Below are 72,089 nucleotides of genomic sequence, written 5' to 3'. Positions count from 1 at the left end.
ACTTGAAGATCGAAACTGTGAAGCATATGATCGCTAAAAGTAGTGAAAAATATTTTAAACGTCTGGGAAAATACCCCAACGATTTAGCAGTAAATTTATTGGACAACTCCACACTACTAAATAGATTAAACATCAGAACTCCTCTTGACTTACCATTTAGAAAATATATGTCTAGATTTAATTTTAGTTATATTAATAAACTCACTAGGAGTTAATAGTCATTGGACTAAAATATATGGCTTACATATATGTCCGTTTAACAAAAATGCTTAGTGTTAAATTAAATGGTTTTTAAATAAAAGCACAACAACTATATAAAATTTCTTTAAATTACACAAAAAAAGGATTATTCCAAGTTCAAATAAGATAAAATTTATTGTTTATTTGTGTTTGGTTTTTTTTCTTCTTAATTAAATATTAACATAAACACTGTTGCTTGTTTAAAATAAATGCAAATGAAACATTTTTACATATTATGTTAAAAATTTACAATGAAGGTTTGCATAAACCTAAACACTTCCTCTGCCAAACTATCCTAAAATGAATTTCAAAATAGAAGAGATATGGTAACCATAGTAATAAGTTTTGACTGAAAGTTAAAAAAAACATTATAATGTCAAATGTTTAGTACCTAATTCTGTTAATTTTTTAGTACAATCCTCATAAGGGTAAGCCTGTTAAAGATACAACAACTTCATTGTCTAATGTAGTTTTTTGTTTTAATTTTTAGTATGTTTTGAGAAAGAGTCAAATAAACTTGAAAGCTTAACAAACCTTAAAGAGTTTTACTTAAAGGTCAGTACTTGACTACAAAACCCAAAAATATCCGTATATCGTCTCTACCATTTCCAAGTATCGAATGTGAAAAGTGGTACTTTTCAGGAGAGGACGATAACTCTTTTTTAGCGAATCCTAAATCAGCGTCTTGACAAATGAAAAAATTTTTTTGTTTTTTTTTATTTAATGTTTAATCCTTGTTAGATTGATAAAAAAATTAAACTGCTTACCGTTTTTGTCTTTTCAGAAAATCACATTCGTTACTTTGCTTTTTGTGTTAATCAACGATTTGTTTTGGTCCAATGTTTCAAAATTGCGAATGTGGCATTTTCGACAGTTCATTTCACCGGAAAATTAAAATAATTTTAATGTTCATACAAAGTTTATTACAAATAATTTAATTTAAAATTGAAGTTGTAGGATACAATGGGAAAATTATGTTTAAAGAAATTATTAAAAGTATTTTTATGAAAGTATGTATTACTAGAAAAATAATGTAATTCGAAACGTAAAAAACATAAAAGTTAAAAATAATCACACTCCATTAATTATGGAACTTCACGTCCTGTAGATACCTCAAGTACTCAGTCATGATCCTCAATTGTTGTAAAATTATGCCAAATTAAAAGTTTTAAATTTTGAATTAAGTTACGTCACTTTCTTTAAGACCTCTGGCAGTACTAGATATTGGCAAAGATTAGTAATATTGGGAAGACACAGTAAGCAGCGACGCACAAGCACTTTTAGGAGTCCGTGTATGGAGAAGAGCAGCCACAGACAGACAAGGGTGGAGGCAAAAAATAAAGGAGGCCAAGGCTCATTTTGGGCTGTAGTGCCGTAGAAGAAGAAGAAGTAATATTGGCGGTATGGCCTAGGCATTAAGTTTTATTCACATAGTGACAAGAGGTTTTTTGACGTGACAACGTCTTAAATTAGGTTGTGGCTCGGAGTCACTCATGAAAAAGTGTAACGCCCGCTCACGTTTGTTACGATGAGTCACCGAACGAGAGAGAGGCCCGCCGGACCGGCGAATGCCTTGCGTCTCTCTCCCACTCAAACATAATCGGTCCGCTGGTGCGATGCTATTTCTCCTATCATCGTCCTATCCTCAACAAAATCACTCAAATAGAAATTAGTTAAGTTTAAGTTTACATGTACAATGTTTTAGTAAACAAAATATATTTCTATAGTTAAAATTTGTGCAATTCTTATTTTCATTCAATTCCTTGTTCCTATTGTGCAATTTAATAATATTCATATCAATAAATATTCTACCGAGAAAAAGACGTTGTCACGTAAAATCTTCGCCCGTAAAATCGACTTTACAGGCAACCGATTTTTTTTGTTCGCATCCGTGATTGGGAGTCTTTCTCCGTATGCTTTAACGGGGTTTATACTATTTTGTTTGCCTCTTTTTTGTTTGGTTCCAAGAGATAAAAAGTTTCCGTCAATGCTAGTCTTCATGAATAGTTTGTTATATTTTTCCAATACTGGTACCATATACCATCACTATATTTAAAATTAGGCTTCATCTTTTACTTCATTTTCTTTTTCATATTATTTTTACTTTTTTTATTGTTCAAAGAACAATCTTTAGTTTTATTTTATTTTCTAGTGCAAATCTCACTCTTCTTTGGTGTCAAAATCTAAGAAGTCGTCATGAAGTAGGTATGTCACTTCAAACGGACATGGCTTAGTGCGTGCAAGTCTTATGATTTGTGCCCATCCTTCAAGGAGAATTTTTTGAAAAGGTAAAAGAAATAATAAATTAGACTTACTCACAATCAATTTAATTTAACTATCAGACGACCGGTTTCGCTTTCTACAATATGCAAAGCATCTTTAGGTCACGAAACAAAGTTAATTAAATGCTGAAAATAATAAACCCATATTAGGGTGTTGTCTAATAAAGGTAAAACAAAGATAGGTGATATAAATTATATAAATTACAGTAATTATGCCAATATTACATGTCTGTGGTTTTTAAAAATGAATAAAATGTTTAAGCAGACAAGGTAAGACCCACAAATTGGTGAAATAGTCTATTAAACTGTAATGAATTAATAAATAAACAAATAAATTAAACATTACTTACATGCCGGTACTCTATTAATTGATGGTTGAAAGAACATGGTTCAAACTATCTTGTATTGTTGATTGGAGAACTCAAGTCAACTATTGTAATTGTTTAACAGTAAACGGGGAAGTTCTTGAGAAGACAGATTTTATCCAATGAAGTAGAGATAGGTAAATGTAATTGTTTGTTTGATGAAAGTAATGTTCTATACCATTAAGTTCTTTAAAGTTATTTATATTTATTCTGGAGATATATTTATGAAATGTGTGTTATTTATTGAGATTTTTATTTTTGTTTTGGAAGGTGACAGTTGTGAGACAATGAATAAGAATAGATGTACAAATTGTGTGGGTGTGCAATTAGATCAGCTTGTAATTATCAAATTTTTTTGATAAAGTTATATTACAATATGTGGCAAATTGTTGTAAAGTCCAAATTATAAAGTTAAAATTTAAAATTGATACACTTTAAGACACACAGAAAACACACAGAAAACACTTAAAAAATGGGGGGACGAAACAGACATTAAATTTAAAAAGGGGAGGATTTTAAAAGAACTACATCTCTTACTTGGAGACAATGAGTTTTTTATGTGTTATATATCAGAATTTAGAGGTAAACTTGACAAATGTAGGTTAAAGTGTGATAGTTCTTCTTCTATTTTAAATGCTGTAAGTTAAGTTATCTAGTTTTATGAAAAAGCTGATATTAATAAATGTCTAAAAATTTTTAATTTTAAATTTAGATATCAAAGTTATTTAATGTGTTAATATTGGCATACTTTAACAAACTTTAAATAATTAGATTTCAATGTAACAATATAAATAATTGTAATAATCTTCTATGATAACTAACTCAGCTTAGTCAAAGTTACAGAACAAACTTAAGTGATTATTTGGCAATTGAATTAAATATGTACATTTGTAATCAAAATGTATAACAAAATTACAAACTTTCTTTGAAATAATTGTTGGTGTGAGTTGTCTGTCATGGTGTGTATAAATATTTTCAAATATTTATTCCAGTTCTGATATATTAATATGGAACTTAAATAATAAGCAAATAAACTATTGATGATAACATTATTGATAAATAACAACCATGACAGACAACTCACACCAACAATTATTTCAAAGAAAGTTTGTAATTTTGTTATACATTTTGATTACAAATGTACATATTTAATTCAATTACCAAATAATCACTTAAGTTTGTTCTGTAACTTTGACTAAGCTGAGTTAGTTATCATAGAAGATTATTACAATTATTTATATTGTTACATTGAAATCTAATTATTTAAAGTTTGTTAAAGTATGCCAATATTAACACATCAAATAAGTTTGATATCTAAATTTAAAATTAAAAATTTTTAGACATTTATTAATATCAGCTTTTTCATAACACTAGATAACTTAACTTACAGCATTTAAAATAGAAGAAGAACTGTCACACTTTAACCTACATTTGTCAAGTTTACCTCTAAATTCTGATATATAACACATAAAAAACTCATTGTCTCCAAGTAAGAGATGTAGTTCTTTTAAAATCCTCCCCTTTTTAAATTTAATGTCTGTTTCGTCCCCCTGTTTTTTAAGTGTTTTCTGTGTATTTTCTGTGTGTCTTAAAGTGTCTCAATTTTAAATTTTAAATTTATAATTTAGACTTTACAACAATTTGCCACATATTGTAACATAACTTTATCAAAGAAATTTGATAATTACAAGCTGATCTAATTGCACACCCACACAATTTGTACATCTATTCTTATTCATTGTCTCACAACTGTCACCTTCCAAAACAAAAATAAAAATCTCAATAAATAACACATATTTCATAAATATATCTCCAGAATAAATATAAATAACTTTAAAGAACTTAATGGTATAGAACATTACTTTCATCAAACAAACAATTACATCTACCTATCTCTACTTCATTGGATAAAATCTGTCTCCTCAAGAACTTCCCCGTTTACTGTTAAACAATTACAATAGTTGACTTGAGTTCTCCAATCAACAATACAAGATAGTTTGAACCATGCTCTTTCAACCATCAATTAATAGAGTACCGGCATGTAAGTAATGTTTTATTTATTTGTGTATTTATTAATTTATTACAGTTTAATAGACTATTTCACCAATTTGTGGGTCTTACCTTGTCTGCTTAAACATTTTATTCATTTTTAAAAACCACAGACATGTAATATTGGCATAATTACTGTAATTTATATAATTTATATCACCTATCTTTGTTTTACCTTTATTAGACAACACCCTAATATGGGTTTATTATTTTCAGCATTCAATTAACTTTGTATCGTGACCTGAAGATGCTTTGCATATTGTAGAAAGCGAAACCGGTCGTCTGATAGTTAAATTAAATTGATTTTGAGTAAGTCTAATTTGTTATTTCTTTTACCTTTTGAAATGGACTCACACAAGCAACACATTCATGATGAGAATTTTTTGACTTATATTTAATTTTTGAATGGATAGAATCGAATTCCATTTCTGAGTGACCCGGTACAGAAAACACATGGTCAATGCTTTTTAAATTTGGGTGACAATTAACAACATATTGACACATGGCAGAAAAAGCAAAGTTTTTCTGTTGTCCACCGTAGTTGTCGCACATGATGTATTTAAATATACATGTAGTAATTTCAGTACTAAAGCGTCTTACCTCGGTTTCATTCCTTATGAAACACTGGACGCCCCCGTCTAAATTATAAATGATCAAATTATAAAAATTGTAAGTTTTCTCGCATACAAAAAGGCCCCGCAGCTCCTTTAGGCGTTGACAAAACAGATTGCAGATCGAAATTAAATGCTAATATTTTCCTATTCTCCAAAGCCGACTGTTTATCTTCATCCCTTTTTTTTCCCGCTGCATCTTTTCTTTCTAGGTGTTTGTGATGGGCTTCGCGTCTTAAAACCTTTTAGTCATCTGGACTACCATCATTAGTGACACAAACTTTGCAAAGGCCTTTTTTCTGCTTGTGAAATTTCATAAATGTGACATATTCGTCATTTTGCGTTACACAAATATGCCTTTAGTTATATTTATACAAAACAAAAATATCGAATATTCCATTTTCGTCAATTTGCAGTATATTCGATATTTTGACCAAAACAAAATGACAAAATGTTCATATTTGATAGTTTAAACAAAATATTTCCCGCGTTCCTTATCAACCTACAATTTCGATATTTTGCTACAAGGATATATATATATATATATATATATATATATATATATATATATATATATATATATATATAGTGTATATAACGACGCTAAGAATACAATTCTTTGGTAGATTCCCGAAAGTTACCTATATATATATATATATATATATATATATATATATATATATATATATATATATATATATATATATATATATATATATATATATATATATATATAAATAATCTATAATCAATTTCTTTGTTAAAAATTATTTCCATTACCTTGTTCTTTGTCTAAAAAATAGCGTGCGTGTGATGAATCGTTACGAGAACCCATACTCATATAATAAAACGTTTTACGTATAAGATTGCCTCCCTTTGTCTGGAAGATATTGCTCTTGGGTTATTATTGCTCCCTCTTATCGTTTTTCCGAAACTCCTCAAGTGTTTAATACATGTCTATTCGGAAATGAAAAGAACTTGCCACTTCAGCTCCTTCTTGTTTCCTGTTATTCCTGTTATTGGAAAAGTCTATGCGCCGTTATACTGATAAATTGTTACCACGTTCTATAATACAATGAACTGTGGGGATAATTATTAAATATACGAGAAACAGTAATATGTTTTGCAAATTGTGCAAACGTATCTTTACATGATTTATTGTGCACATGAGATCCATATGTTGTGTTCCTCTCTTATTAAGTAGACAAGGCAATATCTGTTTTGGGTTAGGTAAACCATATATGATTATATATTTTTGCTTTAATCGCCTCAAAATATTAAAAAAATTACTTCAAAAGGTGGGCTAAATTTTTTAATAAATAATTTGTGAAAAAAATTGTAAAAATTCAGTTTTATTTCTTCGTTTTTGTTGCTATATCTCGGCAGCTACGTATTTTAGAAAAATTTTGTGGACGAGGAATAGACAAAAAAGTCTTGCAATTAAATTTTCTATAAGATTAAATTGATTTTAAATTGAAAAATAATAATTATTATTGAAAAATTAGAAAATGTTTTTTCAATAATTTATTTTCGGTATTTAAAAGCTATATAAAACCTTTACACAGAAAATATTTTTAGTAGAAAAAAAACACTACACACAATTTAAGCACAATCGGTCAAGTACGTTTTGCAAACTAATTTTACAACATAAATTTTTGAAAAAAAGTTATTAACAAAAAGGTATTTATTAATTTTAGTTTTTTTTAAAAAAAAAATATTTAGGCTTTTCAATAAAATTCGCTATACCAAATAATTATTGAAATCCGTTGAATCAAAGATCTTAGGGAATGTTTTAAATAACTGTACACTTTTTAAGCTTATAAACAACGGATCGATTATTATTCTAAAAACAAAAAACTTATTTTTTGAACTGTTTAATTGTAAAAAAAGAAAATATTCATATAATTTTATTTGTGTTAAATAAAAATATATAAATAAAATAAGAAATTAAATAGTTTTATAAGATATAACTGTAAATTCTATTCGAATCTAAACCTTTTATTAATATGTTGTATTTCTTCGTTAAACTTTCGATGCAAGTTTGGAAAAAATGTTAAATGAACATTGGAAAAGTTATTATATTTGTTTACTAGCTTAAAAGTTGTACAGTTATTTAAAAAATTGCTTAGGCTCTTCCATTCAACAAACTTCAAATGATTCGAATTTTATTCAAAAGCCAGAGTGCCCCTTTACTTATATTAAAAACACTTTCAATTATGTAAACCTTTCTTTGTTGGCTCTGCATAATTTTGAAAGTTAATAAATTTTTTCAGAAATTTAGATTGCAAAACTATTTTGTGAAAAGTAAAGTACGTGATCGATTGAGCTGAATTTGGTGTAGTGTTTTTGTTCTACTGAAAAGATTTTCTATGTAAATTTTGAAGGTTCTATATGGCTTTTAAATATCTACATAAAAAAGATTATCGAAAAAACATTAATGCTTGATCTTTTTTTAATAATTTTTGCTAATTTTGTAATAATAAGAATTATATTTTCGTTTACAATTAATTTTATTTTGTAGGAAATTGAATTGCAAAACTTTTTATCTTACAAAATTTTTCTAAAAGACTTAGCTGCCGAGATATAAGACTCTTAAGACATGGGACATAAGGAGAATTCATTTATTTGTTTATATACTTTTGGTATCTAAAGCCGGTTAACTAAACATATTTTTGTTGAAATAAAAAATAATTTGGAGAAGTAATAAAAAAAAGTGGTGGGAACTATTTTCCCGTTGTTCATTAAAAAAATGTTTGTAGGTGAGAAATTAAATACCCGTGTACCATTCGTGAAACAATTTATTTAATATAAAAATACAAAAATGCATATATATTTGACAAAACTAATTTAGGTCTCAACTACAGCAGTGTGAAATGATTTAAAATATTTTTTTGGGCATTAAGCTACTTCATATTAACTACATATAATGTTGGTGCGTTTTTCTTCTTTTTTGTTGAGCAAAATCTGCATCTTGTATAATTTTTTTGAACTTCTGAGAATTAACACCAAAGATTCCCGTTTTTTTATTTTGAAATATCACAGGTCGAGATGCCTTTACTGCAAAGTCACATATGAGATCTCTTCCAAGGCGAAGCCTAAAATCCTTGTGGGAAGTATTTTTTTGATCATGAATTCTTATGTACATAGCATATGAATTAATCACACTTGCATCTAAAAGAAACAAGAACAATCTCATCCACGATTTTCTAGACTTCCTACTTATAAAATATGATGCCCTTAAGTGATCAAAGTGATCAACACCTTCCATGTTTAGTGTATAATCTGCAATAACTCTTGAGCACATTATATCTTTATTTGTGCCATCTGTTTGTGTACGGTTTATCATACTTACTTCATTCTGGTTGATTGGCAGTTGTAATAACCGTTTTGGTATCCAACCACTTAATTGCTCTATAGGGCAACTGCTCGAAAAATAGAATCCATTCTTTCGAAGTTTTTCATTTTTGGTTTGCTTTTTCCTCATGAAATCAGATAAACCTTGGCGATTAGATCTGACTGCACCTATAGCATACAGCTGTTTAGCATATAAATCTTCCAACAGTTTGCAACTTATAATAAAAAAGTTATTAAAAACAACCAAAAATTTGTGTGGTATATCTTGGTATAATTCAGTTACAACCTTGTATACCAAGTTATCATTTTCAATGCCTTCAGGTTTTCCAGTATAGATAATAAATTGGTACAGACACCCAATAATAGCATCACACTTTGCCCAAATTTTACAACCACGCTTAATTGGATTCTTGGGCATATACTGTTTAATAGAACTACGTCCTTTAAATTTCACCATACATTCATCAATAGAAAATCCACTTCCAGGATTATCTTGTTCTTTGAAAATTTTATTTAGTCTATCTATAAACGGTCTTATCTTATACAGTACGTCAAAGGTAGGTGAACCTCTCTCTGTATCTGCTGAATTGTCATTTAGATGGATATTTTCTATAAATTTTTTAAAACTGGTTATTGTAAAATCTTTGGATATAACAGGATGATTATAAAAAGGATTACTTGACCAATGTAAATCTTTGTCTGATAAAGGATGCAGTCCTATTAAAATAAAAATACACCTCACTGCCTACAGTGAGTCAACGTAATAACTTATTAGGCAGAGTGTATTAAGTTATGGTTAGGCGCAAGATTGTGGGATTTAACACACTGAGTCTTCATGTTTCGTAAATAATACTTAGTGTAAAGAATGCTATTTCTAAATTTAGGACTTAACACGCTTTACACAATTAGTATTGATTGTTTTTTATTGGTGCAAAAATGAATATCTCAGTTTAGGAATGGAATTGGACTTGACACATGATACACACATGTAGATATCAAATTCTAACATGCAGTTATTGCATTGACTAATTTCGACCATTTTTGGACTTAACTCTCTTTACTCTCAGAGCAGAGAATTAATATAACACAATTCAACATTCTGTGTATTGACAGCGACAATCTAAATTTTGCGGCAAAGTAAAATGGGAAATATGTTCCTGCTGTCTCATTAAGTGTCCGCATAGTGAAATTATCATTTTTAATAATATTTCGAAGCGATTAAAGCAAATAAATAAAATCCTATACGATTTACCCAAATGAGGTTGTTTTAGAGCAGATACTGACTGTTCTAAAGGGAGTTATAGAGTTTTATTATTTATGTATCTAGTTAACAACATTTATCGACCATGCAAGATAAATAAAGAAGAAACAATAATTTACAATAATCAAAAAAAAAAATTACATATTTTTTACAATCTTGAGAATTTCGCAATTTTTGGAGAAATTTTGGAACGCCAACGTCAATTTTTGGTAGCTGCCTATTTTATTTTTCGGCTCAAAACAAAGGACTAGTTAATGTTTTACAGATTTTGGCATATTGAAAGCGTTTAACATTTGCTTGCTTTACCCTGTATAACTCTTTATTTGGCAACCTGTCAAAGTACCTTTTTCGTCGATTTTGACAACTTTTCGTGAGCTAGTATCATAGATAAATAATATCTAGCATTTTATTATTTTTATATCGAAGACATCTAGTTTGATTAAATTCGTTTGCTTTCTTTCTCTATGTTTAGTTATTTCATATATCTTCTTTTTACCCTTTTTGGTGTAAAGTTGATTGTATATATTTATATACACTTCTACTTTTGCTACAGCTATTTTCGATTCCTTTTTGACCACCGTATAGTTTGAAGATCTGTATACGACCCTGATTTAAATGTATGGCCTGTTAGATTCAATATATTGAAGAAAATTGTCAGTGGCCATTAGCTGCTGTTTCGTGCTACATCATACCTTGTACACTTTTGATCCCTTACATGGAGGCCACACGGTATTCTTATAATCAATTAATTTCAGAATCTGAGTGCATTGTGGATAATATTATTACATTTTTCTTTCTTTTTCGTATCCAAAATAACATGCAGTTTTTATTGAAGGCAAATAAACATATTCGTGTGCTGATCAATTCAAGTAAAGTTTCCTTCTAGTTGTACTCTAGAATTCCCAACATAGTTACTCTATACTTATTCCTTAAATCTATAGCCAACGGAATATTAGGAAATTAATTATTCGGAGTAATATTTTTATTTGTTTCTTGGACAAGTTTAATGAGTCTTTTGAATTGGTGAGTCAAATTTTAAATGGACCTTTCTTGAAGACATTGAAATTTATACGAACAAAACATATTTTTTTTTTTTAATTTTTAAGATTGTGAGGTTATCAATGTCAAACTGGTCTACCATGGTTTGAAAACTTATTGTAGGATTTTCAACTACTGCTGTTAATATATTGATTTCATTTTGATCTTCTAAATTTCTTGGTACCTCAGCAATATGGTTTGTACAGGTACAATTAGGAATCACAGCACAATATTTTCAAACTTTTTCAAAAACCTTTGAGTTGTTGAATGTCTTTGAATTGGTCTATTGGAATATTTTACGCTAAATAAAGAACTAATAGTAAATAAAACATCTTTATTATTGCTACTTTATCCTCAGAGGAATGCATTTTATTAACTTTATTGTTTTTTTAATAATAAATCATACAATAATTTCAATTTAAATTTAAATATTGTTAATATCTAACTTCATTGTAACCAAACGCAACCCGGTATACACATTCTGTACTACGTGTGGCCTAACTTTTGCAGCATAAGTTTGGCGAATGTATTATATTTTTACAGAATTTTGGAGGGTTCTTAATTCTTAAAACAATTTCAACAGTTATTTTCAATACGGACTTCAGTCCTCTACAAATAGTATCTGATGACCTTTAAACAGTTTAGAATTTCCCATTGCGTTTCTTATGTCCCGTTTGACAATTCACCACCCGGTAGATGAACATTTTTTATCGTTTTTGTTTTCATCTTTGGAAACGAGATCCTGACTTCGCACATTTCTGAAATTCTTGTGCTCAAGTCTAATTATCATTTCTTACCTAAATTTATTAATGTTCAAAATTAAACAAAATATGCCAAAGAATTACTTCAATATTTTGTCAATTTCACTTGTCAACAATTTTTCTTGAGTTAGTTGTTTTTGTATACCTAATTAACTTCAATATAAAGATCATAATACATATTTTAACATATTTTTCTCAAGTTTTCTAAATTTAAAATGTATGCAGCATCTCCGACACACTCACATTTGGATATTTCCCCAGATAATGGCTACTTACGACGAAAGAGAGCTCTTCGCAGATTCAGAGCAATCGTTCACCTCGTAATGGCCAATCTTTACTGGATAGGTGATCCTGAAGATATGAAGATTGGAGACAACGTTAAGCGAAACATCCGTTTGCTTATGAGAAGGAAAAGAATACAGAGTTTGTTGACTATCAAAGAGAAGTCGATTTTAAATAAACCTAAAGAGATGCGAACAGATGAGGAGAAGAAGATATTGGTTAAGTGTATAAGTGGTCTTAGGTGTTTTAGGAAGTATCCTCCAGAGGTAAAAGAAAAACTTGCTGCTGTTACTTATTTCGAGTATTTCGGACCTGGAAGGATAGTTATAAAACAGGATCATTCACCTGAAGGTATGTTATAGTTTTACTGCTTCCAGAGGCTTGCAATACAATTATTTTGTACTCATATTATCATGTAATCGTTCGTGTCCACTCTTAAACATAGCTCTCCTCCAATTCTCTCGATTCTGTTCTCGCATCATCCAGTTCCCAGCAATTCTTTTTTACGTCGTCACTGCAAAGCGTGGTGGTCGACGTCTCCTATATTTGTCTATTCCTGATCGCTATTCTAATATTCTTTTAGTTTATCTGTCGTTCCACGTCTACAGTTACGTTTACGTAGTTATATGTTTCACTATATCCTTGACCACCGTTGGTAGTTTGATTGTGTTATTGTGTATTCTGTCTCTTTTAGTGATTCCAAGCATGAGTCTCTTTCCATGGGTCTCTGGGTTACTTTTAAAGTTTCCGCTGCCTTCTTTTTTAATGTTAATGTCTCTGCTCTATATGTCATTACCGATAACATGCATTATTTATATATTTTTCTCTTCAGATATATGCAACCCAAATCCATTTTAAACTGCATCTTCTGCGTTTGGTTGTTATTTTTAATTTGTATTTCGTGCTTAAGTATGTACACATTTTTCTTTCATGTGTACATCGCTGTTTTCAGCAGCGATGTTATCTGTAATCAGAATGTTGTCATCTGCGAATCTCCTCCTCATCATTCCTCGAGCCCTTATTAGGGCGTGGTGATACCCTAAATATTATTGTTGTGCTTGTTGTCTCCATAGGCTGCTATCCTGTGCCATATGGACGGTTTTATGTAGGGATTTTTCCACCAGAGTTTTCACTTGGTCTGCCCATCGTGTTGAAGACCTTCCGCTTGGTCTTCGGCCTTCTACATTTTCTTCTACTACCCATATTTCCATGACCGCCGTTGTACTAGCTATGTGGCCGAAATACATTAGGTATGCTCATTTTACTTTTTTAATAGCCTGTATTTTATATGAAGCTCTTCCAGAATTGACAGGTTGGTTCTATGTTCTGTCCAGGACACGCGTACAGTTCTTCTATAGACCCACATTTCGAAGTTTTCGATCTTACTCCTATCGATTTTTTTGAGAGTCCATGTTTCAGTTGCGTATGTAGGAATGCGAAAAATAAGGGTACTGACCAACGAATTTAAGATGAGTTAAATATAACTCGCTTCTGTTCTCCCAAGACAGTGATTTCACTGCGTATTCGTGGCCAGTTAAATGTTTTGGCGAAATGGTATCTCCTTGTCTAACGCCCCTGCATACTTTGATTTTACCTGTTGCTTCTTTAAGTTTAGAATTGTGCTAAGGCTAAGGGTCTATTATATTCCACATATTGTCCTATTGAGAAAAAATTTAAAATAGAATCTCTGGAACAGAAACATTTTGATATAGAGTCAAGTGGGCAATTATGAGACATTATTTAAATCTTTTGATTTTTGATGCCTAAACGGCTGTACAATTAAAAGAGGAAAACATGTTTATATGCAGAAATACATACAGAACCTTCCCATATAGTCAATTTTCCAATAAAATACAATTATGAAACAACCTCTGGGCAAATTTGAGACATATTTAAAAGCTGTGTTTAAGTCATTAAAATTAAAATTGGGTTTGGGAGAGAGTGAAACGGCATAAAACAAAAATGATACACAAGCTATATTAGAAAATACTTTTTGATAAAAGAAAAAAATTAAAAGGAAGGTATAGTAAACGAAACATTTTTTTTTAATTTATTTACGCTGCAACCACAAGGGTTATTAGCGACCTAAAAAATATAATAAAGGTAAAGTTAGAAAAAATTACAATAATTGATATAGTCCTGAGTCTTTAAGATAACTTATTGTGTTTTTTAATGTTCATGTTTTTTCCTAAGCCTTTCTTTATATTATTTGGGATAGTGTGCTTCCCTCTTTCTGCTTCATATGTTTTGTACAGTGTTAGTATATATGTTCCACGAAAAGTGTTACTTGACAATTCTCACACATTGTGACACATTGCACAGTCTATGCAAGGAGGCGTTTATGTGTCAAACCACTGTCCCAGCCGCAAACGCGCTATTCTCACTTGGTCGTGTCTATTCGCTGTGGGTTGGAGCCACGGTTTCACTAATTGTTCGATTTCCTTGAGTTTACCTTGCGATGCACTCCACTTATTCCGCCACGCACTCAACACTTTATATTTTATTTCTGACTGGAAGTCATCAGAAGAAACCACATTAATAAGAATGGAGTCCTGGCTAAAGGATGTTAAGTGGGCTAGTTCATCTGCTTCTTCATTTCCTTGGATATCTGAATTTGATGGAACAAACATGAAGTCAAATATGATCTTAATATTCTTTAGAGGAATTATTTACCGATGAGTTGGAATCTTCTTCCGACATTGTCATTTCATTCTTTTGTCGATGTAGTATGGAAGTAATTCCGTTGGAAACTTTATAAGTGCATGAGAGTCTTCCGAGTACAATTTGGTTACGCTGATTATGTCTCTTGATCCTTGTATATTTTCGAATACATCCACTACTTGATCTAAGCTTAACAATTGCTTTTCCCTTTCTACATATTCTCTAATTGCTTCTAGTAATATTTGGAGATTTGGTATCTTTTAAGTTTTTGTCATCAGTTTTTAATATTCTTTAGAGGAATTATTTACCGATGAGTTGGAATCTTCTTCCGACATTGTCATTTCATTCTTTTGTCGATGTAGTATGGAAGTAATTCCGTTGGAAACTTTATAAGTGCATGAGAGTCTTCCGAGTACAATTTGGTTACGCTGATTATGTCTCTTGATCCTTGTATATTTTCGAATACATCCACTACTTGATCTAAGCTTAACAATTGCTTTTCCCTTTCTACATATTCTCTAATTGCTTCTAGTAATATTTGGAGATTTGGTATCTTTTAAGTTTTTGTCATCAGTTTTGGTTTTTTTCTTTAATTGAAGCTAAGGTTTTGCAAAGTTTTCTTCGGATGGTGGCGTGATTGCATATTCTAGGATTCTTTTTCCGGTTGCTTTGTTCGAAGTTATCTGGGGTTCGTGAAAATTAATATGTGTATTTTTATTTGGAGGTAAATGTTGACTTGTTTCGGGTGAGGTTGATTTATGTTTTTGGGTATTAGAGGATTACTCAGACAATGTAGGTGTTACGATTGTAGTGTTAACTAAAGTAGTGGTCAAATGTATAGATGTATTTTGTAGTGAGCATTGTTGGGTTTGGTTTATTAATAAATTTAGGATTGCTACTGTTTTTAATGTAGTTTCAGAAGACGTAGTAAGTGGGGAGGGAGTAGTATTTGAGATTGTGGGAGTATTTTGTAGATTATCTTGTTGAGTATGATTTATTGATGAATTTTGTCTCATTTCTATTTGTATTGCACTATCATTGTGAGGATGGTTAGAAGGTAAAATATTTGGACAATTAGCTGCCTGGTGTCCAGTTAATTTGCATTTGAAACATGTTTCATTTTGGGATATAAATATGCGGTATGATGTTTGTTCCAATTCGATGATAAGATAAAAGATTCAGGTAGTACAAAGTTGTCAGGAAAAGGTGAAACGAAAATTTGTCTTCGGAAGCTTCGAATATCACTGAAAGCAGTATTGGTTGGTCCTATCCGTAGATATGTTATGTCTGAGAGAGGATTTAAACCTAGTTTTATTAATCCGTCCATTATTAAGTTAAGAGGTGTGCTTGGACATGAATTGGACATAATTAAGCGGACTGATGGAATTATTAATCTTCTCGCTTCTAGTATATTTCTATTTACTGTTATCTTCTTTGTTTCTGCTATGAATTTATCTACTTGATTTTTAGATGATAGATACATGCATATTCTACCGTTTGATATACAGGATGCAAAAATTATATTTTTTGGTTCTATATGCTGATTCAATCCTTCAAGATAGTCATTAATTCTACAATTCTGTTGAGTGTTAAATAGAATAGCTTGATCTCTGTTTAGGATTAATATACTACGTGGTTGACTAACTGCTTTTGAGTATGATGCGTTTTGTGGTAGCTGACTGAAATATGAGATCTGGCCAAAATTCTAATTTTTCCGCCAGGTCATGCTCCATTTCGGTTCTAAGATCGGTTTGTTGACCTTATATTTTATTGTGTTTTCCATGGAACCGTCTACTTAACAAGACTTTATCTATTTTAAAGCATTTTGGTATCATTCTTAAACTTATCTTACCTTCTTTGATAAGATTTAATAATAAAATTAAATTTAATCTTTGATAAGATTTAATTTAATTTTATTATTAATAAATATAGTTTCAGCTTTTTAATTAAAGAACGTCTCACTTTTGCATCTGATAATCAATTCAATGTAACTTAATTATGCTTCAAAACAGACTACCGTGCAAAAGGGCTAATGACTATCGAAGTATTCTCGGTTTATCGACGGATTTACCGATTTTAAACCGAATCAAACATCGAACGGTGAAAGTTGGGAAACTAAATTTATAATTTGTTTCATTTAAAAATGCATAAATATGTTTACGCTGTTTTAAAATATTAAAAGAATATTGGATTTATAGTTTTGACTTTCATTGACCATATATTAGTACCAAAATTTTGTTTCTTTCTTAAAAAAAACTGTCTCATTTTTACACCACTTTTTTCAGTGCCTAACATTTCCACCACATAGCCCTACATAAGAAAATCAGGGCCGCAATAAGACAAACACAACAAACTTCTTTTTCTCTTCTTCCTTCTTGTATGTAGGCTTTAAAGCCTGTTTCTTCTTCAATATTAGCCTCCTAAATTGTTTAAATTATTGCACCATCTTTTTCTTGGTCTTCCAATACTTCTTCGTCCATTTGGTGATTTATCTCGTGCTATTCATACTATCCTATCCTCTGCCATTCTACTAATGTGTTCGTTCCACTCCTGTTTTCGTTTTGTCATCCATCCATTTATGTCTTTTATATTACATGCTCTTCTTATGTTTTCAGTTCTCTCCCTATCCAACAGACTTTTCCATGATATTCGTCGGAGTATTTTCATCTCAGTTGTTTCTAGTAGTAGGCTCGTTTTAGATGTGTCTCCGCCGTGTATGTTAATATAGGTCTAATTTCTGCTTTATAGATTCTTGTTTTTGTGTCTTGTCTTAGGTGTTTGTTCTTCCAGATTGTAATATTAAGAGATCCCGCCGCTTTGCTTGCTTTTAAGCTTTGTTTTCGTCCTTCTTTCTCAACATCTCCGTAACTAGTTATATCCAAACACAACAAACTATGTGGGAAATTTTGAAAATACTTCTAAATGTAATAAGATTTAGGAAATACATGGAAGAATTATCAGAAGAAGATCGACAACCTGAAATACCAGAAACCAGATAACAAATCCAATAACACGAAAAAACAATAGGGCCTCGAAGTCTTATAATATACAGGGCGAAATACTAAAGCTTATTGAAGATGACGAACTCAAACTCTTAATAAAATTTAGGAACTGTGAATTGTTTGGAAACTGGATAATTTCCACTTTTATTCCTCTTCCTAAAAAAGTGTTATCAGATGGGTAAGATAGTTTCGAAACAAATTCAGATTTCTGCTTTAATCTGGAGCCTTCTAAAAATTGCAAGACATGACCAGACGATGATAAAGATGTTAAAGAAGACATGGGGAATCTAAAATTTGCATTCCACGACATGTCTATTCATCTAGGCAGAAATCCTAACGAATTTGTTTCTCGTACTCATACAGAGTAGATCCGAAGAAAATGAAAAAGACAGAAAAGATTTTATTTCACGTTCAAAGCGTCTATGTATCTATTGATACGTATTTCGCTTTAATAAAGCTCATCAGAATAGTTATTCATAGCCGTTCTTAACGTGAAAAATAAAATTCTCTGTCTTATTAGAAGTAACAATAACATGACTTCGTTATGGACGCAATAGCGACATCTGATAGAAAAATCGGTAAGATAGTTTCGAAACAAATTCAGATTTGTTGATGAACTATTCTGATGAGCTTTATTAAAGCGAAATACGTATCAATAGATACATAGACGCTTTGAACGTGAAATAAAATCTTTTCTGTCTTTTTCATTTTCTTCGGATCTACTCTGTATGAGTACGAGAAACAAATTCGTTAGGATTTCTGCCTAGATGAATAGACATGTCGTGGAATGCAAATTTTAGATTCCCCATGTCTTCTTTAACATCTTTATCATCGTCTGGTCATGTCTTGCAATTTTTAGAAGGCTCCAGATTAAAGCAGAAATCTGAATTTGTTTCGAAACTATCTTACCGATTTTTCTATCAGATGTCGCTATTGCGTCCATAACGAAGTCATGTTATTGTTACTTCTAATAAGACAGAGAATTTTATTTTTCACGTTAAGAACGGCTATGAATAACTATTCTGATGAGCTTTATTAAAGCGAAATACGTATCAATAGATACATAGACGCTTTGAACGTGAAATAAAATCTTTTCTGTCTTTTTCATTTTCTTCGGATCTACTCTGTATGAGTACGAGAAACAAATTCGTTAGGATTTCTGCCTAGATGAATAGACATGTCGTGGAATGCAAATTTTAGATTCCCCATGTCTTCTTTAACATCTTTATCATCGTCTGGTCATGTCTTGCAATTTTTAGAAGGCTCCAGATTAAAGCAGAAATCTGAATTTGTTTCGAAACTATCTTACCGATTTTTCTATCAGATGTCGCTATTGCGTCCATAACGAAGTCATGTTATTGTTACTTCTAATAAGACAGAGAATTTTATTTTTCACGTTAAGAACGGCTATGAATAACTATTCTGATGAGCTTTATTAAAGCGAAATACGTATCAATAGATACATAGACGCTTTGAACGTGAAATAAAATCTTTTCTGTCTTTTTCATGTTATCAGATGCTTCGATCACAGGGTTATATTGTTTTGAAGCTATTTTCTTGTAGCATTTTCATATTATTTACAATTTTTATTCGGAGTAACTACAGTTTTAGTTAAAACAACATTTATTTTGACGTTTCAATTTCCACTTCTGAAATTGTAGTACACAAAATACTTTTTAAAAAAGAACAATTTTCGAAGTGGAAATCACAACGTCAAAAAAAAAACGTGTTAAAACTAAAATTGTAGTTAATTCATAATAAAAATAGTAAATTACACAGGGCTATAACCTTAATAAGTCATCCACTTAAATTATTTTTCGCATATTATTTCACATATACAGAAATCTAAGTAAAAATTCAGTTTGTTTTCAGAAACGGACTTGGAACGGGGGAAGCTTTATTTTATACAGAATATCCAGAATATAAGGAATGTATATAATACACAATTTGAAACAAAAAAGCCCTCTAACACTTTTTTCTAAACTTACCGTTTCCAAAAAAAAGTTGCATTGTTTTACATATACGTTAATTTTTATTTTCAGAAAAATAAAAAATATTCTGGCAACTTCATACGCAGTGAAATCGCTTCTGAATAAAAACTCGTTCTTGACTTAGGATGTTTAACAAAGTCCAACCCTTGTTTATTTACTATTCAAGGTTGTTGACATCTGAGGAAATGTAGGTAATATCTACAAAATAATTATTTCCTGCGTTAATAATGTGAAAAATTATTTGCAATGTTTTTCTGAATTGTATTTAAATATAGCATAATTTTAAACGAATTGTTAAAATGTCAACTTTAACGGTGTTGAATGCCGAGGGCTTTATGTGAATTACATAGTGTACAGTGGAAATTAAAAGCAACAGACAACGTTTAATAATTATAATTTATTTTTTTTACACTATGCTCGGAATATCAGTAATTTGTTTACTTGTGAAATAAAATTTAGATACTTGTACTTACTTGATAATAATTATTAAAATAAATGTTTAACACATTACGTGCCATGCTGTAATCGGGAAAATAGTCTCAGGAGCCAAAACACTTTTTTGTAATATTTGTATGTATTAACTAAAATGAAGATGTTTCTGACACTTTTTTGTTTTATTTTTGTAGTTTTTAGTCATGTTTTGTAGTATTTTTGTGTCTCTCATATATGAGCGATGTGGCCCAGTAGAACAAAATTCATGATATGTAAGTTGCTGGCCACGTCTCACAAATATGATCGACGCATGTTTTTTAAGATGTCCTGGTGAAGACATCGTAATAGATGAAACTTTAGTACCATTTAGGGAGCGCCTAATTTTTAGGCAATATATACCAAACAAGGCTCACAAGTATGGTATCAAATTATTTAAACTGTGTTCAATCGATGGTTACACATGGGCACTTGAACTATACTCAGTAAAATCAGCGACAGGGCAACGCGAAGTTGGACTAGCAACCAATGTGTATTTGAGATTGTGTGAGAAGCTTCTCTATCAAGGACGCACTCTATATATAGATAATTTTTACACGAGCTTCGAGTTAGCTAAAACAATGCTTGAAAAGCTAACACATGTTGTTGGAACCGTGAGAGCCAATAAGAAAATTATCCCAACAGATGTCCTTCAAGCCAAGATAAAAAGGGAGAGAGATGGTATCTCGCGAACACAAAAACGGAATGGTAGTCTTAAAATAGAAAGACACGCGGGACGTTAGGCTGCTCTCAACAAAGCAATCCCCAATTACGGTACCAGTTCACCCAAGGGTTGCTGAGAATAAACCCCCTATTGAGATCCAGAAATCCAACGACTCTCAAAATCCATCAGATACCATAGCTAATGCCTCCAGTACCACCAATTTTATGCATCAACAAGTAGTAGCGATTTGCCTTATTGCCAAATGGAATCTGAAAATTCCGATCCCCCGGACGCTTCCAACGACATACAGGAGGCAGTTCCAGTAAGAATAAATAAAAAGTCCCGAAAACCAGAAGAAAAACCAGTTGCGATTCTGGCGTACAATAAAGGCAAAGCTAGAATCGATTTGTCAGACCAGATGGCATCTTATGCCACTACGCTCCGAAAGGGTATCAAATGGTATAAAAAGTTAAAAATAGAATTGGTTCTGGGAGTATCAATGGTAAATGCATGGGTTCTGTATAAACGAGTCATAAAAAAGAAAATACAAATCCATGCTTTTCGTGACATCATAGCAGCAGAGCTATTTCACATCGCAAATCTGAAAAACGAGCAGTTGTCACAAAAGCCGCAGGAATATCACCATTTACTTATGAGAGTCGGGGAAAATGAAAAGAAAATCCATCGCAGGTGTTCGCTGTGCTATGCAAAGATTCAGAAGGAATCAGGACGTATAGTTGCAAAATCTAAAGCCAAACTAACATACAATTATTGCGACAAGTGCCCGGGACAGCCGCAAATGTGTGCATTATGTTTTAATAAAAAACATTAATTTTACAAGTTTTTACAATTTTTTTCCTTTGTATTAAAGCTATTGTTAAGTGTAGTTAGTTGATTTTTGTTTCTTTTTGTTAAGTTCTAAAAATACGTTTGTTTAGAATGAGTTTTGTGTTAATATTTCGTAAAATAAATATTTTTTAAACTTTTTGTTGTGTTAAATATATGTTTCCAATTTTGCTCAAACCAAGATACACACTACTTTGCCCAGAGGCCACGCTCACGATTCCCCATTAGAAAGACACGGTACTGGGTTTCATATTTGATATACATGGCTAACTATTGATTGATACGTGTTTCTCAAAAATGAGCGACGTGGCCCTCTGAGAAATGTTGGTGTCTCTCATATATGAGAGACGTGGCACGCAATGTGTTAAAGTGACTTCCACCTTGCATTGATACGATGCATCAAATTGTTAGTAATGCCATAGTTAACTAAATTGTGTCGAATAGTCTCTGCAACATTAAAAATTTGTTCCCGTAATTCAGCTCCTGTTTCGATTTCATCTCGGTTATCATAAACTAACGATTTCAGATGTCCCCAAAAATAAAAATCCAGTACATTGTATTCGAGACTTCGTGGTGGCCATAGAATGGGTCCATTCCTACCAATCCAACGGCGAGGATAAGTGATGTCGTGTTACGGCGTGTTGGCAAAGGCACGCCTTCAAGAGGTACTGGCAAAACATATTAAAAAAAAAAAATGATAGTAGACCTCTCCATTTAGTGTTCTTGGTAATTCATATGGTCGTATCACACGATTGTTAATTATTACAGCTCTTAACTTTATGCTAAATTTTCGTTGAAAATTTGTCCTACGTAGGTATTAAATAATGGTTTTCGTCACCCCATATATGGCAATTATAAAAATTATACACACCGTTTCTAGTGAAACATGCTTCATCCGCACATAACACTTTAGATGGATTCAGGTTCTCTGACGAGTGTATGGATGTAGAAGTTGCTTTCTAAAGGTTCTATGAACAACGTTTTTTGACATTCCAATATACATAAATTCCCCACATACATTTGGACAGCTAAATTAATGTTACACTGCGCTTCTTCATAAATAATCAACATATCATGGTACCCACAAATCAAAAACATTTTCGCGGTGACACTTAACACGATTGTTTCAAAATATTTATTTACTAAAGTTGTGACTGTCCAAGTTTAGATTTTCGTACTACACGTAGTTGACAGATTTCTCTGTGCATACCAAAATGTATTTTCGTTTTTTGGTCAAACGGTTGAATTTAGAAAAAAAATGTTATAAAACTTTTTTGCTCTAAATGGTGCCTTCTACCTACACCTTTAAGGAACGCACTATTTTCGGGGACACCCTGTATACAAGTTTTAATATCAAGAGCTGGGGATATAAGTTGTGATGTCTTCAAATGCTTTATTGTTTTCGAGAAGCATTAGATAAAGTACAACATCACAAATTAATTCAAATACTAAAGGAATCTGTTATCGACGACTTAATTAGGTGGACGATTTATGCCTAATTAGAAACTTCTAATTACAACAAAATCTTAAAAAAATTTCCAAGAAAGCGGGAACTTCGCCAAAGATGCATTTTATCACCGACATTATTCAATACATTTTCTGAAATGCTGTTTAGAGAATCAATCACCTCATTTAGGCAGAATATGTATGTTAAAGGATATTGGTCACTGAAACGAGAACATATACATACCTACTAATTTTTTATATAAATGTACAAAGTACTTCCCAATATTTTTTTTTTATTTTTTTATTTTTTAACTGTTTTATGCCTTTAGTTTTCAGCATTGTCCTCATTTTCAATTGCACTTTGTATTGTATTTCATTTTTTTCCAGACCTATTCTACATCTTTGCATTCCATTACACGGTTTTTTATAATTTTTTTACTAATCCTTCATTCATAATACCCCCTTGAATAGTAATATCTTCGTTAATCTAATTAATTTGTACTTACCTTCAAAGTATCAAGGCACTATCCTAATTTTTCTTACCCATAATGATGCTTATCTTGAAATAGTCCTTATCCAGAAATTCAAACGGAGGCTCTGTTTGCCTCCAGAACATTTTAGCTCAGGAGACACACATCGTTTCAGTATACTTTTTGTTATGTTAGAGAAAGTGTTTCCATTATTATTATGATCTGAAAAGATTTTTGGATATTTGATGCCCGGAGGTCTTTTATATCAACATTATGTCAAGCTCGATTTGGCGAACATACTACCAATGTAACCAATGTACAGTATTAGCCAACACATTGGCTCGATGACAGCCAATGCAGTTTTGTTTGACTGCCTTTTGTTCCCAAACTCATTTTTTTGTTATTTTTGCTGCGAATGCAACTTCTGCATTAGCTGTTAACAGCACAATTAGACTTTTTGTGATCCTTTCCAATGTTTGGATTTTTCAATATACATCACTAGCAATTTATAGTGTTGTCAGAGCATCTTACTAACACTTTGTAGTTTTTATATTCAAGTACAAATTTCACTTTGATTATTCTATAATTTTTTTCTAACAACTTCTATTTCAAATAGAAACAAACTTTCTTGTTTCTATTTGAAAGTATACAATCACCATTTCTAGTATTTCTTTTTCATAAGTACCAAAATTTGCATCGAATGCTTTATTTGATTTTAATTTACTCATTTTCTGTGCCTTTACCGACATGTTCTACGTAAGGATCTCCCCAGTTCATCTTTTTTCTTTGATATTTCTTTCTAACTCCTACCAGTAATGTGAAAATTAGCAATTCTTCGTGTTGGGTGCTTAACGGCTCGACGTTAAACATTTCTGAACTATCCTAATCTCTGCTATCTTATTTCTAGACTTCAACTTATATATTAATTCTTAATTTTATTCTTTTTTGTCACTCCACTCATTCGTCTCTGCATTCTCTTTTCCGCCCCATGCACTTGTTTTTTTTTTCTTTTTAACTGTCCATCAATTAATTTCCTGCATTTAGCTGGTCTTATAAGAGTTTGATAGACTTTTCCCTTCAGTTTCATTGGGATCTTTTTGTCACACAACACATCTTTCGCTTCTTTCCATTTTATCCATCGTAGCTTAATTTTACTAAAAGCATCTACATTCATTTCCCTAATACTCTGTAATACCAATCCTAGACAGTTAAAACTTTTACCATCCAAAGTTATCATTTTATTTGTAGTAACTTCATCTTTAAAGGAACATTTCAAATACCTTTTTCCTCAAGAGCTTGTCTCTACTGTCCCAATTTTTTGTTCTTAATCGCTTTCAATATTGTCTACTAAAACTATATCATCATCATACATTAAGTCCCAGAGAATAGTACTTTATAGTTTCCCTGTTACGTAATTCAATAATAATGAGAATAAATAAGGACTAAGCACCAAGCATATGACATTTATCAGTCTCCCCACTTCTGTCTTAATACTAGTTCTTATTCCCTCAAACATGTCTCTCAAAGTATTAACATATTAACCGGAAACTCCTATCTTATTAAGCGCCCAACACAGAACCTCTCAAGAAACTTTATCATATATTTTTTCAAGATCAATGAATACTATTTAAGCATTTTTCTATTTATTTCTGGATTTTTATATCAGCTGCCTTATAATGAAAATGGCATCTGTTGTTGATCAGACTTTCTGTTAAATTGATTATTTAATAAACTGAAATCGATGTTTGACATTTATTTGACCCTTATTTTATCATTTTCAGTTCGGATATATCTAATCTGATTAAAATTTTATTTTAGTTTACTTATAACAAATATTTGTTTTCTTCAGCAATGTATTTTGTACTGATTGGCGAATGCATCGTTTTAAAAACCAGATTCGACCAAATACTCAAAGAATACGTAACCGAAGAAATAGGGACTATAGGTCCAGGAGGAATGTTTGGTGAAGTGGCTTTACTTCACGGAACCGGAAGATTAACCACAATCCAAACCCACACAGATTGTGAGTTTCTGAAGGTGAAAAAGGCGGACTTCGAGTACGTGTTGAAAGAAACTGTCACGGCCCTGTGGGATCGGTTAAACAGCGTGTTAGATCGACTTACTTATTTTAAGAATTGGGACTATATCACCAAAAGGGAATGTTGTATAATTTGTAAAACTAGAAATTTTGAGCCTAATGAGACTATTTTGGGAGACGGCGTAGGACTTCAACAGCACGTATATTTTGTGATCGAAGGTAATATTTATATTCATATAATATTATTATGTTATAGATATTTTCTCATCTTTATAGAATAACAATTTCACTAAAAACGTTACAATCATAGTCGCACTAATTTGTGTAACCATTTTAATAATTTAAAATTTAAGAACTATATTGGCACTAAATGGCAACAATTGAAATAGAGCTCACAACATCCGAAGATTTACGAATCTGACAAGAAGTGCGACAAGGTTGCGTCTTATCACTACCATTATTTAATATGTATTTGGAATCTATATTAAAAAAAGCATTAGACGATGTTCAAGGTTGAATCAAGATTAACGGAACCAACACAGACAACATCAGGTATGCTGATGTCCTAATAGCACAAGAACTACAAAATATAATAAATGCGGTAGTTCGTCATAGCGAAATGTTCTGTTTACATCTAAATGTTTCCAAAACTAAAATTCTAGTATTTTCAAAGATACCAACAAATGGCGTCCCTTGTACGCCAAGGAGCAAATAATATAACAGGTAACTTCCATAAAACATTTGGGAGCAAATATCAACAGCCACTGTAACCCAAAAAAAGAAATCCTGTCAAGAATCGAACAAGCGAGGAAAACACTCATGAGCATGAAAACATTTTTTACAAGATCAGACCTTAGTCTAGAGCTCAGAATTCGAATAATCAGATGTTACGTTTTCTCTGTTTTGCTGTATGGCTGTGAAAGTTGGCCAATGGACTCTGAAAGGGAAAAAAGAATAGAAGACTTTAAAATGTGCATATACAGACGGATGCTGTGAATTCCATAGATACAAAAAGTTACCAACGGTGAGGTACTTCGGCGCATGAATAAAGAAAAAAATTACTCAGCATAATCAAAGAGAGAAAAATACAATACTTGGGTCATGTGTTGAGAGGTGAAAGATATGAATTACTCCAAATCATATTAGAAGGTAAAGTGCAAGGCAAAAGATCATTTGGAAGACGCCAGAACTCGTGGCTGAAAGACATGAGGAGATGGTTTGACCGCTCATTCACGGAAATATTTCATGCAGCAGTTTCCAAAGCTACAATTGCCATTTGGATCGCCAACCTTCGAAAGGAGACGGCGCAATAAGAAGAAGAAAATCTGATGAAACTTGAAACCTGATAACATATACTACCGCAAATCATCAAACGGCTCTGATAAAGAAAAACATCTTTGATGTTAGACTATGATGTAAATTGAACCTAGATGAAAGACCCAGAAGTTGGTATAATTTGGGATAACATAAAAATGAACTTTAACATGAAATTAATTTAAGTCAGGCAGAATAAAGAAAATGAATCATATAAACTAAAAGAAAATAGACAAAAATTGAACCAAATAAAAAGGAAACAGAGCACTAACTTGTCTTTTCTATGACGGACAAGAAAAACTCCTAAAACCAAAATAAATTCATAAACAAATAAGAGCAAACAGTCACACTTACCTAATATGTTCGTTTAAGAAACCTGTTAGCAATTATTTATATGTGCTCGAAGAGAAGCGAAGATTGTTAGAAAAATCAAAAATACTATGTTGTGTTATATACAAGCTATATTTATTATTAGCCGAAACATAGATTTAACTGGTCACATTAATGTACGTCTTACAAAATATATTAATTTCTCCCGATGACCTAGTCGGAAGAAATATTTGTATTACAGATAATCTTAACAAGAAAGACTATTTAACAAAAAATGAAAATTTAAAATTTACCTGGATCATATCATGATATACTTTTTTCGCTTTTTAAAATCCATAATCGGGAATCAAAATTGTAGGCAGTAAATTCTTAAGGCGAGACTGACTTAACGACCCACGATCCACGTGCCGTCTGACATAAGCGGTTTGCTATTGGGTCGCGGTTCGCGGTGCGTGGTTCGTAGGATCCGTCAGCGGTCGGTAAATATGCACAGATCAAAAACATTTGGTTCGCCAGTTCGTACAAGGTTCGTGTAGGTTTGTTATAATACGAACCTCTTACTAACAGGGTGAATTTATTCATCAGTCGTGTATTTGAAACAATACGTTATAAAGTCTTTTTTTAATAAAATTACATTAGAATGGCATGGGCCGCAGAAAAATCCTTAGAATTTATTGAAGCGTTGCAATTGGAAGAAGTAATATGGAATCCAAAACACGAGGGCCATAAGGACAGAAACATTGTGTACGAGGCATGGACAAGATTACAAAATACATTTGCAACACCAATGAAAGAACTAAAAAACAAAACAAGTGGGAGTGGATATGATGACATTTACACGCCGACTTGAACTTTCTATGAACCGATTGATAGATTTTTACATTCAATTTATGTTCCAGGGAGGACAATAAATTCAGCGGTAAGTTTTTATTTTATAATAATTTATTTCGAAAAATATAGTTAGTTTATTATGTATAAAATTCAAGGCTTTTCACTGATCTTCTTGCCACGGTACTTTTCTATCGTTGGACTGGAAATATTCTGAAAATGTATCCCTAACTTCTTTTGCGTTCAAAGATGTTTTTCGAGGATGCTTTTGTATGGGTAAAAAGGAGTTTATTTCACCTTGACCCCCACGCCATAATCCTGGAATAAGTCCTCCAGTTTCCTCAGAATAGAAAGAACCTGGTGGCGAACCTGGATAATTTACTTTTTCTCAGGTAATTATGAAGTAGGACGCAGGTCATAGTAATTAATGAGGCCTTTTCTGGTTCAAGCAGAATAGGTTTTCGGAAAACTCCAAATACCGACGACATAATGCCAAAGACATTTTCCACTATGCGTCTGGCTCTTAATAACCTGTAGTTGATTATTCTCTTAGCACTGCGCCTTACTTGAACACCTGGGTATGGCTTCCTAATATTAGGACTAAGAGCAAATGCATCATCGGCCACTATAACATATGGCATATATTCGCTTAAAGGCATTAGGGGTTTTGCAGGAGGTAAATGCATATATGGTTTGTGTTCAATTTCTTAAATAGGACTGTATTGCGAAAAACTCCACCATCACTAATTCGTCTCTGGCATCCTCTGTCCGCAAATGTGAATAAATTATTGGCATTTACAAGTGTAAATAGAACAATACTGGATGTTCCTTTGTAATTATAATACTCTGTTGCACTGTTTTTTTGTGCTTGTATTCATACATCTTTCCCATCCATTGCACCTACGCAATGCGGGAAATTCCACCTTTGTTCAAAATCTGCAGCTTATTCTGTTCATTGTTGTTCAGTTTCGGGAATTTAAAAAGAAATAATAAACCATCGTAAAAATAAACAAACTACTGATAAATTGTTACATATTATTTATTGTATCTTTTCAGGAGACTACAAATGAAGGCTCTGAAGACGAGACTGTTTTAGAACCTATTGAGAACGAAGATGCACTATCACATCCACCTTCTGCTTCTTTATATTTAAAATCAGGATGATATATAAGGTGGAGATTAAACACCGTCCACACCAGTTGTCATAAAAACGGCTAGAGGAAAAAAAAAGAAAAGTAACTCCAACAGAGCAAGTTCAACATCAAATGGATGAGGCCCTTAAAATTTTAAAGGCAAATGTTGATTGCAAGCCGGAAAAGGATAATTTACAATTATTCGTTAAACTCTTTCTCACCAAATTGAGGGTCATGGATGGTAACACTCAAGAATTAGCCATGCATGAGATAGATAACATGATGTTTCGATTGAGAAATTCAAACCTTCATAGGTCAATTCTACATCACATTCACATCAATCTTACCCTCCCCATACTTTCAGCAGATGTCGCCATATTCTCAACATTCTCTACCCTCTCCAATGTCTAAACCAACTACCTATGCTCAAAACTTTGGTATCTCTACACAATGGCAACTTCAAGCACATGCTATGATGGATCAGCCCAATCAACTTTAAACAATCAAACAAACGATTCATACAATGCCTGTTAAAACTAGGTTATTCGAACTAAATATTAATATTTTTCGTTTATAATTTACTGCTAAATGTTTATTTTTGCTTACGTTGTAATAAAACATAGATACATACCTTTATTTCATCCCTTAGTTCTTGATTTAAAGCTTTACATACTTCTTGAACACAATTTGCAACAGTTTGTCTGGAACATTTGAAGAGGAATCCCAAACTTCTATAACTATCACCTGAACCTAAAAATAAATGTAACGTAATCGCCTGTCTTTGATCGATTGGCACACTTATCCCCATATTCGTATCCTGTTTTTGAATGTAAGGTCCAACTTTTGTCAATAAAAATTCGAAGTCGGATACAGCCATTCTGCAGAAATTTTCAAAATATTTGGAAGGCTCTTTTAAAAACTCTGATAATATGTGGGACCCACTGTATCTGCAATATCACAAAAACTCAAATAAGTATAATATTTTTTTATAAAATACACAGTCTCAAACTATTATTGGCATAGCCTAAAAAATAAATTTACAATGAATGTATTTTGGGTTAGGCACACAATTTGAAAATCTTATTTTTTTAGTTACCTCTGCCGACCTCTCATATACGATGCCATCCACCACCTCTTCTTTTTGCGTTTTTTCATTGTATTTTGTAATATAATTCCCGCATAAATATTGCACAAGCTAGCAGATGCAATAACTTGTTGTCTAGCGTCCATGGCCGTTGTTGCAATAACGGTTAACTACAATAAATAATTTTATTTTAATGGGTAATAGTTAAACCTCCCTTAAACCGAGATCGTAGAAGAAATCCAGCAACTCAACTTCGATAGCAATACTTGTTTGCTATCGAAGTAAACATGACTCACATGAACACATTGTAAATATTTTACATTTTTTACACAGCAGTTTTTTTTCGAGAACGAAGACAGGGAGTCGTAAAATTTTATTACATCTTTCGGTGTGAGATAAAATTCTGAAAACTGTCTAATTATTTAATTAGATTATCGAAGTAGTAAACACGTATTTTATTATTAGCAAAATGGAAGGAGAGAACAGTCAAAGTAAACGATGCACAAATTTTTCGATATGAGAAAAAACTATTATATACAACGTGCATTGTGGACTCTGTGAAAGGAATAAAAGTATGTTGGTCAACGATGTAGTTACTCTGTGTAGAGATTTGACTAAAGAGTCGACAAGAGAGAGACTAAAACATTGAAACCAGAGATAGAAAACGCATTCAGATTGAAGATGACACCAAATATGCTATTCGGAGGACATTCAATACCCAAAATATCATGACGTGTTTTATTGCAAACATTGGGCAAATGAATATCAAATATACGGAAAGAAGGGGGAATGGTGTTCTTATAGAAAAAGATGAAATTATCTTTTGGCGGAGACATTACTTACAAAAATCCCAGAGTATCGTTGTGAATAGCGAAAAGTGTACTATTTAGATGAATCTTGGCTGAATCAAAATCATACTGTCTCAAAGGGGTGACAAGATTTTGAAATTAAAAGTCATCGACAAGCGTTCATTAAAGGGTTTTCAACAGGTTATAAAACACCAGTAGTTAAAGGACGGAGACTAATAACATATATGCAGCGATTAGAGTTTTTTGGACAATGGCTTGTAACTATTCAATATAAGAAAACCAACGATTACCATGAAGAAATGGATGCTCAAAGATTCGAAGGTTGGTTTTCAAAGATTCTTGTCCATTGTTATGTACAATGCGTCATAAAGTCGACGCCGACAACTGCCTGGCAAATTAGTGTCGGGCAAAAATAATCAACTGGCTCATTTAAAAAAATATACCATTCGATGACATGTTAAAAGTATAATTATTAAATCTCGCGAGGATACATATACCTGAATTCAAGTTATATGCTGTCGACGAAATGGCTCGCGAAAACAACATAATTGTACATCGTCTCCCTGCTTATCATTGTGAGCTGAACCTTATCGAGCTGATATATGCTCAAATAAAAAAAAACAACCGGAACGAGAAAACTTGAGTTTTAAAATGGAGGAGACAAAAAACTTGTTAAGTAAAACGCACTATAAAAGAAGAATATAGAATTTGGAATTTAGACACAAGAGTGGATATTTCGGTGGTACCATTAATCATCAATGTAAATAGTAGTGATCGCGATAGCTCTTCATCATCCGACGAGTTGTCTTCATACATCATACGATAATTCATATTGTAATCCACAAGGAAACTAAGTTCCTGTAGTTAGCTGTATACCATGTATCACAAAAAATTTATTTAAACACTTCTTTATAAAAGTCATAATAATAATAACCCTATCGGGCTACATCACAGAACGTTTTCGGAATTAATATTCCATCATCAGTGCTATCTGGATGTTGTACATGTTTGAAGCCACTAAATATATGGGTAAAAACTCTTTAAATGTTGTTTGATTAACTTTGAGCTAAATTTTTAATAATTAAAAATTATGATGTTTAAGTTACAAAAGGAATTGATTATATGGCAACGTAAGACTCCACTGGGGTTGCTAGTGCTTAGACGAAGTGTCTGTGAGGACTTGTTGCAATCAAACCAAATTTTACTGCATTGTCTACAGTGTTTACCACAGCAACAGACGAATCTGTTTTAATCAACAATCCCAGAATAAAAATTTGAAAATATTCTTCATTCCATTTGAATAAGCATGATCAGATGATGTTTTGTCATAGAGTTTTAAATAGCATAACATATACCAGCCTGTATTAGAATTATGAACATTAGAAGTAAATGAGCTAGCAAAACTAATAAAATTCTTTGTAGGAGCCTGTATGTTGGTGGAAAATATGAAGATCAGAGTATACGAAAAATGCGGAGTAAAGACATATCGTTTGGACACTATTTCAGAAGGTTCCTCTCAAGTGACTGAGGAAAATATATCAAGAATCATAGGCAAATACTACAGAGATGACGATGCCGTCACTCCTAAGATGTCCGCTGTCACTTGGAAGGTAAAGCAGTGACCTTTGGTGTTTCACACCGTTACTAAAAGTAATATTGTTCGTTTTTCATAACGAATTTTCCTACTAAATAATTTTCGAGTCCTTTCTCTCTTTATTCTTTCTATCTGATTTAATTATTTAATTTTTGTTTATTCAAAACTCAAAGTCTACTTTTCTTGCATGTTCATTCCAAGATATTTTTTTATTTATTCTGTCTCGTTTTGACTTTTTTATAAGTTTTTACTTAAAATTTTATTTCGGTTGGTAGTTTGTCTTTGTTTTTCTTATTTATTGTCTAATTTTCAGACCCGCAGGTTAATGTACTTCATTAATAGTATTGTATATTCATTTTCTAGTAATGATTTTGTTCCATAACATTCAGTTCAATTTCCTCATTCAGTTTCGTGTCTCTCTACTATTTATATTTTCCTGTTGTACCTCCTGTTTCGATATTATCAGTCCTAAATATTTAAATGTATGACTACGTTTTATGACCCAGTTGCTTGTGCATTGTTGTATATCTCCCTTGTTTTTGTAAAATATACTGCTTCTCTATTCATCTGGCATTTGTCACACTTCCTTAATTATATTAAATAAAGCTGTTAGCCAACTTGTTCCTTTTTCTTCTAAAGCTGTTCACACTTCCCCAGGATATCGTCTGGTTCACCTGCTTTAGCTTTCTTTATTTTTTAAACTTATTATTTTTGAGGTTTATCGAAATAGTGTCACCGTAAATCACTCGACAGAAATTCTATATACCGTGAGGGATATGTATAATGCAATATCGATCGCAATAGTGCTCGGGGAATCCCTGGAAATTATTTTTTTATCATCTGATACTGTACGTTATGCTAAATGTGTGAGATTTAGTTGCGCGCTAGAGAAAAGTCGCTATTCTGAACTATTCTTTTTTTTATTTGTTTTAAAATACAATCTGTTACATACAAACAAGTAACGCTAAGCATTTTTGTTGGACGAACCTAATATGTAAGCAAGAGTTTTAGTCCAATAACTATTAACTCCTCGTAAGTTTATTACTAATAACTAAAACTAAATCTAGACACCTGTTTTCTAAATGGTAAGTCAAGAGGAGTTCTAATGTTCAATCTATTTAGTTAAGTAATCTTTATCTTCCATCTCTTAGCCCATATTTCAATTAAACGTATGGTTTGTTATAATGTTTCAGCTGTTTTTATGGGATCTTGTTTTTTTTACCATAATTGTAGTGGCATCTGCGAATGTGGCTTCTTCTTCAGTTGGGAAATCAGCTGTAAAGATTGTGTAGGGAGTTGGTCCCAAGACACTACCTTGCAGACCCCTGCATTTATCTGTTAGACACACTTTCTTTGGATATTACATAAAATTCCCGTTTTGGTCGAGGTATGATTTTAGTATCGTGAATACCGGCTAAGATATTGCTATTTTTAGTTTAAATAGTAATCTTGGATGCCAGACCTTGTCAAATGCTTGTCTAACATTCAGGTAAATGGCATTGCAAAAGCTCTTCTCCTGGAAGGCTGATTGTATATATTCTAACACTCCATGCATATTCAGTTGTGCTGTGTTTTTGGCGAAAACCGAACTGATGATTAGGTTAGGTCTGCGACTTTGGACATAACTGGAAATAGGCTGATGGTCGATAAGATGTAATCTCATGTGAAGGTTTTCCTGGTTTTGGAATCGTAATGATTTCTGCTAACTTCCATTGTACAGAAAAGTAGCCTACTCTTAGTATCAAGTTTATAATTTGTATTAGACTTCCTGTCTAGATCTTGTAGTGCCTATCTGTTTTGGATGTTGGCGACCATCATGGCAATGGATTAGACGATAAAGCCACATTTCGAAAGCCCAAATTTTCTTGCAGGTAGCGTCTGTGAGAGTTCACGACTCAACTCCGTACAACAGTATACTAAAAACATCGAAGTAACCTGATTTTTATGGGTACTGATGAATCGTGGTATTTGAATAGCTTAGCCATTTTTTAAAATGCAGATCTTGCTTTCTCTGTCTTATATTTGATTTCTAGGAAATGGTCACACTGATTTTTCAATTTGCTGTTCCTTCTTAGATATCATCATACATTTTGTTTTCTTAATGTTCAATGAAAGTCCATATCTCTGACTCACTTCTGTGATTCTATTCATTAACTCCTGGAGGGCTTCATAACTGTCAGCGAATACCCACCGTGCCATCCGCGTATCTGATGTTATTGATACATTCTCCGTTAATTCTAATTTCGGCTTCAGCATTCTCTACTGCTTCTTGAAAGATTTTAAATTTGTTCTGATAGGTAAAATTTGGTTTTGTGGCCGCTTCAGCTTATTTGTGGCCTTCCATAATGAGTAATCATCTGCGTTACCTGTCAGATTCTATGTAATGTTGAAAATTGACGTTGCAATGTTGTTTTAGTAGTTCTTTTATTTGTCTATACATTCTATTCAATTTGGTTTTGTTTTGAGGTGAACGAGTTTGATGCCATGTTTTACCAAGTTTTCGTTCTTCTAATATTTTTGTTCTTATTATTGTTGGACAATTCTTATGGAACCGATTTCGTTCAAAGTTATGTTTTGTAGATTCTCATGCAACTTTGTGTATTTGTTTTGTTAATGTTTGTATTGCTATTTCTATTTCTTGTAGTTGTTTTAGTGCGATTTTTAGGTCCATTTTTTCTTGTAGGATTTCTTTGAAAATATTCCAGTCTGTTATTTGATTTGTTAGTCTTGGATATTTTTTTGATGAATTTGTCATTATTGCTACAATGATTCGTAAATAATGAAGTAATATATTAAATTTAATTGTTTTAAAAATAATGGTTTTTGACATTATCAAATAAATTTTTAATAAATAATATTGCGTATATTCATGAAATATTATAAGAGCACATACAAAAGTTATATTAAAAATAGTACAGTAGAATCCCTATTATCCGTGCGCAGATTATCCGGGCTGCGGATTATCCGTACTATGATTTTACACTACTCAAATTAAATTTTTGAGGTTTTATCGAAATAACGTCACGGTAAGTCACTCCACAGAAATTGTATACGCCGTGAAGAAGATGCATAATGCAATATCGATAGCAGTAGGGCTCGGGAAATCTCTGGAAATTATTCTCTTATTAGAAAAGAGTCGCTATTCTGCTATACTCTTAACACGTGTTCCAAAATGGCAATAACTAGTGTGTTAAACGCAAAGAAATATTTTAATGATGGAACAAATACTATAAATAGTTAAATAAGTAATTATAGTGATTTCAAACAGATGGGAAAAGTTAAATGTATCGCGTCATTATCACGAATCTATGAAATTGGCAAGCAAAGATTACGCCATATCAATAAATATCTGAAACTACAAAATTTCATATCTCAGTCTGACTCTTTTAAAAACATATCTGCAAGACAATCATTTAAAGCGTCGACTTTTCAGCAACTTAATGATGCACTTTTCAACCAAGTGATTTCTGTAGAAAACATCGGAAGGCGGAACAATCTCTGTGCAAATGTTTGCTATGTAACGACGATTTCGCACGAACACTTTAGAATCAATGAACCTTTCAAACTGATTCTTTCGAAAATGAGAGTCAAAACGAAGAACTTGATGGAACGGCATCAATCAAAACGAGTAACGAATTAGGAGGCTAAGGAAGCTAACAATATTCTACTAGACTATTTTGAGCAACGAGAACCTTTGAACAGTATCGATATTTTGAACTTGCGCATAATACGACAGATGATTAAAAAAAAATCCGAAACAGAGAACACAAACCAAAGTAACTGACTGTTTTTCGAAATCTGTTATTTTTTATGGTAAGTACCATTGATATCAAAAAGGGAACTAAATATTCGACCTTGACTTTTCAATATGCTTCGATTGATATATCACATGTACCATTTCGGTGACTTTAAAACAGTACTTTTCGTTAAAAATCTGGAACCGAAAGTCCAAATTCAAATTTATCACCTTTAATAGCATCTTTGCAATATACACTTATAATAATAGCGTTTATAATAATAGCGTTTATTGTCCAACAAAATCCATTTATAGGACAAAATACAGTACTAAAGTTAAATGAAATATTAATAATTCATAGGTACTAACTAAATAACGCATTTTTCGAGTATTTCACCTTAACATAAAGAAACTACTCAATCACCTAGGTAGATCTCAGCCATCCTAGTAAGCTGCTTTAAGCTGCAGTGAAATATATCGCAGTAAGCACTTAAGAAATTATAATAGTTGCACATGAGAAATAGAGGAGAATTTAACATAAGATTAGTTCTAGCTTGTGTATTTCTGAACGTAATCGAATTTCTCACTGGATAAGATGGAACGTTAAAATTTATTTGTCGAAGAATATCAGGGCAGTCAATGAGATTATGTAGTAGCTTGTACAGGAATATTAGGGAGGCATTAATTCGTCTAGATTCTAACGATACTACGTCCAAACCGCCACACAACTCACTATTGCTGATGCCCCTCTTGGGATATATGCCGTTAATTTTGAAAGACAAAAATTTTAAAAATTTACGCTGCACCTGCTTCATAATTTGGATATGTAAAAAGTTGACCAAATGACAGAGGCATATTCCAGTTTACAGCGTACAAAAGTGTAATAAAGCAATTTAATTGCCTTAGTATTAGTGAGATTTCGACTATTTCTAATTATGAATCCATAAGATTTAAGTGCTTCTTTAACCTTTAAATTAATATGTTCAACAAAGGTGAGTTTATAATCAAATGTTACTCCAAGGTCTTTAATTTTATTCAAACGTTCAAGTTCATTGCCGTCGATGGTATATATTAGACTGTTTTCTAGTATAACTAACTACTTTGCACTTATTTGCATTAAGATTCAAATGATTTGCATTACACCATTCATGTACACGATTCAGTTCACTCTGAACATAACATGGTGCAGAAATTGATTCACACAGACCGTTAATAAATAACAAGAACAATAATGGACCTAGATTAGAACCTTGTAGAACCCCTGAAGAAACTAGGTACTTTTCCGATTTGTAACCATTATAAGCAACAAACTGCGTTCTATTTGACAAGTAAGACCTCATAAAAGTCACGGCATCCTCAGAAAGACCAACGAGACACAAATTATGAATAAAAGGTACCATTTTCGATAGAAAAATTAATATAAAATTTTCTATTCAAATGACCCCAATCTCACGATCAAACATGTATTATGTCATATTCTATATTACATTTAAAAACGAAATTGTTTGGAAAAAACGGTTATTAATAAATTTTTTGTTAGTCATAAAATCGACCACTTTCACCTGTCAGACAGGAAAATATCCAGAAAAAATTAGCTGATTATCTATAAATTTTGTCACAGTCGTTTGTCTGACATGTTCGTGTTGTCACACGCGTTGAATTACATATATTTATCATTAGACAATTTTATTTTCGTATTTTTCTTATAATTTTTAAGCTATTCAAAAGAATAGCAGTATCTATAAATTTTTGGCATGTTGTAAAATCGATATGTTTCGGGAAAGTTTCGGAAAAGAAAAAAAAGTGAAACAGTAGTAAAACTGTCAAATTCACACCAAATAATAATAATAAAATATAAATAAATATTATTTGATAGTACATTTAATTATTATATAAAATAAATAATATGTTTAAAATTAATAATTATTGTATTTATATGAAATTATTTTAAAACTAGAATTATTATAACCATTTAAACAGATGATACAATGTTGTTATTAATCCGATGGCATTTATTAAATTTTGACTATCGTTAGGTGCGTATCGAATCTTTTAGGGACATATATTCTTTTAAGATTTTACTTCCCATTTAATGTCTATATTTTGTTAGTTATTTTTCATGCACTTTTTAATTAAAACCTGCTTAGATTAAATATATGATGACTAGAAACGAATTGATTGAGAGTAGTGAATCGATGACAAGAACCGCTATTCTATGACGCTACCCGTGACGACGTCATCATGTGGCGCTAGTTCCGTGACGCTCGCCTCAGCATTTTAATGTAGAGAAAAAAAAAAGTAATATAACGCTAGTATAGAAGCTTCGAACAAAGAGTCGTACTCGGCCTAATGAAGCGATACTCAAAGTTTGAAGAGAATATCTATCATCATTTTTGATGACGAGCACTCTAAATAAAAGTACTTTTTCCATCGCTCTTTGACACCTTTTTCGAAAACTATGTGTTTTGTATTGAGTGGAAAATTCACTATTTTAAATACAAGATTTAACCAAATTCTCAAAGAATACGTAACCGAATAAATAGGGAATAAAATTTAAACGAGTAATTTTCGGTGAAGTGTCTTACTGAACAGGACTGGAAGATTAACCACAATCAAAACCCATAGCTATTGCAAGTTATTACAGATTAAAAAGGTGAACTTCGACTACGTGTTGAAAGAAACTGTCAAGATCCTGTGGGATAGGTTAAACAGCATGTTGGATCGACTTGCTTATTTTAAAGAGATGCGGAGAAACAACTACAAGATTATAGAAGAACTAGAATACATCAGTCATGTCGAAAAGACGCTCATGGCGAAAACAACTCTAAATTTATAAATTGAGGATACCTGACCTCACATGAGTGTTTTATACTGCTACAGTCAAGATAAGAAAAAAAAATGACTCGAATTTAGTCTTACCTAGTACAGAGCGCTTGTCAATCTTGAAAGTATACCGTGATTCTGTGCAGCCAGTCACTGTGGGATAGATCAAACTTTATTTTTTTTAATTGATTTATATTTGTTTACAGAATATTGTTACTAGTTATACACGACCAAGATTTCTACTTATCAATCGCCTATCTCTCATTGCTTCTGTTAAGTTTAACTTAAAATAGCATCACAAAATATAGTGGAATAATTTTTTTTCACTATCAGATACGTGAAGCACTATCAATATTATTTTTTTAAGCTTTCCTCTGCGTCTGCCGATGTCACTCCCAAAAGTTCAACTGGATTAGACTTTCGTAAGTCATCTTCGCTGAAAGCTGCGCTAAAGAGTAGGTCTAGTAGCAGTCGACCTAGTGGTGCTAGTATAAACCGTACAGTTATATCTAAGGATAGTATTAAAACATTTGAAGAAATTCTAGAGACAGAATATGATCTAAGTGTATTTTCGGGATCTGTAAAAGGTTTGTATTTTTGTTTGTAATTATTAACTTTAATTGTAAAGCATTTTTATTTTGTTTCTGCCTCTTTTATATATACGGGTCTTGTTTCTGCGTTAGCGAGTTCGTTACTTCGTATAGTGTCGTTAAGATATTTCACTGTTCGGGTTGCTACTTAAAGGCCCGTTTTCACACTACGTCTTATTGTACGTTTTGTGGGTCATATAAAACGTACGACAAAATGTACGTTTTGTCCAGTATATACACACTATGGAGGAAACACGGCTGCTTTCTTTTATTTTTTCAACTATAAAGATACTACGACTGAGGAAAAAGGGGATGAAGAGGGAAAAGACAAGATGGTCAAGAGAGTAGGCTTCTAAAAAGAAGCCAGTATTTCCACGTCTCGTTACTAAAAGAGGCGAACCAGATGACTGGCGCAATTATTTGCGAATGGACACCTCAGCCTATTGTCAATTGCTAGAGTTGGTAACACCATACATATTGAAATAAGACAACTCATAAGAAAAGCCATTACACCCCATGAAAGACTCACAGCAACTCTCAGATATCTTACAACAGGACGCAGCGTCAAGGACTTGGAGTTCACAATCATAATATCCAAACCAGCGTTAAGCCAAATAATTCCTGAAACCTGTAATGCAATCTACTTGGTTTTAAAACTTAACTACTTAAAAACTTTTATACAATCCAATAAATTCCCCGAGAAAATCGTGAGTGCATTGCCGCAAATCTGACATTATTAGGCTTTTTTGGGAAAAATGTCTATAATGACACTTATATTTAAAATTTCCAGAACGTCAACCTTAGAGTTCAAATTTTCCTAACACAGCTAATAATACGAAACCCATACGAAATTGCTCGATCTTTCATAGGCGTCAACATGGTGTAATAATCAAAAAACTGTAATCGTCATTATATTGGAAATTTTAGAATTATATTGAGTAAATAACCAAAAACATTTGTTATTATTAATAATACAAATTTTAATGAAATAACTCTTTAAGTCTAATATTCCACAAAATAATAATTTTAATTAAATAGACTAGACAATTGTACGCAACTGATATGGAAATACTTCAAATGTTATTGACAGTTCAGCGTGTGGCAAAAGTGTACAAAATATTGCCGCTTTTTTAGAGTAAGAATTTTGTTTATGTTTTGATTTCTCACACAATTTGATCATAGTATAATATATATTAATAAATTGTATTTACAAATATATATTAAATTTAGATTAATAACTACCTTTAAAAACTAATTATTGTTGTGTATTGTGATTGTGCTATGCCAAAACAAATAAATAGTCTGTATACAGCTGATAAGCTTTCATATAAGATAGATTATTTGAACAAGAAATAATGCCGGGACGTTTTTACTATTAAAGCCCTAAAAGAGGTAAGTTTAAAATTTAGAATATATAATTTTGTATTAAAATTTTTTCTTATGTATTTTAGTGTGTTGCAGTAGTCTTAAAACTAAGTGTATTTACTGTTAATATAATAGTTTGACAAATAGTTGACATTTTAAAAATTCCTCACTTACTAACTATTCTGATGTTTTGGCAACGCTGTGGGCTTCTGACGTCGTAAATCTTGAATGACGTGCAAGCATTTTTATATGAAAAATACTATATATTAGTAAACAAACACGAACGTGACTAATAACGTCACCCAAAGCGCGCGCTAAATAACAATAATTAATAGCTAAAATTTATTCAAAGTTTTTAAGTCTATATTTTTTTCTACATTATAAAGATCTAAATTATTAATAAAAAAATTTAAAAAATCATGTATATTCCTAATTGTACCTATCGTTGTCCTTATAATATTTGCCTGAAATATGCAGTCGTCTTACTTCTGACATAATCAAAAGGTTCCATATCTTGGAAGCCCGCTATTCTGGATATTTCCTCATTTCGGATTCTGTGTTCAAATTTTAAAAAACTTTAAGGTGGTTAATGGATCTGGCCTTAAATTTCCATGCTTTCCATTCTGTATAAGAGAAAAGGCCAAAATAACAATTTAGTATCTTTTAACTCAGGTTGAAATCCAACTTGTGGTCAGTCAGAAAACGGAGTTGCTGAAAGGCATTTCTGGCTAGTTCTACTTTGCTCTTTATTTCAGTCTCAGGGTTTTAACTATCATTTAGCAAACAACTTAAGTATTTAAACTGCCTCACGCTCGATTTTTTCTCCAGCTACATATATCTTTCTTCTTCTCATTGCGCCGTCTTCTTTCGAAGGTTGGCGATCCAAATGGCAAATGGCAATTGTAGTTTTACATATATCTTTGCATTTGGGTAATTGTTGCATTTCCAACTATAATCATTGTTATTGTCTTCTTGATAATTATTTTCAAACCAAATCTTCAGTTGTAAGAGTTAGATCATTTAAAAGACATTAAAGATCTTCGATGTTATGCCCCACTATCGCTGTATCATCGGCATACCTAATGATGTTAATAAATATATCATTTCCTTTTATGTCTTATCCCTGCCTTATTAAAGGCAGCCACTTCTTCTACGAATGCTTTTTCTACGTATAAGTTAAACAAGATTGAAGAAAGTATACAACTTTGAATTACTTCCTTTTTATTGAGAAATCTTCCATTTCATTAAAATTTTAAAGACATACTGTTGCTGTCTGGTTCCAATATCGTTAAACAGCTTCACAATAACGTCTAGATTTTCATTAGTAAGTTTATTGTTTCTGGATACATAATAATATCATCTAGTCCTGGGACTTTGTTACTTTTTAACAGTTTGATAGCTTGTAAAACCTTTTTGTTCAAAAACAAAAAGCTCATTTAAATGTTCTTCCAATTGTGAAGCCGTTTGTTGTCTGTGACCATTGAACAAATTAGCTGTGTACATTTTTTAGGTATTAAGTATATCGCGAGGGTCCATTATTAGTTCATCTTGGTCATTATGTATATATTATGTTTTTTGTTGAAGATCCCAGCAAATTCCTTAATTTTCTTGTGGAGATTAAAGTTTTCGCCAAGTTGAAGCATCGATTCGGTGCAAAGTGTAGTCATCCAGATCTCATCGCCGTTATAATTTTTTTTTGCGTATTTCCTTAGTAGTGATTAGTTCCGTTTCTTTTATAACCCTGTGCAGTGTATCTTTATTTGCTTTGTGACTATATCAGTCCTTATTTAGTGCACATTGCATTTCGAAACATGATCTCTGTCTTATTAATGCATTCTTCACTTTTCATAAATTTTGTGCTGTATGACTTTAAACAGTACTTTTAAAGTGTTACTGATAAAGTAGTAGCCAGAGTAGCCAGAGTCTCTGTTTAGTAGCCAGAGTTGTAGATCTACTCAGTTCACCCCACAACCAATGCAGGCATAAAAATATGGAAGAAAGTAATTTATTGACAGTAGGCACAGACAGATCAAAAATAGATACACTTTTCATTACAGGGAAATCATTGAAAATGTAGGATTACAGAACTAACCGTTTTATTGTATTTATAGATCTTAAGAAAGCATATGATAGTGTTCCTCGGGAGGAGCTGTAGTGAGGGCTAAATAAGAAAATATTCCACAATAAGATGTTAATATTGTAAGATGGTTCTGCAATGATTTTCTGGCGGCATTTTTATGTTATTGCTATTTTTAAAGAAAATATTCACAATTTTAAGGAAATTAATATTGCTACTACTATTGCAGACTTGTTACTGTTTATTAACTCATTAGCTATTCGTTGTTTCCCCAGAGTATTTCTGATTTTTTCAGTTTTATTGGGGCCTTTTAGTTCGTATTCTGCTAATTGTATTACTTCGTCTAATGTTATTTATGTTTATTTACGTATTAATGTTTTGATATTAACGTTGTTCTTTGGACAATTTTTTTTTTGTTTTTTTATTTCTCGTTTTTCCTTCTGTCCATTTTTCCTTTTTTTATTTATTACTGATGCGTGTGTCGTATTACGGATGCTCTTATACTTTTCGTATATTTCCGATGTTTTTTTGATATATGTCCCATATAAGAACTATTTTTTTCTTTAAACTCTATTTATTCAGATAACCAGAGTCACTTGTCTATGATTTTTGTTTTTTCCCAACTAATGTCTATATCTTCCTTCTGTGTATTTTTTGTTATCCTATTATTTCTTCTAATGTACAATGATACGATGTTTTGTCGAGTCGTCATGTAATCGTTCTGCTTTAAATTTTGTTTTATATTGATCAGAATAGAACATTTAACATTAAAATTTGACACCAAAAGATTTTTTTTATCAACTTTTCAATAAAACCAGAAATTTTTTTAGGCAAAACCATTATTAAAATTTACTCACGTGGAAGTGAAAATAGCTGACGTAAACAAATGAAAGCATTTGCAGTAATATGCACTATATTGTTGCATCGGGAGTATTTGTAATTTAAAGCGAGCCCTCGACAACATCAACTTGGTCTGTTTGTATTCCACGTGTATTATTGTTTTCATGCTCGCTAGCCATATGGAGTATTTGTATTGTAATAAAGCCAGAAAAGCTTTACATAAGGATTCTGATAACTAAAAAGTAAAAATGCTGTGAAGTAGTTTTTAACACGCTTTTAATTGTGTTTTTTTACAGTTTAAATAAGGCAAAATAATCAGAATCATTTTAAGTATGATTATCTTAAGTTATGATCACTTTTATTCATTCCTGATTTCAACAATAATTATATTACAAAATATTCAAAAGCAATATTTTTCTAAAATATAAAATTTAATAAAAAAAATGTATTAACACGGACACGTCCAATAAAACTCATGACATTCCCGCACGTTTTTTTCACAATTCAAACACAATATTTGTTTAATATTTTAAATTGATAAGAGTTATTCAATCATGATACAAAAACATCAAAAATCGCTTAATACGTAAAAATATGATATAAGAAGAATTCACAGCGACTGACGGTGTAAGACGGGTGGAAATTAAAGTCCTTTATTATTTATTACGTTTATGGATGACATTATAGAACACATCAGAACTAAGCCACTGAGTACCAAAATCTACAAAAAACAGAGATGCAGAGTGCATCAGATTGCTTGTTTGTAGATGATGTAGTAATACTAGCATCTACAGAAGCAGATATTGAAGTCTGACAATATAGATTAAAGCTATTAACAAATTGTACATTACAAATTGGACTTTTCAATTCATCAAAGTGGTAGCAAACTTTTGCTGAAATGTAAAGTTTTCAATTTTCGAACAGCTCAAAAGAATAAAAAACGATTTATTAAATGGTGTTTCGTTCATGCCATCAAAATAGATAGCACCTTTGTAGCTACTACTTTAAGTAGGAAATAAGCAGAGACATTCGTTGATCGATCTGTGTGTGAGTTTGTTTCTACCTGAGTCTCTTCTGATAAAGCAAGGTTATGCAGAAATAACGCGTTCTAAGAGTCTAAGCCAAATAAATATGACATAATAGTATAATTCGTCAAACATTCTGCGTATAAATCGGTATTAATGGGATCTTAATTAATAAGTTAATTAATTCTAAGTTAATTGTGTTTATAGTTTCAGCAGATCGTTTGATTGTCTTATTTCAATACATGATTCTGTCCAATCCATTCGAAAATCTCGGCTTCTCCGAAACTGATTTCCCATTATTCAATGTACGAAATGCTTAGTTGGTATACTTTTTCCATTGTCAATTTGCCAAGCGTCGGCTTTTGAGGTTCTTTGATGTCGATGCCGACCATTGGCGTGGAAATTAAGAAAAGGGATCAGTTATCAAACGCATATTTCAAGAAAAATCATATAATTTTTATTAATTTTTACATAATTATATTCAGGAAAATTTCTCAATTTTTGGGCAGAAATTGTTTAAACAATTTTTTAAACAAATTCAAAATATCACCTTTTGTGCTCCAAAAAATATTTTTTAGGTTTTTGGGTGACTCTAAATAAGATCTATGTCATTTTTCTCAAAAGTTAATAGTTTTGGAGATATAAGCGATTTAAAATCCGAAAAATGCGATACCTAATATGCATTTTCGAGGCTTGAAAAATATGTAAATGAGTATTTTTGAGATTCAAGAGTATCTAAACTAAAGTATCAACATTGATTTTGGTGAGAAATCGGAGCAATATTTTCCGTAGCAGAAAAAGGTGATCTTTTGAATTTGAATTGTTTCCGGCAAAAATGTCCGGCACCCTTCAACCTTCGATTTGTTTAAACGGGGCATTTTTGAATAGGACTCTTCAAAGGACAGAATCAGTTTTTTTTTTCAAATGGGAGCGGGCTCACAACACCGAATAAATAACAAATTAATTCTTTCAAATTAAAGCTTGTTAATTTTAGTGATTTATAAGAATATTGGACTTATTATTTAGTTTTTACATAAACCATAATATTTTTTTACAATTATCTGTAAATAATGGCTCATTCTGTCAGAAAATTTTAAAACATTGTCTATCCAGCAATTAAGATAGTCAACTGAAATTTAATTTTTAAACACGGCCTACTGTTAATGCACAAACAGGGTGAATCTTCAATATTTTGCTTCGAGTTAGAGATATCTGAAAAAGTTATTTGGAAAAGATGTTCCAAATATTATTTTAACCCCACATAACAAAGTTTTATGTCAAAATTCGCACTTTTACTTTTTTCATTAATTGAAGAGCTTATTTCCAGTGTCTTAAATCCAAAATTTCGATTTTTTAAATTTTCTTTTTTTAAACTTTATAGATTTCTTCAAGTCTAGAATAAAGTTATATGTACCAAAACAACTTCTTATTTACCATTTAAAAGTGCATATGAAAATTGTAAAATTGTATAATTTGTATGTTAAATTTGTATGAAAATCTGTAATTTCATGGATTTCATTATATGGATGTAAGACACTTTGGAAATAAGCTCTTCAATTGTAGTCAGGATTCTAAAACGGACAGTTGGCTGTCCCGAGATGCATCTTTAGACAGCCAATTGTAGATTTAGGATCGAGATTACAAATAATACTGAAAAACTAAAATTGCGAATTTTGTCATGAAATTTGGTATGTGCGTTTACAATAAGTGGAACAACTTTTCCAAATAAGTTTTTCCGATTTCTCTAACGCGAAGCAAAATATCGAAAATTTACCCTGTTTGTGGATTCGCAGTAAGCCGCGTTTAAAATTTGAATTTCAGATGACTATCTTAAAAAAATGTGCACTAACAACATGTATGACTGTGCAAAATGTCAAATCTGTATGTATTTTAGTAGCTGATATATAGAGTTGTCTTCATCTTAAATGCGACACACTGTATAATAATGAATACTAGTGTTCAAGATGCATCGCGATAGCTGTAAAGAAATTAATTAGAAGGACTGAAAAGAATCGTCAGTGTGCCTGTAAAATTGTAAACTGTTCGCTGAATAACGTCTTTTGCAGCAGTGTCAATCCTACCCAATTTTTTATTTGGTCGCTTTCGTTTTAAGGAATGATCTGTAACTGTGCCTAATTTATTAATTGTATATATCGTCTTATACCCGATTTTTTTAATACATGAATTCTCGAAACAATTGCATTATCAGCCATCCCAATATTTTCTTTTTTCAAACACTCATACATATTTAAAACTATTCTTTGGGATTGTACGTGCAAATCTTTATTTTTTAATTCAGAGCTGTCATTAACATAATTGTCATTATTTATTGATAACACAGAAGTTGATGCATCTTAAAAAATGCCATCCTAGAAAAATATAATATTACTTATAACTTATATTACCTATACCTTATAAGCCTCCGCCTCTGCAATAGGAAATATTTTAGGGTATCGCATAGCCAGACAACAGGTGTTCATTAGAATTTATGGCTTTGCGCTTCGCGCTGTTGCCATAATGCATGAGTTTAAAATTAGTGAATATAACCTTAATACCATTATTAATATATCTGCAATTTTTCATGTTTCCAGGTAAGGTATAAAATCAATGAAATTTGGAAAAAAATAATACAATTCTTGAAACCGTTTTTGAGAACTTGGATTCTTAAAAGTTGTCTGATTTCTTAAAAGTCGATCATTATATCTATAAAAGTATTACCGCTAAATTCACCAACAGGGCAACGTCGAACGTTCAAATTCTCTCCAGACTACAATGTTGCCAATATTCGAAAATTACTTAGAATATAAGTAATATATACAAAGTTCACGGTTGCTTTAATTCATTAGTGAAGAGTCCATGTAAATATTAGTACCTAGTTAATTAATTTATATATATATTTTTGAGAATAAGTTCATATTATTTTTTAAGAGTGTCGTTCGTTGACTAGCAATTGAATAATAACGAATAGAGAATAGAGAATATTTTTTAAATATAACCTTAGGAATTTTAGGAAATATGTCTGACAACCTTGATTTGAAAGGCGGTCTCTTTGATACGAGAATAAGACATGTTTATGTTGGAAAATTATTAGTGGATGTACTATAAAAATCAGTTACTTCTGTTATAAACTTAAACTTCTGTTATATTTTGGCTAGTGCCAATTTTTCTTTGTATTATAATAACTGTTTTGCTTAAATATTAGATTTCAATGTTATCCAAAACTCCAAAATCATATCAGTTACGCTTGCTTCACTTTTTTACATGATTAGCACAGTCTTGTTAAAATTATTTAATTGTCCATACAAATCAAAAATATAACTTACCCATATCACTTTCAAAGAAATCTCGCATTGCACGTGGGTGGTTTTCTTGGGAGAGGAAGTATGATTTCAGTCATTCGAATATATTTAGAATTTTTTCATTTGCTGGTGAATGAGAAATAAATCTGAAACTTTCATGTTGGACTAGGTTTTTGTATTACAGATCTACACATTAAAAGAATTTCTTCAACTGAGTTATTCGACTGTGATATGAAAATGTTTATATATTTGGACGACTAGTGCCTCAAACTCGATTGGAAAACTATCCGCTGCATTTTGAAGTGCAATATGAATGCGTCACATAAAATTCCTATATCTAATATCTACAAAGAGTTTTTATTTGAGCCTACTGTAAACGTTGTTCTGTCCTCTTCTGGGTACACCTCCAAAATTTGAATTACAATTGTTGCGATAAAATGCAGCTGTTTTTTTACAATATAGTGACGACATAATGTTGAAATTATATTTTCATTCAATATCTCCGATGTCTCACTATGAACAGACTCAAAATACAGTAGTTTCACATGTACAACTTGCAATTGTAAAAAGTATCTTAACAATAATAGGTGCCAACTTTATGTGTTCTCCATTTGAAGTGTCGTTGGTAACACTTACAAAAAGAGCTTTCTGATGTAGACAAAGCTTCACATTCGATTCTCGCAACTACAAATTTTGATTCAAAGAATTTTGATATCAATTTCGACGTACAATCAGATCTTTTAAAACTTAATATCATGTATTTCTGTATGATAAGCAAATGTAGCCTCTTTAGCTGCAACAACTAAATAATTTTTAATGGGATCATCATTTTTAAAAAATGTCTTAGTAGATGTGGTATTTGCAGTCGCTGTTACACCAACCTTATGTTTTGGACACTTTAAGTTACCTCTATATCTGATTGACTACAGTGTGCAATTGAAAACTGAACACTTTTGTCAACATTTTGCTCTGCTGTCTACAGAAAATCTTTTTGCAGTTCGATTGTGAATTTACAATTTCTTTTCGGTATTTAAAATCAAACCCAGAAATAAAATTAAAAAAAAAAAAAACAGTAATATGCTTTGTCGTATCACCAAAGAATGACACGTAATAGCAGTGCAAGTCATTATAGTAACCTTAGAGCGAGCTAGCGAAGCGAAAGAAATAGAGAAACATGGTTGCGGGTGGAGTTCGGGCAGGATAAGCGCGTACCCCTCATTTTAAAATAAGTTTGCACTAACTACCAGTAACCACTACTGTATTACACAAGTCCCTGCATTCCAGCCCGGTGACTCTGATTTTCGCTCCTCTAAATTTGCTCCTTTTCTAACTTGGCTGCACCATACTGATGACGACCAAATAGTCACAAATACGTATTTACGGTTGCCTTCTGCGTTCATCTATTTTCATTTCTACTGAGTTGCGAAGTTTGCTAATGATTTTTTCCTTATCTATGTTATACTAGTCTCGCATTAATAAACATCCTTTTTTGTTTTTTTTTTTGAAAACGCTTTGGCTTTCCTTTCCTCAGATAGCGCAATCCTCCGTAGCTGTGTTAGTTGTAGCTCTAGAACTGTAGGTTCTTCTGACATTATTGTCACTATTGGTAACATTGGTCATGGGTGATCTTTTCCTCAGGTAGCTATAAATTCCTCCGTGGTTGTATTGCAGAGTCACCATGCTGGATTGCAGGGACTTCTGACAGTACTGTCACAATTGATCGCACGGTTCCTGTAGGGTCTTTCCCAAGTTAATTTGCTCCTTTTCTAACTTGGCTGCACTATTCTAATGACGATAAAATAGTCAGAAATAATACTTATCTATGTTATACTACTATCGCATTAAATATCATCCCCATATATATATATATATATATATATATATATATATATATATATATATATATATATATATATATATATATATATATATATATATATATATATATTGTTATGTTATGTAAAATTGAAAATAATATTGGTTTGCTCTTAATATATTTCAAAGTATAAAATATAATAATTCAAAATATTTCAACTGATAAACTATAAAAGATATTTCGAAGAAATGAAAGTCCATTATCTTTGGATTACCTGTAGTAAACAAAATTTAAAGATATGCATAAATTATTTTCTTTGTAAAATATATTTGAGTGAACGTAGTGAAATAATCGAACAATGCGAGTGTATTTTCCAAATAGACTTGTACGCCGATACGGTGAATAAGACAATAGAATCGAAATATTTAAAATGTATAATTCTCCGTTAGTTTTTAAGAATTTGTAGAACCGATTAGCATATTAATAGTTTTTAGGAAATTTATAATTGTAGGTAAAATTGTTTGTTTGTTATCTAAATGGTAGATGGGGATAAATATGACGAACTTTGATTGGCGGAGATTGAAAAAAGTGGGATATTTATGTAGGAATGAGACTTTAGCTAGATGTTTGAGGGAAAAAAGATAATCAGTTGTTTTCCAGAGGTGCAAGGCGAACAGTCGTTGTTCTCTGGTGGTTCCCAAGTGATAGTAAGCATTAGAAGTGAATGTTTGTGAGTTTTCTTGGAGTTAGTGTATCTGACGGAAGCTGATCCAGAAAAATATTGTAAGTTATACTTTTCTACTTATATATTAGAGAAGAGGCTAGCATCTTTTTGAACGATACGTGCATCTGAAGGAGATCATTGAACACGAGAGGCTCGCAATAATTTGTTGCAAGATTGCTGATTACCTGTGAACTGGGATTATTAGGGAACTGCTAAGAATAGATAGTGTAGGCTACAAGGAACAAGGATTTGGACAACTCATCATCAGAGAGTTAGTTTTTTTTTTACCATTCGTCAGTTTTTCTTTATCAACAAAGTTTTTTTTTAATTGCTTCAGAAGAGATAAAAATATGTATCAGGAGATATAGAACAACAATTTTGATTTGAAATTTTAATTTATATAGTATATAACATTAATTTTTGAAGGTTCACGTACGTAGAACAAAACTTTGATAATCATTATATGAGATATTTTTTGTTGAAGATATTTGAGTGTGAATTTTATTTCAATATATAATTTTGTATCATATATGTTTATTATTCCGGTATTCCTTAGACCTTACCTATCATATATAAAGCATAGATATTGAAGCACGAATATAACCCTGAGATAAGAGAATTAAATAGTGTGATAAAATCATAATTGCGTCATTAAATAAGTTTAATTAATTAATTAATTAGCTAATTAATTGCTTGGTGCACCTCTGACTTTTAATATCACATTAACTGGCTTCCAAAACGTGGTGGCTTGAAAATATCGCAGCTTTACGTATGATGGTAGGGAGAGAGATCCGGAATAAGTACAGGTGATCCAGAGATAAAAAAATAACATTAAGGGAATTTGAATTTGAAAGTATTTTGATAATTTTTCCAGTGGATAAAAATTTGATTTATTGATTAGTTAGTTGATATTTACTGCTATTGAATTATTTGATTTTTATTTTCTTTACCAATCGTACATTTGATATTTATTTTGAATTATTTCAATTTTACATAGCATAACAATATATATATATATATATATATATATATATATATATATATATATATATATATATATATATATACAATAAAGCCATACATTAATTGGCAACAAAACATTCAAAAGTAGCTTGCTATATTTATATATATTTTATTATAAATACTGTTCTGAAGCTATTTTCTAGTGGCATCTTAATGCAATTACTATTTTTATTGAAAATAAGCCATAATTTAAGTTTAAAATAATATTTTTGACGTTTCAATTTCCACTTCGGAAATCGTTCTCAAAATAAAAAACATTAATAAATTAAACTTCTGTTTTTTGTTACTTGGTGAAAAATTCTTCTCATAATTTAATTTTATCATTCATATTGACAATTCAGAAATTATACATTTTAAAATAAACAACCTTAAATGATATTCATAATATTACTGAGTTGCGTTTCTGGTACGACTTTATTGTAAAATAGTTCATTCGATTGCATGAAATCAAATTAAACTTGAGAATATACGTCACAAAAGTCATAGCACGTGATTTTTCTTTAAAAAGACAACCACGTCAATCATGACAGTAAAATTCTATTAGTGATTCTATAGTAAATCATAAGGAAGAAACTGAAATACAATTCTTTGTTCTTTCTTGTTCATTGTTAGGTTTAGTTCCAGATAAAATAGATCTCAATGTGTTTATTTTGTTCTGGCTAATTGGCTTAGTTCCAGTGCCATAAAACAAAACACACACACACATGTGTTTATTGTTTTGAATATTGTTAAAATGTTGAAATTATTTTTTAAGTTTTTCTGATAATCCTTTTATTTATGTTATTTTTTTCGTATTATTCCTTGTGTATGCTGTAGGATCTAGTTGTTCTGTTTTATTTGGTCGATTATTGAAAATTCCTTATTTATAAATGATAAAAAATAATCACTTTTTAATAAAACAGATATTAACAAATGTTTCTCCTCTAAGAACCAATTTTCGTTACAACAAGTAATTTTGGCTCTATCGTATAAGGATCTAATGATTCCCTTTTTAATATTTATGTTGTGATTTGATTTGTAATTTAGATATCTGTTGACGTGTGTTGGTTTTCTATACACCTGAGTCTAATATCCAGTATCTTTCTTAGAGAATAAAACGTCCAGGAAAGGCAGTGTGTTATTATATTCCTTTTTCATGGTAAATATTATTGTCTCTTCTTGATCGTTTATATCATTCCGAAATGTGGCCAACAATGATCAGTGCGGCCATATTGAGAGTACATAATCTACATATCTCCTCCATACTGTGGGTTTGTGTTAAGATTTAATTTTAATTATAATTTTACTGTTAGAATTTTTCTCCAGACTTGATTTTTGATTGAGTTAATTGGCAATGTCACAAAAATGTAGGTTTTTATTTCATTTTACTGTAGAATATCGATTTTCACTACTTTCGCCCGATACATTTATAGATAGTTGGATATTTAAGTTAATAAAATTATTGTAAATATAAATTTATTTACATTTTCAATCAAATAAATAGTAAATTTATAGTATAGTTGTATTTTCCTCGTATATTTCTTGTTGTGACAGAAGCATCCTAATTAGTGATTTCCTTGAGCGAACTAGGGAATATGCATATTATAATTACTAAAACTTTCAGATATTGTGGTTCATCCATCTTACAATTTGAAGACGCACTTTATCAAGTTGTGTGAGATGTTACCTGGTTCGTGTTTTAATGTTGGAGAGACATTTGAGAGAAGACGAATCATAAGTTTAACTCACGTTAATTGCTTATTAATACCGCGGTACTGGCTTTTTAAGAACAACGCCGACAATACCTGGAGCATGTGAGTATTTATCAAAACGTTAATTATATATTATTTCATCCTCTGATCAGTTGAATTTCTGTGGTGTCAGTTTAAAAAAGAAAATAAAAACTCAAATTGTGTCTATAAACTTGTGATAATTTGAGAATAATAAAGATACAACATGTAAAAATAGAAGTGAATCAATAACACAGCCCAACGAAATAAAAAAATGGTCTTCTTCTTCTTCCTCTTTATAAGAAATTCTGCTTGTTCATTGGTGGATTAATACCTCTATGGAAGGTTGTCACTCCATCTTTTGCGTGTGCGTGGTTATTCCATTCTTTTTCTTCTTCATTTATTTCTACACTGTATGTTACATTTTCTTCTAATGTCTTCACGTCTCTTTCGATCCCTTAGCGTGAATTCTTCTCAGTACTCTCATCTCTACCGTTTTTAGTAACATTTGCGTTGTGGCTCTGTGGGTCGTGTTTCTGAGGCATATGTCATTATTGGTCCTACACTGGCTTTATAAATTCTTGACTTTATCTCAGTGTTAATGTGTTTGTTTCGCCATTTAGTGTTATTAAGGCATTGTGCCAGTCTATTTGATTTTTTTCATCTTTCACTTCTTTGTCCAGGTCTCCATAGCTAAACAGTGTAATTCTCAGGTATTTTATTTCTATTACTTGTTCAATACTGATGCCATCAATTTCTATTTTACATCTGGTTGGTTCTTTGCTGACTATTATTGTTACAAACAAAATTGGTGTTATAGAAAAAAGTTGGACTACTGTTGAGAGGTTCAGGATGTACCATCTAAAGCTCGTACTGTAAAAAAAAAACATTCATGACTAAGTAATATTCAGGACTGTTGTGGAATTTCCAATATAGTCGATTTAATTTTGCATACCAGAATCTCTCATGTAATTCGTTTGAATTCTTTCTTCTTGCAGTACCTTCTCCTATCGGAGGTTGGCTACCATCACAGCAATCTTCACTTTGTTGGCTGCAGCTCTGAACAACTGTATTGAACTGCACCCATACCACTCCCTTAAATTTCGCAACCAGGAAATCCTCCTACGTCACACATTTCTCTTTCCCGAGATTTTTCCTTGGATTATGAGTCTAAACAGAGAGTACTTTTCTCCTCTCATTATGTGGCCCAGATATTCCAGTTTTTTCGTTTGTATGGTTTTTATGACTTCGCATTCCTTCCCCATCTTCAGCAGAACATCTTGATTTGTTACTCTTTTTGTCCATGGTATTTTCCACATTCTCCTGTAACACCACATCTCGAATGCCTCAATGTTTTTAATGTTTATCTTTTTCAGTGTCCAGACTTCCATGCCGTACAGCAGAACGGAGAAAATATAGCACCTTAACATTCTCGTTCTTAAGTTTATATTTATGTCCCGGCTGCATAGGAACTTTTTCATTTTGACAAACGATTGTCTCGCTATCTCTATCCGCCTCTTGATTTCTCTTGTCTGGTCATTAGTATCAGTGAAGCAAACCCCTAAATATTTGTAGGACGTATCTCTTTCAACTGGCTGATTATTTATGGTTAAATTCACATTGGTGTATAGCTTCTTTGTTACAATCATGAATTTAGTCTTTTTGATGTTCAGTTTTAGACCATATTTTTTGGTATGGGTGTTTATGTTTTCCATCAAAAACTGTAAATTTGCTAGGTTATCTGTTACTATTAGCGTGTCATCAGCGTATCGTATATTGTTAATTAACTCTCCGTTAATTTTCATACCAATGTTTTGCTCTAGGAGCCCTTCCTGACATATTTCGCTATATATATTGAATAATAGTGGAGAAAGCACACAACCCTGACGCACACCTCGACGAATCTCAATTTCTTCGGTTAACTCATTATCAACTTTGAAATTGGCTGTTTGTCCCCAGTACAACCTGGATATGATGTTAATGTCGCGACTGTCGATGTTTTTGCTTCTTAGGATTTCATACAGCTTTTGGCGTCTGACTTTATCGAAGGCCTTCTCAAAATCTATGAAACCTACGTAGAGGTCTTGGTTTACATCCAAACATCTTTGCATTAACACACTCAGACCAAACAAAGCGTTTGGTCTAAGTGACAATTCGTTTGAATATTTCTGTCCAATTATCTCTCTCATAAGCGGGTTGTTTTGTTTCGGAGAATAAGTAACAGGTTATGCCCTTTCTTTGGTCAGACCATCATGCGGGAGATCTTCCTTTAGATGTTTTGCCTGCTATGTTTTGAGTATATTTTGGTTGATAGTTGTGGTAAGTCTAGTTTTTTATGTTAAGTTCTTCTAGCATTGAACTATTTGTGCGATGTGCAGTATTTATGCGGCATTTTTGATGGTCCGTATTTTTGAAGCGTAGGTGGCGATAGAAAATATTAATGCTCGAACAAGATGTAATGTTGTGTTTTTTGTAATGTCAGTGGTTTTCCATATTTTTTGGTTAATATTAATTGCTGTTTATGATGACGGAGCCTAAGTACTTAAATTGTCTGACTACTTCGTAAAACCATGTTTTTTATCTCTGGTTGTATCTGTTTTTATCGATGATCATTACTTTGACATTTTGTTTATTTTCAAACCCTTTATTACGTACTGTTCTGCTAAAGACGCCAATATATCCGTATCGTCAATGGTTTCTGTGTTTTTTCTTTATCCTAGAGTTGCTCTTCTTTTTCCTCAAAAACTTGACGCATAATGTGTTCATTGTATAGATTTAAAAGAATGGAGGATATTTAACATAGCTGCCAAACTCATATCAATTTAAACTTTTTCGAAATCACGGTATTAACTCAACGGTATTATTTACATACAGTTCTTGTAATAAATAGATCAGATGTTCTGGCAGTAGGGAGATGCTACTATAAGACAGGGCGGGTTGACGAGAGCGGCGCATTGGAGGGTGCGCACCGGTGAGTTGAAGGGAGTCGACAATTTTTCCTTTATCACACTTGCAGGTTAATTGTACTTGTAGTTCATGCTCTAATATATATTTATTTAAATTGCCAACGCGTCTGGTCTCTAGGATATGAATTTAATTGCTTACACTTTTCGCACAGAATTTTCCTTTCAAATGTTACCATTCTAATTTAAATACTCTTTTCTCGTAATGGGAGTAAGGTTTATCTAAAAGTCCATCTCCATCTCGATGAAGGTGTTTTTGACAATTAGCATAGGCAATATATCTCAAAACACCAACACAATGATCCAAACAAAAAATTTTCCTAAATGTAGTTTTTGGATGTAGTCTTTTGCCTGCACGTTCTATTTTCTTCTTGCAAGCCAACATTGTAGATCCATTTGTAAAATGATTTAATAAATAAAAGTGTTCGTGTGAAGTACTTCCGTCGTCTGCTACTAAATGTCTGAAATTAAATTTGGAACTAGATTTTATTATGCCATTCAAATCAACATTTTAACAGGTAACCCTTGCATTTGTCAAGATTCTAAAATGTACAAGAGTGAGAGAAAATGTACAAAAAGTTATTGTAATATATATAAAAACACTTACCAAAAAGTAAAGCGAAATACTGACATTAACCAAAATGGAGAAAGAGTAAAAATTGATATCTGATATCTCATGATTTACTGTAATTAGTATATAATTATTTTTACATGGGCGTATCGTTGGTGTTTTCAAAAAAGGTAAAGTGGAGATATGTTATAACTTATAACTTTAAGAGTTTTTTATGGTGTTATATTAATTATTATTTAAGTCAGATTGAAAAATATTTTATTTAGATTCTGTGTATATTTTTTGTCATTGATTGCGTTAGTATTTCTTTTTATTTTTATTGATTCGTGTATTTTCCTCTTCGTTTTGTTTTGCTCGGTTTTTTAACTTTTGATATTTTCGAAGTCAAATTTATGCTTCTTCTCATTCTCATGTTTTGTGAGCGCAGTGACGTTCTTGTCTTATTTGTGAGAACGAATTCTGATTTGAATCAGTTGACTGTTTTGCCCAATATAGAGAAGAAGCGTAAATTTAACTTCGAAAACATCAAAATTTTAAAAACCGAACAAAACAAAAAGAAGAGCTAGACCCTTCCTATCGCTACCTATGCTAAAGAATAAATAAGGGCTTTTGAAATATGGGCTTATGGTAAAATAATGCGCATATCCTGCAGCACATCGCACAAATATCTTAATATTAACAGAACTCGACTGCACCACTAGAATAACCACAATCAACAACCAAAATACATTAAGGTGTTTTGAACACGTAGCCAGACGAAGGAAAGGTATGGAGAGATTGGTGGTTGAAGGAAAAGTAGATGGTAGAAAAACTAGAGACACTCAACTATGTCTCTCTCTCTGAGGCAGCAAAACAGGCACAAAAGAGAGAAGAATATATAGAGACTATTCGTTAAATACCATAAAGTCACCACATCCTTATGAATGATGAAGGACAGAGGAAGAGAAGTATTTACAATATTTTTCATAATTGTTAATGCTTTCTGCTTGTCTCATGCTGTGTTCGAACATAATCACCTTATATTTATGCCTATAAGCTGTTAATTTTTTTTTGTGTTATTTGTTTTTAAAGTAGTTCTGTAACTATCAAACTTTTTAGGGTGCTAGGTTTTATAAACAGACATATTCCGAATACTAGAAAAGCTTTTAAATGGTTTGTCCGCGAGCAAAAGTTTAAAAAATACAGAAAAAAATTGGTGGACCAGATACTGGAGGAAAAAAGAGTGTGCAATGATAATTCCATTCACAATGTACCCTATAGCATCCGTTTAAAAGAAGGTTATGATATCTAAAATTATATGTATAGATAAATATATACAGTAAAAGCTAGATTTATTTTTTCTTAAATTTAAATTCCATGTATGTTTTTTTTTGTGTTTTTGTTTTGGTTGCGAGGTTTGACTATTACTGGCAATAACAATAAAAGGTAGAAGATAAGAAAATATTAATAAACTATTAATACAACTTGGCGCCAAATAAGAATGAAGGTAAGATAAAGTTTTATCGAAGATATAATACAAATGATAATATATAAACAAAAAAATTACAAATATACACAAATATTATACAAAAATATAAATAAATAAGACTTGTGGAGACACACTGCACTTTTAATTATTATTTTTGTTGTTTTTTTTCCTTATGTTTCCAGTACCTGTTTTTTAGACATGCCAACTATTTTTTTAATTTTCCTGTGTATGTTTAAGCTATCATGCTGTTTTTGCTTTGTTTGCTTTGATTTTCTTTGATTGTTTTAGATTTTTTAAGTTATACTTCTGTAAGCGCGCTCCACGTTGGAAATTGTACGGGAGTGAATCGGTAAAATCATTACATATGTAAGATAATGAGTAAGAGAGAGACAGAAGATACATTTTCTCTCTCTCTTCCTCTCTCGACAATAAAAATGTTCCTTTTGTATATATATTTATTATTATATATATTATATATACATATATAATATAATATAATATAATACTTATTAATATTATTATTTATGTGATATGTTTTGTATTATCTATTAAATGTTCATAAATATTTTAGTCTTTTGTATTTTAAAATCATAATCTCAATATCACCGTATGACCGAGAACTATCAATTTTGAAATACGTTTCTGTCATGTCTAATTGGCAAATATTTTACGTGTTTGGTTCATACGCTGGTGTATGTGAGTTCGAATCCCAATATGAATTTCTCTTTTTTATTTTTGAAATATTTAAAAACCCCACGTTAATTTTATTAAATATATGTAATATATGCAAAAATGCTAAATTTTAAAATAAAATAATAATTTACAACGTAATCCGAGTTGTTGGTTTTTGAAGTTATACTTCTATAGGCGCGTTCGACTTTGGAAATTTGCACGGGAGTGAATCGGAAATTTGCACGGGAGTAACAAGCCTCGTTAGGCATGTTAAATTATAAATTAAAACTTGTAAATATCTCAAGAAAGTTCAAATTTGTACGTATATACACAACAAACAAGAATTAAATATTGTATTTGTCAATGTCAGATAAATTGACAGTTGTATCACCAAACAATATTTTTTTTATTAATATTGTTATCATGGTAAATTAAACATATGCGTAAGTAAGTTATGTATATTGTCATTTTTAAATACTTATGAATATTCCATTTTAATTTGTATTGTATTATTATATTGAGTTATGTTGCAGTGTATTGTATTGTATTTTTATATTAATAACAAAATAAACAATGAATTTTACTGCAGAGTATGTGTAAAAAATTTTTTTGCCTTCAACTTCTTTCATACATATATGAAAATAAAAATATACATTTTCATCAAAATATTATTATATTTTGATGAAATCCTCCTATTACAAGTCAAATGTTGCAAATACAGCAAACGATGCACTATATACCTATATACCTAATTCTCTTTCTCTCTCTGCTCTCTCTTACCTATAGCATAACATATGTAATGATTGTGCAGATTGACTCCCATATGAATTTGAAACGGCGAACGCGTGTATACAAGTATAACTTCTACCGGCAGTCCCACTGGACTGCCAAACCCGTTTTTTTTTGTTAAAGTTTTTGTACTGTTGTTTTTTCTTTATTAAACTAAATAACTAATTCAAAACATAAATTAATACAATGTGCTCTAAATAGTTTTAGATTAATGTTAATTACATTTATTTATTATTATTCTAAATCAATAAGTTTTTAGTAAAACATTCATAACTAGCGATTTTTACAAGAAATTATTAATAACTAAAAGGCCACTTAAATCAGTTAACAACGGTAAAATAGTATACATTAAAAAAATGATAGTTTATCATATTATTACTTTTGTAATCGGTCTGCATAGCTTGTCTTGAATTTTAGAAATGAATTTTTCTACAGAAGATTAACAGAGTATTAAGAACTGAGAATTAGTAGAAAGTTCAAGTAATTGCCTAGTTGAATATATTGAATGGAGGAAGCCAAACGGTAGAGTTTTTGAAAAGTTAATAAAACTTTTGTTCTCACTAGGGCAGTTAAATTTAAAAAATGGTAGAACCAAAACTGTTATATAAGTGAAGAAAAGGAACTGTTAGCTACTACTGAGGATCCTCATATCAGCACTCATCAAATTCCACGTCAATATGACATTAGTCAAACTTCAGCGGCAAAAATCCTCTGTAAACATAAAATGCATCTTTACCGCATACAGTTACATCAAGAATTTCCACTGGATAATTATCATCGCAGATTAGCTTTTTGTAAATGATCTCAGCTGCAAGTGTATAGCGATCGATTTTTTTTCGATTATATGCTTTTTGGAGATAAGACATCCCTACTTTACTGAATCATAGTCAAACTAGGTGGTCTATAAATATTTGGGGTGGTATTGTTGGGGACTAGGTGATTGGCCCACATTTTGTTGACGATCGAGTAAATAATTACTATTTAAATGGGAATAAGCCACAATTAAAGGTTAAATTAAGTTTATTGACGTTTCAACCTCCACTTCGGAAATCGTTCTCAAAATACAAACATTCATTAATGTCTATAATGTATTACTTAAAAAAAGGTTCTGAAACTACTTTCTTGTGTCATGTCTAAGTTAAATAATGTCTATGTCACAATTATTGCTTGTGATTGTGATGATAATCACATTTTTAAATAACATCTTCCATTGTGGTATGTGCTCGTTGTCCCATGCATGTTTACATATCTGGGATTTCTCGAAGTCTCTGATCTTGATGTATGTTTCATGTTCATTTATCCTGACATTAAGGGATCTTGCGGTTTCTCCCTTGTTCAAATTGTTGCATTCAGAGTATTTTATAGATGCAGTTTTTTGATCTTTCTTGTGTCTTGTTGGATTTGGTTTTGGACAGGATAGACCTCAGTATGTTGGTTGTTTTGAATGCTCTTCTGATGTTGTACATGTTTTCTATCCTCTTTAGTTTTTCTGATAAGCCCTGTACATATGATATTGTTGTTATCTTTGAATCATCTTCGGCCTCTATCATATAGGGATTTCAAAAAGAAATGATCAGGCAGAAATAAAATAACACGACACCACGAGCAATCAAGAAACACTCTCAAGAAGGGACTTACAGACGACAACACTACCATATGGAAAGGGCTTTTTAAAAAAAACACTGAAGAGGATAGAAAATAAGTACATCACAACATTTAAAATAACTAACACACTGAGGTATATCCTGTCCAAAAGTACACCTAACTACACACAAAAAGAGATAAAAACTGCATCTATAAAATACCCTGTTAATGCAACAACTGAATGCATTGATGAATCGTCAAGAACAGAAATCTCGAGAAATTCTAGATATACAAAAATGCCTAGGACACAGAGCACAGATCACAATGGAAAGATACATCAATAATCATGACAGAAACAGATATGAAAAAGAGAAAAATTAAATAAGCAGCCCTCAACGAACAAGTTAACAATAAGAATATACCCACAATAATGGAGGTCAAAAAAACATCATCTACAATCTTATACACAACAGATGCAACATACTATACACTCAAAATAACCCAGAGATAATACCCAGAGAACGTAAAGGTGGCAATAGAGTGGGCCCAAAAAATGATGAAAAAAGAAACTGTGTCAAAAAATTTATAGAATATATTACATGTACCCAGTCTCATTAGACGCAAGACAAGAGTGAGGGTCTACTTGCAATGTAACTCGAATTTTAAGAAACTGCCTAGTTCATGGCACTTTGAATTTATTAAGGCAAAGCGGTTTATTTTTTACAAAAAGACAAAAATGTTATACCAAGGTGAACTCAATTACTGCAATGACGTTAGAAAAGCTAAAAGCGTTTGAAATAAAAATTGTTCTCTTTATTCAATGGCTCGTGAGAAATTACTACTGGGAAAAGAATAAAAGGGGGATTAAGGGATTATTAATAGTCTTCTTTCCAAACACTAAGGAGAAAATTGGAGAGACTTCCTGAATTCAATTTCTACAAAGAACACTTGAAGAAAGATTCTACCTCACCAGAAGAAACCGTTGATGGTTTGGAAAATTGCCAAAATGCCGAAAATTACTGTTTTTTAGTTTGAACATGAGTCTGTTAATTTTTTTTTCGTTTAAACATTTTCTTTATTTGATTAAGCATGTGGAAGATTTATTTTCATGAATAAATCACGTATGTTTGTTATTGAACTAAATATGGTTGGTTAATATTTAAGTTATTTATTTGCAAAACTGGTTATTTGCAACAAACATTTTTTTTTCTAAAAACCTGTAAATATTGGTGGCTAGAAACTTCTAATTTCTATTGATAAAACCTCTAAACAACATTAATCAATCTTTACGTTGTGAGGTAAACACTACTGGACCGTTAATTTTTTTTTCTATTTCCCAAAAAATGGCTTTCGAGCAAATACCAAGTTTAGGAAATATGTAATCTGATATCTATGAAAATACTAATAGGCCACTCAAATAGCGTAGAATATACAGTTGTACATCGTCTTATTGACTTTGAAAAGCATGTGACAGTATTGACTGTTGGGAAATAAACAATTAACTAAGATCAGGAAGATATACCAAATATACACAGATTTATTATTGAATATCTATGAGAAAGCAACAACAAGAATCAAAATATACCTATTAAGACAAAACCAACAAAAACCAAACGAGGAATTAGAGAAGGAGACACAATTAAATATTATTATACATGGGATTAGACTACAACTGATTGTAATGAAAATTCCATTTTACATTTGTTTTGACGTTTGGATTTCCAACCCGGAAATCGTCTTTAAATTTTTTTTATTAAGGAACTATTAGATTTATTTGTAAATGGTTACAAATTGGAGATTAACTTGCCACCCAATCGCCAATTTAACTGGACTATAACTCTTGATTTTCTTTCTGCGTTTCTGCGTTTTCTATAAGTTTTTCAGAAATGCGAAAAAGAAATAAAAGTTATTTTGCAAAAGAACATTGCTCCTATCGAACACAGAACTTATTGATCACCGAAAACTTCTAATTAATGTTGCAACTTTCATACAGTTGCGTCTTCAAACACCCTCGTAAGACTCAACTTTGTGACACTTAATATATTGCTGAATTCCACCCTTCAACTATTGAATGTAGTCGTAGTCATCAGCTGTGAAAAAGATTTATGAAATAAAAACGGTAGCTGATTTCTTAGCACTTTTTTTTGTAAGTAGCTGAAAGTAAACAAATAAGACCTTCAGCGAGCGATGATGACCGATATGATACCGGCATCAGGCATGGTCTGGGGCGTGAATGCCGGCATGGCAAACTCGGCAGAGTACAAGTGGAAGTAGAAATCTCATGCAGTTCGATTCCGGCAGGCGAACGGCGAGTCTGTGAAAGTTGATCGCTTAAGCATTTCTACACGTGGTGCACGTGCTGTTCGACGACGACGAGAAGGAGAGAAAGACGCCGGCGTCCCGACGCGAGTAGACGACAACGTGTTTGAACAAGTGTGGAAGTGCCGGCATGTTGCACTGAGTGAAGTTTAGAGTTTTGCGCATGTGAGGAAAGGATGTCAAGGGATTAAAGGGCGGCATCATGGTGAGCTGTATAAGGTGAGTTCACGACCTTGACATTGTCGTTTGACAAAAAAGCGCAAAATCCGTTTCGAATGCCACATTTATTACCTAAACTTCGATGCTCACTGCGGAGGATCGTTGAATAATTGATATACTGGATGAAGTGACGATAAAATAATTTTAGCAATATATTTCAAATACAAATACAAAAATATCATATTGGGTATATAAAAAGAATAATTTGAAATTTTTAAACTGTCATTTTTATTAATAGATAGTTAAGACCTTTAATATACCCCGGAGGTTCTCTGAAGAAATTAATATAATTTTTTTCTAAAAATGTTAAGTTTCATCTTAAGCACGAATAGTATCTAAAAATAAATCAAGGATAAAAATCTGGGAATAGGTAGATGAAAGTGTCTGATTATTAAATAAAAAAAAGTTTACATTCCCAAGGTTTTACAAAACTTTTTCAAAAAGTATTGAGTTTTCATATATTGGACTGTATTTCGTAAAATACTAATTTCTTTAGAACACTACCTATTATCGGCATAATTTTACCTTAAAAATGTGCCAAAGAAATTTTTTATACTTTAGTATAAAATTTAGCCCTTTTTGTAATTGCTTATTTGGGTTACCAATGAGATGCGCGCGCACATAAAAATGACACATTTTTGAAATAACTAATTTTTAATCAATATTTTTGACAATTACCAAACATAAAAATTTACTAAAAAGACAAAATGTATAAAAAAAATCTCAATTTTAATAAGAATAAATTTGCATAGCAAATTAGTTATTTAATTTAGAAAATATGTTTAAAGAGAGCACATTTATGAGAGCAACAAATATTCTTCGTCATAAAAATTTATACAATCATTATACATATTAATATTCCTTTTGGATTTACGTTCTAAAATGTTTATAAAATATTTATATTTAAAATTTTATTTATTTATTTATATTTAAAATATTATTTGTAAGGATAATAAAAATTCGCGTTATGTAAAAATAGAAATTTTTTGGATTTTATTTTAAGTGCACTTTTCGGAGTTTAATCAACAATATCTTGTTGAAAATAAAAAAAAAGCAATGAAAATGTTATGGTAAGTACTTGAAAATACAAGTAAATAGCGTGGAACGCGGTATACGTCGATACGGCGCATGCGGTTCCTAAACAGAACATAAACATAACTTAAAAGATAGAACAGCGCATGCTGTAATATTCTTGTTGCGTTACAAAGTTTTAGAGTGTTTTTATACTTTTTAACCAGTAGTGACCAAAATTAGACTCAGAATTAAAATAATAAAACGAAGAACACATGTACACATCAATTTATGTAAACTAAGAAACCCACTCATAAGACAACGTCTGACAGATAAATCAATAATCTTAATGAATGTTAAAAAACAAATTCTGCAAAATACTGCAACAGATACAAATTGGTTATTAATAAAGACAGAAATAGATAAAAATGAAAAAGAAATTCTGATACCAACCAAACCATGGATGACGGAGGAAATTTTAGAATTGATTTAAGAAAGACGTCAACATAAAAACAAAGATAATTAAAAGTATAAAAAAGCGGTTAAACAAATAAAATACGATTAAAATTAAACAAGCAAAAGAAGAATACCAGAAAAAAATGACAGTTTAAACACACACAAAAAAATTAAACAATTAACTTAGAACGATAGAAAAAGAAAACAGGGAATATTAAAAGATACAAATGGGAAACTAGTGTTGAATGCTAATCAAAAAAATAAAGAGAGGAAATAGATCAAGTAGACAGAATACATAAAGTAGAAGATAATAATATTAGTATTAATTTAATATTTCATATTTTATATTAATAATTTATATATTAATTAATTATATGTATATATAATATATATAATTAATATATAAATATAATTAATTAATTAATTATATTTATATATTAATTTAATATTATAATATTTTCAAATAATATGGAAATTCTTCATTGTATTTACAAATATGTTAAAATATGTAAATACAAGCTCTAAATAATGTATAGCCATAATACAATTTGAAGAAAAAATGTATACTTCAAATTAATAAAAAAAGACATAAAAGAATTAAGAAAATAGAAATAGAACAAAAAACAAAAATAAATACAAAAAAAACTAAAAACACAAAATAAAAACAAAAAAACAAGCAAAAAAAACAAAAGCGAAAACAGGAAGATAATAAAACAATAAAAAACAAAATAAAAATATATCAAAACAAAATTTGTGTATCCATAAAAATATTAGGTATAATATGTGCGTACTAACATTCTGATAGCAAGAAAATGTTGACTATGAATCTACAATCAATAATAATTAAAATTCAGTCGACTTTAACAACAAACAAAAACAAAACTGGCTAATTGGCTCTGCTAAGGCCATTTTTCAGAAAAAAAAGTAGAAGATGGTGTGGTTTTAAAAATATTAAAAGGGAAAATTAAAATGACATTAAAAACAGCAAAAATGGCAAAGCATCAGGTAAAGAACAAAATTACAATAGAAAACTTAAAATGCATAATTAATGAAACTTTAGACATTGCAGTAGATTTCTTCAACACAGTATACAAAATAGGACATATACGGAAACAATAGTTACTCTCCACCTTTTGCGCTATCCATAAAAAGTACAAACACTAAAGACTGAAGTAAATACAAAACAATATCGTTAATAAATAGTCATGTTCTCAATTTATTCTTCAAAGTAATACATCTTCTTTTTCTTCTTCTTTTTATGTAGACATGACTCTGTCTGTTTTTCAATGTGCCTCCAGTAAGTTGTCGTTCCATCGTATTTGTTGTCTTCCTACTGATTGGTCTGATCGTGTTCCTATTGGGGAACCGTCTCTTGCCATGTTTACTACTCTATCTGTTGTCATTCGGCTTATATGATCGTTCCATTCTATTTTTTTTTATTTCTGACCCCGTTTTTGATATTCTCCACCTTGCATCTACGTCGTATATATGTACTTCTAGCTCTGTCATCCTCTGTCTGAACATCCTTTTTGTTCTCTCTGTGTCAGGTCGTGTTTCTGCTGCGTAGGTCATTATTGGTCTGATGACTGTTGTAAATTCTGCCTTTTATTTCTTTCCCAATATTTTTATTTCTCCAGATTGTGGATTCAGGCAGCCTGCGGCTCTGTTTGCTCTACTCTCTTGATCTTCCACTTCAGTTTCGAGCTTTCCGTAGCTAGATAATGTGATGTCTAATATATATATATATATTTACTCCATCACTTGTTCTATTATCTAACTTTCCAGCTCCAATCTTAGTCCTTCATCCTTTTTTAGTTCTTACTTTTTTTATTATTTCATCCATAATCAGGTTAAACAATAGAAGACTCAGAGAACTTCTCTGTCTCATCCCATCCAGCTTTAATAGGGTCGGTTAGTTCTTCTTCCACTTTTACTTTTATTGTGTTGTTTTGGTAGATATTTTCGATCGTTTTGATTATTCCTAGAGGTATCTTTCTTGCGTACAATAAGTGGATAACGTCCTTTAATTTGAGATGGTCAAATGCCTTCTTAAGATCCACGAAACATAGATATGCCAGTTTGTTGTATTCTCATGATTTCTCTTGCACTTGTCTCATTATAAATATATCGTCGGTGCATGGTCTTCCCGACCTAAAACTTTGTTGTTGTTCTGCTACTGTAATAATTTCATTCAGTTTATTTGTTAACACTTTGGTTGTTAATTTTAGTGTTGTGTTTAATAAATTAATTCCCCTGTAATTTTCCGGGTACGATTTGTCTCTCTTTTTGAAGAGAGGTATTAGGATGCTTGATCTTCATTCTTGAGGAATTCTGTTTTGTTCTATTATTTTTTGGATTAATTTTAATAGTTGTTTGGCCAGATCTGGTCCTCCGTATTTTGGGAGTTCGTTCGGTATTCTGTTCTCTCCTGGTGATTTTCTATTTTTAATTTCCTTAATACTTCCTTTACCTCTTCTTTCTAAATATTTATTTCTTCGTTTGTCGTCACCTTTGGTGTTGGTGACGACGATAATCAAAGAATGTTAATTCTTGATGAAACTGTGTGCAGTAGTGATGCATTTGATGTTTACGCAGGATTTTTGCCGCCGAAGTTTGACTAATGTCAACGTTAATGCTAAACTTCACGGGTGCTGATGTGGGGAACCTTAGTAGTAGCTAACAGTACGTCATATTCCTTTTTTTCACTTATAAGAGTTTTGGTTCTCTCATTTTTTATCACATGCAACTGACCCAGTACAAACAAAAGAGATTAATTAACTTTTCATAAGCTTTTACGTTTCGCTTTCTGGTATATTCTGGCTGAAAGTGGGCAATTTTTCGAACTTTTTCATAATACCCAGATCATATCTGTTAATACTTCCACAGAAAAATTCGTTCTTAAAATTACAGACAAATCCACACAGACCGTTTATGAAGGCAATAAAAAAATGTCATTTTTTTAAAGCCTATTGTTTTACCGTTGTTAACTGATGCAAGTCGTCTTTTACTTATTAATAATTGCTCGTCATAATCGATAGTTATCAATGTTTTACTAAGAACATCTTGGCTGATAATATACTATTCTTGAGGCTTCTATTAATTTTTTATTCATGTCAAATATTTCTGTGAATCTTCTAGTTATTAATACATCTAATTTTGATACAGAAAACATACCATTAAAAACCTCTTTATGATTTTGTAGTTATATAGTTGCCCGATCTTAACATTCCAGCCGGTAAGAGCTGTTTACGATTTCACTTGGCACGCCGTTTTTTATGAGGATTTATAGAGTGTAACAATTTATTCTTAGAGTTTATTGTAACAGCTCGTTTAGTATCTACCTCATTAGGGGAGAACTTTTATTACAGCCTTTATTTAAAACACCCACTTAGTTTTGTTTCCGGAATTACCCCGTTAAGTAAACAAAATTATAAGCTAGCGTGTCGAATTTAGTGTTAAGCTTTGAGAATGGGGGTATTGTATGGCATTGTCTGCTGACAAAAGAAATCAATTTTATCATAATCGGTGTATTAATTAAGAATAATTGTTTGTATCAGACATAATTTAATCTATAAGTTGGATGGCCAAAAAGAGTTTTGGGTATAAAATAAATTATCGTGTTTACGATAATTCACGCTAAAACTGAAAATGTCGAAAAAACTCTACTGCTAATTTTTGTGGCACTGGATATGATTAAAAATCCTGCCTAAAAATCACTTTCAAATTGAATATAGGTGCGGTCACCATTATTTTTATTTCTGGCTTTGTTGTACCACACATCGTAATGTAATTTACGTCTATTAGATGTAGTAAAAATATTTCTAGAAGCCATAACTGTTTAACTCAACAATCTTAATTGTAAACAAATAGTTAATATTTTAGTTATGTTAGTCAGTTTAGTAGGACAGCGAAGTGTCTTTCTTCATTGTATTGCATCAATATCAGGACCGTTACTATTTATAGCCGTGAATATAGTATTTGTTGAATATATTTCAGAGATTAATTCCTTTTATTTTATAATAGGACACATTCCGTTTTTGGTTTGGTTCGTCGTTTGGGTATTTTATTACTTCTCATTGTGAGGAATATGTACAATAAAATATCAGTGGTCGGTGCACACAAAAGATATTTTATATTATCCAAATTTATTAACGCTCTATAAATTTAATCAAAATAAACAACGTAATTTAATTATTACAGTGATCAATTCCTTCTGAGATGCTTAAACCGAGAAGAAGTTCCAAAGGAATGGAGACAATCGTATATCTCTCCAATACACAAGAAAGGCACAAAGATGGATCCTAAAAACTATAGAGGGATCGCAGTGATTGCTACTATAGGCCGACTATACTCAAAAGTACTACGAAACATGATAGAAAATGATATTAAAGACAAACTACCCGAAGAACAAGCGGGATTTAGGCTGGACGCTCCATTATGGATAATATTTTCACATTAAAAATTGCAATGGAAAAACGAGTGCAGAGAAATAGAGAAACTCATATAGCTTTAATAGATTTGGAAAAAGCATATGACAGTGTACCGATCTCACAACTATGGATAGAAATGGGTAACTTGAAAGTAAACCCAGTTCTTATTAACGCCACTCAAAAATATTACGAACAAAACTTTGCAAGAATTAAAATAGGACAAGAAATCACCTCTCCTTTTCAAACAACAAAGGGAATAAGACAAGGCTGCTGTCTGTCACCCACCTTATTTAAAATCTATTTGGACAGATCCTTGGTGAAATGGGTAAAAAAATGTAGAAACATGGGAATAACGGTGGAAGAAAAGAAGCTATATACACTTTTCTTTGCGGATGACCAGGTAGTAATTGCCGAAGACAGCTACGATCTTAGCTATATAGTAAGATAACTGCAAGAAGAATATGAGGTGGCAGGTCTAAACATGAATATGACAGAATGTGAATATCTTTCAGTGCTAACAGATGAAATATGTGACCTAGTCTTGGAAGACGACAAAATCAAAGGCTACACGCCTATCCTGCTATCCTGCCAATATTTGGGGGTCATTTTCAACAAGAAGGGAAATAGCGCAGATGAAATCAGGGAAAGAATAAACAAGGGCAGAGCAGCGACCCGTACCTTAAACTCTCTTCTTTGGCAAAAAACAATTCGACGAGAAACCAAAAAACACATTTACGGTAGTATAGTCCAAAGTATTACACTTTACGGTTCGGAAGTATGGGACGTCACCAAAGCTAATAGAAACAAACTTATGACGACAGAAAGGGATTATCTGGGACGAAGCTGCGGTAGATCGAAACTGGAGAGCGTTAGAAATGAAAAAATAAGAAACAAAATGAAAATGGAGCGAAATATCAATGATGACATAGAAAGAAAACAATTATTCTGATTCGGACATGTTAAAAGAATGCCAGAGTACAGATAGCCTAGAAGAGTACTGGAATGGATCCCTCCTGAAAGAAGAAAGAGAGGACGACCACGGAGAAGTTGGCGCAACGATATTGATGAAGCAATGGCGGCAAGAGACTTAAAAGTGGCAACTGCATATGATAGAAAAAGATGGAAATTGGGGACGGAGAAGCGGCGAAAGCCGTAACAAATCTGTTATTATATATATGTATATATATATATATATATATATATATATATATATATATATATATATATCAATTCCTTCTACATTATCATTAAACCATTAGAAGATTTTAACACTGTAAGCAAAAACTTTAAAATCTTTCGGGTAAGTCACGTGGTAGGATTTTTAACTGTTAGTTGTGTGGTGATAACTAACTTTCGAAAACTAGGAAGAATGAAAAAGGAACGCGAAGAAACTAAAATTTCCTATTCATTTAAAGCGATAAGTATAAGGGAAATTGTGCAAGCTCAATAGTGGTCTTTTTACTGCAAGCGAAACATGAAAACGGCACAGAAGATATCAAATGCATTATCCATTTTTTTATTGCGCCGTCTTCTTTCGAAGGTTGGTGATCCAAATGGCAATTATAGCTTTGGAAACTGCTGCACGAAAGATTTCTGTGGATGAGCGGTCAAACCATCTCCTCAGGTCTTTCAGCCACGAGTTCAGGCCAAATGATCTTT

At 31.5% G+C, this 72,089-nt stretch overlaps 2 protein-coding genes across 6 annotated transcripts in view; both read left to right on the top strand.

Moving 5' to 3' along the window:
* The first annotated feature begins 12,062 nt into the window (after nucleotides 1-12,062).
* LOC140446257 (uncharacterized) lies at nucleotides 12,063-58,802 on the top strand. The gene is made up of 6 exons (XM_072538797.1): nucleotides 12,063-12,594; nucleotides 25,641-26,048; nucleotides 32,750-32,937; nucleotides 39,848-40,067; nucleotides 53,843-54,032; nucleotides 58,581-58,802. The coding sequence occupies exons 1-6, from the start codon at nucleotides 12,177-12,179 to the stop codon at nucleotides 58,771-58,773; spliced, it is 1,617 nt and encodes a 538-aa protein (XP_072394898.1). The 5' UTR covers nucleotides 12,063-12,176; the 3' UTR covers nucleotides 58,774-58,802.
* Nucleotides 58,803-64,273: 5,471 nt separating this feature from the next.
* The window catches only part of Mp (collagen XV/XVIII-type protein multiplexin), a 1,493,071-nt gene continuing 1,485,255 nt past the window's right edge, over nucleotides 64,274-72,089 (top strand). For all 5 annotated transcript variants that reach the window (XM_072537153.1, XM_072537150.1, XM_072537151.1 and 2 more), the window contains exon 1: nucleotides 64,274-64,533. In XM_072537153.1, coding sequence (XP_072393254.1) covers nucleotides 64,517-64,533 — 17 coding nt within the window. In that variant the 5' untranslated portion in view covers nucleotides 64,274-64,516. The remainder of the gene's footprint in view (nucleotides 64,534-72,089) is intronic.

Source organism: Diabrotica undecimpunctata, chromosome 7 (genome assembly GCF_040954645.1).
Source record: "Diabrotica undecimpunctata isolate CICGRU chromosome 7, icDiaUnde3, whole genome shotgun sequence".
In the NCBI taxonomy this organism is placed as follows: domain Eukaryota; kingdom Metazoa; phylum Arthropoda; class Insecta; order Coleoptera; family Chrysomelidae; genus Diabrotica; species Diabrotica undecimpunctata.
Note: the sequence above shows the minus strand (reverse complement) of the source record. Positions and strands in the feature narration are given on the sequence as shown.

Coding starts and splice junctions, on each gene's coding strand:
- LOC140446257 (XM_072538797.1), top strand. CDS start 12,177: ATGTATGCAGCATCTCCGACACACTCACATTTGGATATTTCCCCAGAT. Junction 26,049..32,749: donor CGTATATTTTGTGATCGAAG/GTAATATTTATA, acceptor AATTCTTTGTAG/GAGCCTGTATGTTGGTGGAA. Junction 54,033..58,580: donor GCCGACAATACCTGGAGCAT/GTGAGTATTTAT, acceptor CAAACTTTTTAG/GGTGCTAGGTTTTATAAACA.